This window comes from Hordeum vulgare, chromosome 5H (assembly GCF_904849725.1).
Source record: "Hordeum vulgare subsp. vulgare chromosome 5H, MorexV3_pseudomolecules_assembly, whole genome shotgun sequence".
In the NCBI taxonomy this organism is placed as follows: domain Eukaryota; kingdom Viridiplantae; phylum Streptophyta; class Magnoliopsida; order Poales; family Poaceae; genus Hordeum; species Hordeum vulgare.
Genome location: NC_058522.1, coordinates 147,790,993 through 147,863,081, shown reverse-complemented (window position 1 = coordinate 147,863,081; position 72,089 = coordinate 147,790,993). Strand labels below are relative to the sequence as shown.

The 72,089-nt window shown below is 44.9% G+C and overlaps 2 protein-coding genes across 5 annotated transcripts; one reads left to right on the top strand and one right to left on the bottom strand.

Moving 5' to 3' along the window:
* Nucleotides 1-23,656: 23,656 nt before the first annotated feature.
* Nucleotides 23,657-25,500, top strand: LOC123400140 (LIM domain-containing protein WLIM1). The gene is made up of 5 exons (XM_045094559.1): nucleotides 23,657-23,999; nucleotides 24,114-24,210; nucleotides 24,291-24,334; nucleotides 24,693-24,776; nucleotides 25,041-25,500. The coding sequence occupies exons 1-5, from the start codon at nucleotides 23,859-23,861 to the stop codon at nucleotides 25,263-25,265; spliced, it is 591 nt and encodes a 196-aa protein (XP_044950494.1). The 5' UTR covers nucleotides 23,657-23,858; the 3' UTR covers nucleotides 25,266-25,500.
* Nucleotides 25,501-27,002: 1,502 nt separating this feature from the next.
* On the bottom strand, nucleotides 27,003-32,056 carry LOC123400139 (F-box protein At3g12350). 4 transcript variants are annotated; one of them, XR_006610487.1, is made up of 4 exons: nucleotides 31,118-32,056; nucleotides 30,702-30,780; nucleotides 30,359-30,616; nucleotides 28,860-28,947 (listed from the first exon to the last, which is right to left on the bottom strand). XR_006610487.1 is itself a non-coding variant. In XM_045094558.1 (2 exons), the coding sequence occupies exons 1-2, from the start codon at nucleotides 31,838-31,840 to the stop codon at nucleotides 27,354-27,356; spliced, it is 735 nt and encodes a 244-aa protein (XP_044950493.1). In that variant the 5' UTR covers nucleotides 31,841-32,056; the 3' UTR covers nucleotides 27,003-27,353. The 4 variants fall into 4 exon arrangements, 3 of the variants coding, with proteins under 3 accessions (XP_044950493.1, XP_044950491.1, XP_044950492.1); XM_045094558.1 differs by lacking the exons at nucleotides 28,860-28,947; nucleotides 30,359-30,616; nucleotides 30,702-30,780 and adding an exon at nucleotides 27,003-27,365; XM_045094556.1 differs by lacking the exons at nucleotides 30,359-30,616; nucleotides 30,702-30,780 and having other exon boundaries at nucleotides 28,213-28,947.
* Nucleotides 32,057-72,089: the final 40,033 nt, after the last annotated feature.

The following is a 72,089-nucleotide window of genomic DNA, read 5'->3' as shown; positions in this document are numbered from 1 at the left end:
ATTTGATCATCTCAATGGACCACTTAGGGAATTTGAAGAAGGAGAGTAAATAGATGGGAATGCTAGCCAGGCATGCTTGAATAAGGATAAGCCTACCTCTATAGGAAAGGAGTTTTCCCTCTAGCCAGCAATCCTTTTCATGATCTTATCAATAAGTGCTTGAATATCCTCTCTTCGTAGCCTATAATAGTGCAAGGGTATTCCCAAGTATTTAATGGGGAGGACTCCTCCACTACAGTGTAGTATAGAGAGATAGGGTTGAAACCTGTCGCTATCCATATTGATATGGAGTTGTTCACTTTCAGAATAGTTGATTCTCATGCCAGAAACTTGTTCAAAGCAAGTCAAAGCTATTTTGAGGTTATGTGTATGGGTGATATCATCATCCAAAAACAAGATGGTATCATCATGTTTTTGCATGATGATATCACCCATACACATAACCTCAAAATATCATCATCTCGAGGAAGATGATACCCCTTGGACAGACCTGAGGACATAGCCCAACAATTGGATTATTGTTTGAACCTTTTGCAAGCATCTTCGTGAGAACATCTACAAATAAACTAAAGAGCAAGGGAGAAATGAGGTCACCTTGCCTCAGCCCTTTTCCTGTAAGAATCCAGGTCTCAAGTCAAAACCCTCAACAGCATTGTCAAAAGAGAAAATTCCCTAGAAAGAAGCAAAAATGGCTACCAAGTCCTCAATTGCAGCAAAGTATTCACCTCATCTACAGTCATAGCTCAGGCAGCATCAAACAGGAAATCGAAATTCCTTAGTACCATCTGCCTCGGGCTCAGCTCTCACATCTTCACCTATCATACTAAAGACAAAGATGACTGTTGGAAGAGGAACAAGGCCCAGCCCAAACAATGTTGTCAACATCCCTTCCGCATCAGAAGGAAGTGAGGAATATGATGATGAAACTCTTCAAGCCATCATCAGAAACAAACAAGAAAGGGTTGCACAAGCTACGGGCAACACCATTCCCCTCGCACTGGATCCGAAAGTGGTGTTGAACTTCATCGACCTTTGGTATGAGGATCCAAACACACCAATTGATGATTTGAAACTTCCACCTAGACTCAGTCACATGGTTACTTCAATAATCAATGAAGCAAAGTGGAAGGATCAACATGCCAAACAAGCTCAGGCTGCAAAGGTTAAAAAAACAAGTACTTGAAGCAAAACAGCCTTAACCTGACACCTGAGAAACTTGTTTCTACTCACGTAGAGCTGAAAACCCTCACTGACAAATACACAAGTCTTCATGCGGACCGAAAGGGTGTCAAAGTGAGGTTTGTCAAGGCTGCAACTGAAGCAATTGATGAATACAACAGCAGGGTTGCAGCCCCAAAGCAACCAACAAATCCTCAGCCTAGCTATACTGTACAACTAGCTGATTCTGATGAAGATGAAGAACCAGCTGCTGATGAAATTACATAGAATATTCGTGTTGAAGAATCTGCCAGGCCTGACACTGCTCATGGAATGCCTGATGAAAATACTGCTTCACCAATATCTTCAAATGTGAAGAAAGTGACTCTTCCGTCTGCATCAGACGGGAAGAAAACAAAAGCTGCCGAGAAGAAAGCAAAGAAGAGAAAGGCATCAACACATTCAAAGTCTTCAGAGGCAAAACGTCTGAATACTCTGCCTACTACATCAGCAGCTCCAGTGGATGCGACTCCCCTCGGTGTTGCACCATCATACATGATTGTACCATTTGGTGAAGAGGATATCATTCCAGAACAGGATGAGGAAATGGATGATAATCGCTCTGCTCCATCCACACCAATAGATGAGGAAAATCAAGCTGGTCAAATTCCTCAAGTCTCAACACCTCCTCCTCAAAACCCAAAAATGACTATTGAAGAAAAGGAGGTTGATGAAGACATTGGTACCAGCACACCTGTTATCCATGATGATTTTTAGGAAAAAGGCTCACCCAAACTCGCCAATGACCACTCAAATTCCTCAAACTCCTGCATATCCTTCAGCTACAGAAATTCCGACTGGCCTTGAAGAAAAGAGCTCACGTGTGAAATCAGCACCAGACCAAGAATCATCTGCATCAACTGAACAATCTGAAAAGGAAACTGTTGTACCAGAAACTGCTTCTGCATCGGCACGACAAACTCCTCAAACTAAAGAACAAGCCCCTGATGAAAATGCCTCATCACAGGATAAAGATAGCACTGCGGAAACTGCAATTGTGGTTGCAAATCTTGAAACTGCAATTGTGGTGGACAAAAATCCTCAAGATGATGAAATTCAACATCAAAATCTTCAATCAAAGCCTCATCAACCCTACTCAAAGAGGCCAAAGTTTCTAAAGGTAGACTTCTATGATGAATATCCATTTCTTCACTGGAGAAAATCCTTACTATAAGCTCTGTATCAGGCAGAGAAAGTTCTGGACCAGAACTCAACTTAATTACTATGTTGTTGTGCTTTGTGGGAAAAGGAAGATATTTCATCACACGCACATTCCTCATTGTGATATGGAGGAAATTCCTTGCTTCACCCCAGTACTGAGTGTTCTTCACGAAGCAGGGCTACTGCCATTCTGCACATATATCGGTGACTGTAATACAGATATTATTCTTCAGTTCTATGCCACACTGCATATCTTAGGTGACCTCAAAAACATCAACTCTTGGGTCTTGGACTGGATGAAACAGCACACTCACTACAAAGCTCCAGCCACAAAATTGCTCCGAGCTTTACCAATCTCTATTCCTTCAGATGAAGCAATTAACCTATATGATGAAAGAGAGTTACCACATCAGCTAATGGAGGTCCTCATGGAACCTTTGGCTCCGGGCCAACCTCCAAGGACTAGATTCCTGGTGAAGGAATTGAAATATGTGCCCAGAACTGTCTACAGAATATTGGCATATTCCATCGCACCTATCAAAGGGCGTGATAAGGAAGAAGATGTTGTTGGAATCATGAAGAACATCATGTTCAACATCATTCATGGCATCAAAATGAACCTTCATGATTTCTTCTTGAGGACTTTGGCTGACAATGCTTTGTCACCATTTGAGCTGAAGATTTATGCGCCTTGGATCATGAGATTCATCACGAACAGATCCTCCATCAACTACCAAGCTGACTATAGAATCACCTCGGTTATCTGCCGCCTCTCAAAGTCATCAAGATATATTTTGAACGAGTTGAGGGCAAAGGCAAGTCAGTGATTGATGAAGGAAATCGGCCACTAAATGGTCAATTTCGCAAGGCTGCCTCCTACTCCTCATATGATGATACTTCCACTCAAAAATCTGATGGCAGAGAAAAACCTCCAAGCCCAACTGCCCCAAGGGTGATAACTAACAGAGAGCTTCTCCTCAGTCTTCATCAGAAATTTGATCACAACCATAAGTGGGTGAAACGCCAGTTTGGCTCTATTGTGAAAACCCTCAATGGTACTCAAAATGTTGTGAAGAAAAATCACTATTATCTTCATGAGGTATTTGATCGCACTTGGGCCTTACTGTCCCACCTGAAGACTCGAAAGGAAATTAAAGAATTGGAATTCACTCGCGACTTTGATTGGTCATGGCCACCAAAGAAGAAATTCAAGAATATTCCAGTTCCTGAATTGGTGGACAACTCATTTTCTTCATTCCGCACTGCTGATTTAGATGAAGAATTTGTGGATACTGCAACTGGCCCAACAAGGAAGTCTGACTCGAAGAATGCTCGCGCCTCTCCTTCAACACATAAGTGAAGTTCTTCATGGGCCTTAGTCCTCAGTTTCGTCCCTTTCGTCACTTGATGACAAAGGGGGAGAAATCTGAGTGTTAGTCTTCAAGCAGGTTATATTTATGGTCTTATAAAATTTATTAAGTTACAACTCTTGGTTCTTCTGAAGTATTTGATGTAATGATTTGTAACTTAAGCCCGATGGTGTTCTGACACTCTTGAACATTTTTCCTCACGTGGTTATTCCTCAAGTTAGTTAATGCATGCATGCTGAAATTCGCGAGACACCATTTTTCATCATGCATTTCAAATTTCTCATACTATATGTCAAATGCATGCATGAATTACAAGATACAGGGGGAGATCTCCATGATATATATCATCAATGTGCATTTGTTGTTCAAAGCAAATTCCTCAAAACATGCACATCTTCAGGGGGAGTTTTTGTGTATCTCACCTTCAAATTCTTCAAACTAAGTACTTACATTTCATCTTATTATCTTCGTTGAAAACTTAACCTATTTGTCATCAACCACCAAAAAGGGGGAGATTGTAAGTGTATCTAGTGCCCCTTAGTGATTTTGGTGGTTTGAAGACTTATAGGTTAAGAGACTGATATGTTCGTAAGTGTACACATGCTCTATAAGTCACTGAGGAGTTTGAGTTATTCGATGAATATTGATCCCTAAAAATATATGTCTTCGGGTGAATACTTTGGTCCTTCCTTGAAGACTTTGATAGCGAATAAATTGAGAAGAAATTGATATTCCTCATGAAGATATTGAAGATGAGGAATTCGGTGTGACCCAAAGAAAATACACTGAAGACTTTGAAGCTTGAAGATTTACTCTTTTTGTTTCATTTTCTTTATACTTGAGTCATAGGAACACCGTACTGTTAAAGGGGGTCGAGGTAAAATTATGGAACAAATTTCCTCATGATGCTCAACCCAAACCTACATCTACCAAATCCTGAAAGTGAGGAACATGAGAGACATGAGGACTTTCACAGTTGAAAGTTCCGACCGTTGCAGCGCCATGCACCACCTGTCCCAGATCTTATCCACCCAACGGTCATATTATTAAAGGGCATTTATGTCAAATCATGTCAGGATGCTCCTAGTCTATAAATAGCCGCCCCCACAACCACTAGCTGGTTGGTTGCTCCGAGAGAAACTGACACTTGTCATTTAGAGCAACCCAAAATCCTCAAAGCCTTTGAGAAAAAATCATCAAGTGAGGAAATACCCCAAACACCCAAACCAAAACCAAAATCCAAGTGATTGAGCATCACTGAAGAAGTTATTCTTGTGTGGAACCGAAGCTTCTTAACTTTGAGGACTGTGCATCCTCCAGACGGCTAGGCGTCATGGTCTAGAGCATCCAGCGGTCAATTGTCGATCGCCGGGTGACCAAGTTTGTGAGGGTTTGGAAGTCTGCCCTGAAGACTTACCACGAGTGTTGGGCGAGGATTGTGTGTCCTTAGCTCAAGGAGAATACGATAAGGAATATGTGTCCCGGGACTGTGTGTCCTTTGGTTCCAATACCAAGCCACTCCAAACCATGCATACAATTGTCACAACAGTTGGAACTAGGTCATCAACAACTGTCTTCATCGAGCTACTAGTTCTATTTCCTCAATTGCATGTTGAAGACTTTCATCTATACTATTTGAATAATTTGACTGAAGACTTTCTCTGAATTCCTCACCTCAAATTCTTCACCTGAGTTATTCTTCACCTGCTTATCCAGTACTCGAGACCTGTGCAAACCGATTCTCTTAATTCGTGTTGAGTACCTTGTTGTAGACGTTTTTGCACTTCTGACAAAGTACTATTTCCGCTGCACTCAGTTCATGTCTGAGGACCTTCCTCACTAGGAATTTCCTCAGTGATGAAATTGTAAAAATCGCCTATTCACCCCCCCTCCTCTAGTCGATATAACGCACTTCTAATTCCTCACCCCTTCCACGGTCCAATTAGGAAAAGGCACAACGTAGGGCCGATGCCACTTATTATCTGCACATGACGAAGTTGGCCCAGGCTAATCCGAAACCCGCGCTGGCGGAGCTTGCATTCTATGTCGAGAGGGACATGGGGCACATGAAGAAGAAGGACGAGGAGCACCAACGCAGTATAGAAGTCGAGGTCGATGAGTTGTTCGACAAAATTGACAGGAAAGATTGTTTCGATGAGGAGAAGGAGGTGAAGGAGGTGAAGCCTTCTACCGACAATTTCCATGAGGTAGGCCCCTCCGGTGGAGGGGCAATCAACATCAACTCGACGACGACGATGACTTCCACGGATACATTGTGTGTACAAACATTCCTTTCCATGATAGTCTATTGTAGGAGCGATGATGAGTAGTGTGATGATTAAGCGTAGGACTGTTTAATTATCTAGTGTGATGTCGTTTTATTGTTTAATGTTGAACATTTCGTATTGGAGTTAGAAATTTTGAAATGTGCGATAAATCATAAAGTTTAGGGCAGGTGTCCAAAACCCTTCTCTCTTGTGCCACAAAACCATTTTTAAGCATCAACTTTTACACACGTTGGAGACGCTCTAACCAAGGCCACCTACAAACAGCAGACCCATCGACTAAGCTTTGCTTCATCCAGTGCATGTGGTGGGCTGGCAACACGTTTCAATGCGGGACCCTGGGACCCTCAAAGATTATGTAATGCCCCAAGAGTGTAACTGGCCATATTTGGAACCTTCTGTATGTGGGTCCATCTTGTCATTGCAATGAGAGTTCAATGCATGTGTTATTTCATGTGATGCTTCCCTTGTCTGGTTTTCCTTTGCATGCATGCATCCATTCATCCATGCCTATTGTGTTTGTTTCCTTGGGATCATATGTTGTGGTGTGTCATGTGGTGATGTGTGTTAATATGTGTTGATAAGTAAAGTGTTGTGGTGTGGTGCACTTGTAGTAGGAAGCATCTATGTTGGTTTGCACTAGGGTTTCAAAACCTTCTTCCTCTCATTTGTCTCAAGCCCAATATTCACTTGCTCCTTCCCTGTTTTAAAAATGTCCATGTTTTAGTATGATTTCTGATGGATGTGAGGCTATGGTTTTAGTGATTTGAAACTTTGTTTGTGAGGTGCAAATATTCACAAAACAGAGGATTAAATTCTGTTTTGTAAATATTTAGTTGCTCCAAATATTCCTTTTATATTTTATTCAAATAGATCTTTATTCCTTATTGCCCAGGGCCATTTAGTTTTATTTTTCTTAGTCTACAGATATTCCCTAGGGATTTATTTGTTGTTCCTTGTTTTATTTTGCAAAACCATTAGGTTCTCCTTCTTTCTCTATTTGGCGCCAGCTTGGGCCACTTCTCCCTCCCAAGGCCCATATCTCTCTCTGTTTCCCCAACGAACCCAAGCGCGCTCCTTCTCCTTTCTCTGACGGCGTCATCCCCATGCGCTTGCTTTCCGTCAGGGCTGCAGAGAGAGAGCGAGAGAGTTTGAAGGCGTCGTCCCATTCGCGGTCCCCATATATCCTCGGGGTGCGTGCCTAGTACCTAGGGTTCCGCGTCCTCCTCTTTGCGCCGCCACCTCCCCTACATATCCTTCTTCCTCCCCAGGTAAGCTCTTTGTAGATCATGTAGCACAGAGAGAGAGGTAGCATGCCCCTGTCGTCCACCGTGCGTCCCTCGCCTCCGGTGCCGGCCAGCATGTCCGGGAGCTGGGGGAAGCCCCCGCGTTCCATTCCCGTTGTCGGTGAGGCCGGGGAGCGACCACACCGATGGGCAGCTCCTCCTCTCCGGCGTGTTCCCGGTTGCCCCTTCCCTGCTTTGGTTCTGCGACAGATCACCTTCAGGCTTCTTCAGATCATCGTGAGATCTTCTTTAGGCTTCTTCCCCGATCGGCATCCTCTTCTCCTTGTTCTCGGTGAGCCTAGCTCCTCCTTCCTTCCCACTCGGTAGATACGAGTAGGTTCTCGTGGCCGGCCTCTCTGATCGGAGATGTGTTCGGAAGATCATGTGTGTGCATAGGTGCTCGGGCTCGTCGTGGCTCAGGGGAACGGCTTCCCTCGCAGTAGTAGTGGTAGAGTAGAGGAACCACGCGGTGCAGCAGCAGTAGTAGGAGACCGTTCCGGTGGAGTTGCCGCCGTCGTCCCTCGGTGCAGAGTAGAGCAGGGCAATCTATGCTCTGGTATAGGTTACCTTGTAGAATCCCTGTGTTGTGTCGAGTATCCGTTTGTAGCGTAGTGGTTTGCAGCGGGTGTGTTGGTCTGGCGGTCGTGGGTTAGAGTCCCCGCGGTGCCACCCCTTTTTTATATTTCCCCTCGGGCACAGTAGCGCTGGGGGATGGCTTACCTTGCAAGCCTCTCCTGTTCTGTCGAGCGAAGTGCAGTAGCAGAGTCGTTGTGTGGTGGTGTGTAGACCAGTGGGTCTTGGGATCAAATCCCAGGCTAGCCCTTTTTTTTGCCACTCCTTTTTACTGTTTTGCAGTTGAGTGCTGTGGTAGCTGATGTGGTGTGCTAGACAACATGTGTGGCATTTTTATTTGCCTCCCACAAGTAGGTTTTCTCCTATGTATGAGATAATGATTGAGATGGGAAGTGTAGGTGATGTTTGGGCATGTGTTTGTGCTAGTGTTAATGTGTGTGAACTAGCTTATAAGTGATGTGTGTGTGTTAGTATGTGTGTGTATGCACTAGGTTGTATGTGTAGATGAATGTCACCATGTAGATGTGGTGTGTTTCTCTTGTGCATGATGATGAGCTTATGCACTATGTGTGCAAGAGAGTGTGTGTGTGTGTGGGTTCCCCCCCCCCCATACCTTGTGAGAGTTGTAGGTGATCTTGTGATGTATGTGTGTGTGTTGTTGTTTGTGAGTGTGTGTCACACACATGCCAAGGCATGATGTTCCTTGATGAGCACATGAGCAAGCTAGTATCTATGGATGTGTAGGAATGCATGTTATGAAGTGTATGTATGTGAGTGGGGTATGCTTGAGGATGTCTCTGTGAATGGTGATGTGCTATGGCACACATACATGAGTTCTAAACCCTCATGTCACTATTGGAATTGTGAGAGTGCGCAAGTGCATGTGTAGATGATAATCTAGTGAGAAGCACATGTGATGATGCACTATTCACCTCATGTGATTCCATTTTGAATTTACTTTCAAGTTTGTGCCCAATTGTTCTATGCAAGTGCCTAAGTATTAGATATGTTTTTGGCGTAAAATCATCCCAGGAATCCAATGGTGGGTTCAGATTCCACTTTGGAACACTTTCTGGGAATGTCATATTTCTGTTTTGTTCAATCTTTAGAGCTTGGTTCCATGTGATGCGATGAGCCCAAGAGGTTGATTCCTTGTTGGGGCAGTAGAGGGTGAACCGATCTACAACATGTTGGTTTTGCTTCATGCTTAGGAGTTCATGTGTGCAAGTTGTGCCTAGTCAAAGTAGGCATGTGGTTGAAAATTCCAGTTTAGTGAAAATCTCTGATGTTCACTAAGTCTGAGAAGTTGCTCTTATTTTCTTCCCTTGAAGTTGTGCTTGTAGAAGTTCATGTGTTGGGAATCAGCCCCTGCAATCAACTGGGAAGTTGTAGATTTTGTGTTTGTCTAGCTCTCTGTCAATTTTCATTCCATTTGGCTTCCTGTAGATATTGTTTTGGGAGTTGTCAAAATGCTTCAGAGCATAAACAGCTAGTGAGAATCTGAGATTTTCACTAAGTCCGTGAAAACTGATATTTTTGTCCAAGTTAGCAGCTGTAGATCTTTCTGTGTGTAACTCCTTTGTATTATCCTTTTGCTCATGCTTGTAGAGCTTTTGAATAGCTTCTGCCACGTATCCTATTTGGCACATGTGGGTGGCTGTGGGTGCTTTGCATGTAGCTCTCAAACTACTATGATGCTGTTTTTGGTAGATTGTATAGTTTTGATGTTTTGATGCTTGTGAGTGCATAGTTGATGGTGTGGTGATATTCCTTGCACCATCCCATCCATACTTGGTTGTTTTGTGATTTGGCAACCTGGGAATAACAGAAGTATGCCATTTGAGTGTGTTGTGACGGATTTGATACGTAGGAGTCCATTTCTTGTTTCGTTGGTTCTGGTTGATCCGTAGCTCCGTTCGTAACGATCTTTATATGTTTTTGAATCATTTTCGCGTGACGCATCTGTTAATTTCATCCTCATGCATGTCAAGATAGCTTAGAGTATGGTTCTGTCCAGGAGCTTGTATTTTCTTCTCATGCATGTGCAAGTGACTAGAATAGAGATGCATGTTCATTTTCATCTCATGTAGCATGTGCTTGTTGCATCTTGTGGTGTTGTTGTTCATTGGGTGCTATTCTTATGTTGGGTAGCACCAGGATCAGAGAGCGAGTACGTGGATCCGGGAGAGTACGTGCAGGACGAACAAGAGCAGTTCCAATCTGGGGACATCACAGGCAAGATGATATGACCTTGATTCCATCTCTAGACTTGTTATGCTAGATTCACGTTTCTTCGTCATACGCTCGCTGCCTACCACTGAAATAATTGCCTCCTGATATTGCCATGAAACCCAAACACTTTCCCCTCCTAGCAAATATTGAATGGCTAAATAGGCTTGCTCAGCTACTAATGTTAGCGTTGCTAGTTGCAGGTGAATTTGTCTCATGTGATAACATGAGCTTGATATCAATATGTTAAATCTGTTATTTAATTAATGCATCTATATACTTGGTAAATAACGGAAGGCCTAGCCTTTTGCCGGGTGTTTTGTTCCGTTATTGCCGCCTTAGTTTCCGGCTACCGGTGTTTGATTCCAAAACTGATGGCTCCTAACACGTTCGGGGTTGTTATGGGGACCCCTTGATAAATCGTGTAGTGTTAAGACTTGTCCGGCATGACCCAACATTGGTGTTAATTTGCTAATCACTTAATAATAATCTGCATAGGGAATAGCTACCCCGAGGAATTAATCAACAACCTGGGCCAGTGCTCCTCATGAGTGTTGGTCCAAACTAGAGCACTGTGCGGGGCCAACTCAGGGCAACTTGAGAGATTTCTATCAGGCCACTGTACGCGTCGCTCATCCGTCGTGTCCTGAGACTGAGATACGCGGCTCTTATCGGGGTCGTCGACACGACGGAGGTCCTGCTAGTCTTGTCTTACCTTAGCGATATATCTTGCAAATAGGAATCCCGGTGAAGCTTTGGTTCTCCCCAGGGTTGAGGTTTTCCTCTAAGGAATCCGATGAGAACACGATATTCATGATAGGGGATTACTTTGCGGCCCGTGACCGTTTGTGATGGACTAGTTGGAGCACCCCTGCAGGGTTAATTCTTTCGGAAAGCCGTGCCCGCGGTTATGTGGCAACTTGGAATATTTGTTAACATCCGGTTATAGATAACTTGAACCTAATATAATAAAATTTCCAACTGTGTGCGTAACCGTGATTGTCCCCTTCAAAGACCTCTCTTCGATCGGGAACACGGTGGGGTTATGATTGCCGTAAGTAGGTGTTCAGGATTACTTAGTGATCAGCTAATCGTCGACCGCTAGAATAGACCACCTTCAATACTTTTTCTACGTAAGTTAGCCACCATAAATGCTTAGGATGTTGCAACGTATACATTGAACCTTCCTTACCTAATAACTTGACTAGTTCTGGCACCGAGGTCATAGATTGATGAGTCCCCGTGGCTCACAGATTACTTCAACACACCAACAGGTACAGGTACGCCCGACACAGGTGATCCCGACGACACGCAGCTGGCGTGGCAGTACGATGAGGAGAACGACCGCTTGTACGTGAACTATCCAGAAGACTGAGGCGTGGTCGTCATCGTGGGCAAGCATGCAGGGTAGCATAGCCTTTTCTCATGTTATGTAGTCTGTAGCGGAACTACCTTGTTTGAATAAATGTGTGATGTAAACTCTAAGATTATTTATGAGATGGTAGATGAATCCCTATTTGTCATTCTATTATTATGTATGTGATATGTTATCGTGCTTGCGAAATGCTTAGATGCGCTTCTTTCCATTTTGGGGCCTCGTTCCCTAAATTGGAAAGGACCGCATCTTAGTCGTTACAAGTTGGTATCAGAGCCTTACGACCATAGGAGCCTTTGTGTGATCGTACTTGGCCGAGTCGAGTCTAGTAAAATGTTTTGAGTCTTAGTTATATCGGAGAGTAGGATTCTTTTTTCTCCTATTACATGCTCTGATGAGGTTCTCGACTTAGGAAATCTTAATTCTAATCCTGTTCTCGCTCAAAAAAATTTAGGATCACGCTGGTATTTTTGAAATCTATATGATATCGATGTGACGGAGTTCTGTCTTGGCGCCTCCTGTGTGCCTTGATTTCTTCCGGGGAGTTGAGCTCCAGGGGATTCTTGTGCACATCGCCATCATTCAGATTTCTGAGTATCTCGAAACAAAGGATGTTCGTAATTGCTTCAATACTAGTAGTGGCGAGATAACCTCGATGTCCCGAGTACTGGTGCAAATTGTTCGGGAGTAGTGCCATACTTTGTATCGTTGTGATCACGAGGGTCTGTTGTAGATGAAGGTTCGAGATTCTGGTTATGTGTTGACGGATGTGATACAGTGGACGGGTTAGTATAGGAGTTGTGTGAATATCACTCCTTGTATCCGTGTACCACATTGCATGACCAGATATTTCGGGAATTCATAGGTGGGATATCAAGTAGTAACTTATAGGACAATCTTCCTACAGATGCTTGATGTGAGGTTGGGGTTCGACATTCGGTGGGTATGTTTGTTCACGGTCGTCTTACAGCGGTTCTCATTGTGTCTTAAAGAGTCCTTGTAGCTCGCTATGACTCGGGGATACTTCGTAAGTCGTGTGCACTACCTTGCATAGGATGGCTACTGTAAATTCGAGCTCGTGCAATCTTATCCACGAAGATATCGAATGAAATCTCGATCATATGTTTGTTCCATGCAGTTCTAGCTCATACTTGTTTGCAAGTGGTTTTAATCAGAATTTTGTCGACCGTCACTTTGAGGAAGCATTCTTACTATTTTGTTCGAGTGCAATTACTATATTCCTGTTCAGATATTCCTGCCATTTTGATTCAGCTATACCTTCAATTTATTCTGTGGGCTAATGTGTTGTCCGTCTTCAGGATGGCTCCACCAACTCATCAAAATCCAGGTCGTGAGGATGTACCGCCACCACCTCCTCCTCTGGAGAATCCTCCTCCTCCGCCGCCTCCTCCTACAAAGGCTTGGCAAGCGGTGATGGCTGTTACAAATGCAAACACTCAGATGCTGATAAAGTTGTTGCAAGAAAGGACTAATCAGCAGCAAGGAAATTTCCAGCATGGTGGCAATCAGTTTGCTAATCTGAGTCAGTTTTCGTGTCAAATCAACCGAAGACTTTCTGTTCCTGTGACCAACCGTTTGACGCTAAGGATTGGATCCGTGACATGAACAAGCACTTTGAATGCAGCAATGTTCGTCCTGAGGATTTCTTCAAGTTTGCAACATTCGAGCTGAAGCATCTATCTGGTGGCAACAGTTGAAGGATTCCAGGGGTGCTAGAGTGATCACTTGGGATGAGTTCTGTCGTGACTTCAGATCCCACTACATTCCGTCCAGCTTCGTGGAGGAAATGCGTGAGAACTTCAGGCGCTTGAAGCAGGGTGGTAACTCCGTGTACAAGTACAACGTCGAGTTCCACGAGCTGGCCGGATACGCCTTGGAGGATATCCCTGATCAGAAGAGCAAGATTTATCAGTTCAGAGGTGGCTTGAAAGAAGATTTGCAGTTAGCTCTCGCTTTGCACGATCCTGAGGAGTTCGATAAGTTCTACAACTTAGCTCTCAGGGCTGAGGCAGCTTTGCTCAGGGTGGAGAATTCTAAGAAGTGCTTCAGAGATTCCAGCTCGTCTTCTACTCAAGTGGTTCAGAAGCAACAGAAGTTTTGGGTGTCTCCTCCTCCTCCTCAGCACACGCAGCAGTTCAAGCATTCCGGTTGCCGTGGTTCTTCCCACCCACCCAACCCAGCTTTCTAGCAGAGATTCCAGCAGCAGAAGCAAGGGCCTCCTCAGACACAGTACCGTCAGCCAGCAGAGGTTACTTGTCACAAGTGTGGGCAGAGGGGTCACTATGCCAACAAGTGCACTTCTCAGCTCCGTCTTCCGCCTCCTCCTCCAGGCAAGCCTCCAAGCAATGCTATCGTGAAGTTCAACCCCAGGTCTGCTCGAGTCAACATGGTGAATGCGGCTGAGGAAGAAAACTCGTCAGATGTGATCATGGGTAACCTCCTCGTTAATGATATTCCTGCTAAAGTGTTATTTGATTCTGGTGCTTCTCATTCGTTCATGTCTAGAATGTTCTTTGCCGAGCATGATTTTGATTCTGAGTATTTCAAGAAGGCATTGCGTGTGGTGTCACCCGGTACTCTTATGAGCGCCAACAAAGTGGTTCGTGATGTCTCTGTCAAGATAGGGAGTTATTCTTTTCTGGCGTCCCCAATTGTCTTGAGCAATTCCGACATTGACTTGATCCTTGGCATGGACTGGCTGGCCATGAACAAGGCATCGATTGATTGTGAAGCAAAAGAAGTGAAGCTTACTCACTCTTCGGAGGACGTGATTATATTCGCGACGCGCGATGACACAATCTGTTTATTCTCGTTGAATGAAAAGGGTGAGATTAATCCTATTTCGCAAGTCCCAGTGGTCTGCGAATATGAAGATGTGTTTCCAGAAGAGCTGCCAGGAATGCCTCCGCACCGAGAAGTTGAATTTGTCATTGAGCTTGAACCAGGTACTGAGCCTGTGTGCAAATGGCCGTACAAATTGGGTCCAGAAGAGTTGAAGGAACTTAAGAGGCAACTCGATGAGCAGGAGCATTTGGGTTTGATCAGATCGAGCTCGTCTCCGTGGGGCTGTGGAGTTATGTTTGTCAAGAAGAAGGATGGCACGGATCGGTTGTCTGTCGATTACCGTCCGTTGAACAAGAAGACAATCAGGAACAAGTATCCACTTCCGAACATAAATGAGTTATTCGAACAGTTGAAAGGGGCTAAGATCTTCTCCAAGCTCGATCTCAGAATGGGCTATCATCAAATTCGCATTCGCGAAGAGGATATTCCGAAGACTGCTTTTAGGACTAGTTTTGGCTCGTATGATTATACGGTCATGTCTTTTGGTCTGGCAAATGCTCCTCCGACATTTTGTCAATTGATGAACTACATATTCTCTCCGTTCAAGAATGAGTTCGCCTTGCTTTATCTCGATGATATTCTGGTCTTTTCGGAAACTGAGGAAGAACATGAAGAACATCTCAGATTGGTGCTTGATAAGCTGAGAGAGTACAAATTATATGCTAAGTTTTCCAAGTGTGAGTTCTGGTTGAAAGAAGTCGTCTATCTTGGGCACATCATCTCTGCCGAGGGCATCAAAGTTGATCCGTCGAAGGTGCAGGCCATTCTTGAATGGGAGCCTCCATAGAATGTGAAGCAGCTTCGAAGCTTTCTCGGGCTTCCAAGCTATTGTAGAAGGTTCGTTGAGAACTTCTCCAAAATTGCTAAGCCTCTCTCAAATCTTCTTCAAAAGGGTGTGAAGTATGCTTGGTCTCCACAGTGTCAGTTGGCCTTCGACACACTCAAAGAGAAGCTCACCTCTACTCCAGTCTTGGTTCCTCCTGATGATTCCAAACGTTACCAAGTGTTCTGCGATGCCTCTCTTCAAGGTCTTGGTGCAGTTCTAATACAAGAGAAGAAAGTGGTTGCTTATACCTCCAGGTAGTTGAAGCCAGCGGAGAAGAATTATCCTGTGCATGATCTTGAGCTAGCAGAAGTGGTGCATGCTCTGATGACTTGGAGACACCTCTTGTTGGAACGAAAGGTTGAAGTGTTCACCGATCACAAGAGTCTCAAGTACATCTTCACCCAGCCTAACCTGAATCTCCGGCAAACTCGTTGGGTGGAAATGCTCCAAGATTTTAATATGAGCGTTGAGTACATGCCAGGAAAAGCTAATGTCGTGGCAGATGCTTTGAGCAGGAAGGCTTGCTGCAACAGTCTCATTCTGAAGCCTCTCCAGCCTGACCTTTGTGAATCTTTCAGAAAGCTTAACCTTCAATTAGTACCTTAGGGATTTCTTGCAAATCTTTAGATCTCTCCTACATTGGAAGATCAGGTCCGAGCAGATCAGCTTCTTGATGCAATGGTGAAGAAAGTCAAGATTGGCGTGGCAAAGGGACTTCCCAAATATAAGTGCTTCAGTGTTGATGCTAGAGACATGTTGTTCTTTGAGGATCGTCTTGTCGTTCCGAAAGGTGATCTCAGAAAGGTAATCATGGAAGAAGCTCATAACTCTCTGCTCTCTATACATCCTGGAAGCTCCAAGATGTATCAGGACTTGAAACAGACCTTCTGGTGGACTCGCATGAAGCATGAGATTGCTCAGTTCGTAAATGAATGTGATGTATGTCGAAGGGTGAAAGCGGAGCATCAACGTCCAACAGGTCTTTTGCAACCATTGCCCATTCCCGAGTGAAAGTTCGACCATATTGAGATGGATTTCGTCACCGGGTTTCCGAAGTCTAAGAAGGGTAACGATGCCATCTTCGTCGTCATCGACAAGTTGAGTAAAGTGGCTCATTTTCTTTCAGTCAAGGAATCCATCTCCGCAGCTCAGCTTGCAGAGTTGTACACTTCAAGGATAGTGTCTTTGCACGGCGTTCCTATGATGATTTCTTCGGATCGCGGAAGTATCTTCACTTCCAAGTTCTGGGATTCTTTTCAGTCAGCGATGGGCACGAAGATACACTTCAGCACAACTTTTCATCCTCAGACTAGTGGTCAAGTGGAGCGAGTCAATCAGGTTCTTGAGGATATGCTGAGAGCTTGTGTTATCTCTTTTGGCATGAAGTGGGAAGACTGCCTGCCTTTCGCTGAGTTCTCGTATAACAACAGTTATCAAGCTAGTTCAGGCAAAGCTCTGTTTAAGATTCTCTATGGCAGGAAGTGTCATACCCCGCTCAACTGGTCCGAGACCGGCGAGCGTCAGATTCTTGGGAATGACTTGATAGAAGAATCTGAAGAGATGTGTTGGGTCATTCGGAATAATCTCAGAGAAGCTCAGTCCCGTCAGAAGAGCTATTATGATAGCAACCATCGTGACATGTCTTATGAGCTTGATGTCTTCGTCTATCTCAAGGTGTCCCCTATGAAGGGTACACAATGCTTTGGCATCAAAGGCAAGCTAGCGCCTCGTTTCATTGGTCCTTTCAGAGTTGTTGGCAAGAGAGGCGACCTTGCGTACCAGCTCGAGCTCCCGTCAAACTTTGCAAATGTGCATGACGTGTTCCATGTCTCTCAGCTCCGGAGATGCTTCAAGACTCCCGAGCGCACCGTTCATCTTCAAGACATCGACCTTCAACCCAATCTATCCTATCATGAGCATCTAGTTGCGTTTCTCGAGGCGACTGAGTGCAAGACCCGCAACAAGACTGACAAATTTCTCAAGGTGCAATGGTCACAACATTCCATTAAAGAGGCTACTTGGGAACGCGAGGATCACCTCTTTTCTGAATTCCCAGAGTTCTTTCAGTCTTAGATCTCGGGTCGAGATCTTTTTGTAATGTGGGAGAGTTTGTAATGCCCCAAGAGTGTAACTTGCCATATTTGGAACCTTCTGTATGTGGGTCCATCTTGTCATTGCAATGAGAGTTCAATGCATGTGTTATTTCATGTGATGCTTCACTTGTCTTGTTTTCCTTTGCATGCATGCATCCATTCATCCATGCCTATTGTGTTTGTTGCCTTGTGATCATATGTTGTGGTGTGTCATGTGGTGATGTGTGTTAATATGTGTTGATAAGTAAAGTGTTGTGGTGTGGTGCAATTGTAGTAGGAAGCATCTATGTTGGTTTTCACTAGGGTTTCAAAACCTTCTTCCTCTCATTTGTCTCAAGCCCAATATTCACTTGCTCCTTCCCTGTTTTAAAAATGTCCATGCATGTTTCAGTATGATTTGTGGTGGATGTGAGGCTATGGTTTTAGTGATTTGAAACTTTGTTTGTGAGGTGCAAATATTCACAAAACAGAGGATTAAATTCTGTTTTGTAAATATTTAGTTGCTCCAAATATTCCTTTTATATTTTATTCAAATAGATCTTTATTCCTTATTGCCCAGGGCCATTTAGTTTTATTTTTCTTAGTCTACAAATTTTCCCTAGGGATTTATTTGTTGTGCCTTGTTTCATTTTGCAAAACCATTAGGTTCTCCTTCTTTCTCTATTTGGCGCCAGCTTGGGCCACTTCTCCCTCCCGAGGCCCATATCTCTCTCTGTTTCCCCAACGAACCCAAGCGCGCTCCTTCTCCTTTCTCTGACGGTGTCATCCCCATGCGCTTGCTTTCCGTCATGGCTACAGAGAGAGAGCGAGATAGTTTGACGGCGACGTCCCATTCGCGGTCCCCATATAGCCTCGGCGCGTGTGCCTAGTACCTAGGGTTCCGCATCCTCCTCTTTGCGCCCCCACCTCTCCTCCATCTCCTTCTTCCTCCCCAGGTAAGCTCTCTATAGATCAGGTAGCAGAGAGAGAGAGGTAGCACATCGCCGTCGTCCATCGTGCGTCCCTCGCCTCTGACGCCGGCCAGCATGTCCGGGAGCTGGGGGAGCCCCCGCGTTCCATTCTCGTCGTTGGTGAGGCCGGGGGGGCGACCACACCGACGGGCAGCTCCTCCTCTCCGGTGTGTTCCCGGCGGCCCCTTCCCTGCTTCGGTTCTGCGACAGATCACCTTCAGGCTTCTTCAGATCATCGTCAGATCTTCTTCAGGCTTCTTCCCCGATCGGCGTCCTCTTCTCCTTCTTCTCGGTGAGCCTAGCTCCTCCTCCCTTCCACCTTGGTAGATGCGAGTAGGTGCTCGTGGTCGGCCTCTCTGATCGGAGATGTGTTCGGCAGATCATGTGTGTGCGTAGGTGCTCAGGCTCGTCGTGGCTCAGGGGAACGGCTTCCCTCGCAGCAGTAGTGGTAGAGTAGAGGAACCCCGCGGCGCAGCAGCAGTAGTAGGAGACCGTTCTGGTGGCGTTGCCGTCGTTGTCCCTCTGTGTAGAGCAGAGCAGGGCGATCTATGCTCTGGTATAGGTTACCTTGTAGAATCCCTTTGTTCTGTCGAGTATTCGTTCGTAGCGTAGTGGTTTGCGGCGGGTGTATTGATCAGGCGGTCGTGGGTTCGAGTCCCCGCGGTGCCACCCCCTTTTTGTTATATTTCCTCTCGGGCACAGTAGCGCGGGGGGATGGCTTACCTTGCAAGCCTCCCCTGTTCTGTCGAGCGAAATGCAGTAGGAGAGTGGTTGTGTGGTGGTGTGTAAACTAGTGGGTCTTAGGATCGAATCCCAGGCTAGCCCTTTTTTTTGCCACTCCTTTTTACTGTTTTGCAGTTGTGTGTTGTGGTCCCTGTTCAAGAATTCGTCCAGTTAACCAGTTAACTTGCCGATTAATCCCTACTCGCAGGGTCACCGAGTAGCCAATTAACTCATAAATCGCCCGATTAATGGATTAAATGGTCGATTAACTTGCCGATTAGCCTATTAATCCCCTACTCACTAGCCAACCGAGCATTTACCAGTTAACGATTTCCTCAACAATGGTTGTGGTAGCTGCTGTGGTGTGCTAGACAGCATGTGTGGCATTTTTATTTGCCTCCCACAAGTAGATTTTCTCCTATGTATGAGATAGTGATTGAGATGGGATGTGTAGGTGATGTTTGGGCATGTGTTTGTGCTAGTGTTAATGTGTGTGAACTAGCTTATAAGTGATGTGTGTGTGTTAGTATGTGTGTGTATGCACTAGGTTGTATGTGTAGATGCATGTCACCATGTAGATGTGGTGTGTTTCTCTTGTGCATGATGATGAGCTTATGCACTATGTGTGCAAGAGTGTGTGTGTGTGTGTGTGTGGGTTCCCCTCCCCCCCCACATACCTTGTGAGAGTTGTCGGTGATCTTGTGATGTATGTGTGTGTGTGTGGTTGTTTGTGAGTGTGTGTGACACACATACCAAGGCATGATGTGCCTTGATGAGCACATGAGCAAGCTAGTATGTATGGATGTGTAGGAATGCATGTTATGAAGTGTATGTATGTGAGTGGGGTATGCTTGAGGATGTGTGTATGAATGGTGATGTGCTATGGCACACATACATGAGTTCTAAACCCTCATGTCACCATTGGACTTGTGAGAGTATGCAAGTGCATGTGTAGATGATAATCTAGTGAGAAGCACATGTGATGATGCACTATTCACCTCATGTGAAGTGCCCAATTGTTCTATGCAAGAGCCTAAGTATTATATATGTTTTGGGGGTAGAATCATCCAAGGGATCCAATGGTGGGTTCAGATTCCACTTTGGAACACTTTCTGGGAATGTCATATTTCTATTTTGTTCAATGTTTAGAGCTTGGTTCCATGTGATGTGATGAGCCCAAGAGGTTGATTCCTTGTTGGGGCAGTAGAGGGTGAACCCCTCTACAACATGTTGGTTTTTTTTCATGCTTAGGAGTTCATGTGTGCAAGTTGTTCCTAGTCAAAGTAGGCATGTGGCTGAAAATTCCAGTTTAGTGAAAATCTGTGGTTTTCACTAAGTTTGAGAAGCTGCTGTTATTTTCTTCCCTTGTAGTTGTGCTTGTAGAAGTTCATGTGTTGGGAATCAGCTCCTGCAATCAACTGGGAAGTTGTAGATTTTGTGTTTGTCTAGCTCTCTCTCAATTTTCATTCCATTTGGCTTCCTGTAGATATTGTTTTGGGAGCTGTCAAAATGCTTCAGAGCATAAACAGCTAGTGAGAATCTGAGATTTTCACCAAGTCCGTGAAAGCTGATATTTTTGTCCAAGTTAGCAAATGTAGATCTTTCTGTGTGTAGCTTTTTTGTATTATCCTTTTGCTCATGCTTGTAGAGCTTTTGAATAGCTTCTGCCACATATCCTATTTGGCACATTTGGGTGGTTGTAGGTGCTTTGCATGTAGCTCTCAAACTGCTATGATGCTGTTTTTGGCAGATTGTATAGTTTTGATGTTTTTATGCTTGTGAGTGCATGGTTGATGGTGTAGTGATATTCCTTGCACCACCCCATCCATACTTGGTTGTTTTGTGATTTGGCAACCTGGGAATACCATAAGTATGCCATTGGAGTGTGTTGTGATGGATTTGATATGTAGGAGTCCATTTCTTGTTTCGTTGGTTTCGGTTTATCCGTAGCTCCATTCGTAACGATCTTTATATGTTTTTGCATCATTTTTGTGTGACGCATCTGTTCATGTCATCCTCATGCATGTCAAGATAGCTTAGAGTACAGTTTTGTCCAGGAGCTTGTATTTTCTTCTCATGCATGTGCAAGTGACTAGAATAGAGATGCATGTTCATTTTCATCTCATGCATTATGTGCTTGTTGCATCTTGTGGTGCTGTTGTTCATTGGGTGATATTCTTATGTTGGGTAGCACCGGGATCGGAGAGCGAGTACGTGGATCCGGGAGAGTACGTGCAGGACGAACAAGAACAGTTCCAAGCTGAGGACATCACAGGCAAGATGATATGACCTTGATTCCATCTCTAGACTTGTTATGCTAGATTCACGTTTCTTCGTCATATGCTCGCTGCATACCATTGAAATAATTGCCTCCTGATATTGCCATAAAACCCAAACACTTTCCCCTCCTAGCAAATATTGAATGGCTAAGTAGGCTTGCTCAGCTAGTAATGTTAGCGTTGCTAGTTGCAGGTGAATTTGTCTCATGTAATAACATGAGCTTGATATCATTATGTTAAATCTGTTATTTAATTAATGCACCTATATACTTGGTAAATAACGAAAGGCCTAGCCTTTTTCCGGGTGTTTTGTTCCGTTATTGCCGCCTTAGTTTCCGGCTACCGGTGTTTGATTCCATAACTAATCGCTCCTAACACGTTCGGGGTTGTTATGGGGAACCCCTTGATAAATCGTGTAGTGTTAAGACTTGTCCGGCATGACCCAACATTGGTGTTAATTTTTTAATCACTTAATAATAATCTGCATAGGGAATAGCTACCCCGAGGAATTAATCAACAACCCGGGCCAGTGCTCCTCATGAGTGTTGGTCCAAACTAGAGCACTGTGCGGGGCCAACTCAGGGCAACTTGAGAGATTTCTATCAGGCCACTGTACGCGTCGCTCATCCGTCGTGTCCTGAGACTGAGATACGCGACTCTTATCGGGGTCGTCGACACGATGGGAGGTCCTGCTAGTCTTGTCTTACCTTAGCGATATATCTTGCGTATAGGAATCCCGATGAAGCTTTGGTTCTCCCCAGAGTTGAGCTTTTCCTCTAAGGAATCCGATGAGATTACGAGATTCGTGATAGAGGATTACTTTGCGGCCCGTGACCGTTTGTGATGGACTAGTTGGAGCACCCCTGCAGGGTTAATTCTTTCGGAAAGTCGTGCCCGCGGTTATGTGGCAACTTGGAATATTTGTTAACATCCGGTTATAGATAACTTGAACCTAATATAATAAAATTGCCAACTATGTGCGTAACCGTGACTGTCCCCTTCGAAGACCTCTCTTCGATCGGGAACACGGTGGGGTTATGATTGCCGTAAGTAGGTGTTCAGGATCACTTAGTGATCGGCTAATCATCGACCGCTAGAATAGACCACCTTCAATACTTGTTCTACGTAAGTTAGCCACCATAAATGCTTAGGATGCTGCAACCTATACACTGAACCTTCCTTACCTAATAACTTGACTAGTTTTGGCACCGAGGTCATAGATTGCTAAGTCCCCGTGGCTCACAGATTACTTCAACACACCAACAGGTACAGGTACGCCCGACACAGGTGATCTCGACGGCACGGAGCTGGCGTGGCAGTACAATGAGGAGAACGACCGCTTGTACGTGACCTATTCAGAAGACTGAGGCGTGGTCGTGATCGTGGGCAAGCATGCAGGGTAGCATAGCCTTTTCTCATGTTATGTAGTCCGTAGCGGAACTACCTTGTTTGAATAAATGCGGGATGTAAACTCTGAGATTATTTATGAGATGGCAGATGAATCCCTATTTGTCATTCTATTATTATGTATGTGCTATGTTATCGTGCTTGCGAGACGCTTAGATGCGCTTCTTTCCATTTTAGGGCCTCGTTCCCTAAATCGAAAAGGACCGCATCTTAGTCGTTACAGATTACTACTCTTAACAAGAGAGAGAAAGCAAACCAATCTATGGTTGGATGGTTAAAAAATGTTCAACTCATGAGGGTTTAAGTTCTGATGGTTGCATTATTTTTGAATTTATTTTAGATTTTCGGCGATATGTTTTCAATGGAAGAAGTTTTCGTCGACGACGAGGCCCTACGACGACTTCGTAAATTTTAAGATGATATGTCGGTTTAATCTTTCAAAGGTGTTTATATGGATAAAGTATGCGTGTGTGCGTTTATAGGGATAAGTATATGCGCATGTATATAAATGCTTGCGTCTGGACTATGTTAAAAAAAAGAGAGAGAGGGAGAGTGAGAGAACATGTCAAGAATAAAAAATATTGTGGCCTTTTAGCTCCCTCAAATCCCCAGGAATGATAATCAGCTGGCATTTACCTTCCACCACAACTGCATTCTCACTTCTCCTCACTGGAAGGAGTAATGCTACACCTACAAAGGCTTACGTAAAGATTTTACGTACAAACTGATGTGTAAGATTGTGATTGGTAATTAAGGGATGAGGGGCCCCATCCCCATTGAAAATCAGAGGAGGAGAGAAGAGTTAGTTTGAAAGGTTAAGTAAACCTTTGTAAGTTTTTGTAGGTATAGGCACTGGAAGTTGGAAGTGGACGACTCTCCTGTCGCAGCCAACGTCATCACCAGTCAGCACGTGGATTTTGCTTAGCCCCTCCGCAAATTCCCGCAACCACCTCCACCTTTTTTCGTTTCCTTGAGTCGCTACAATTCCCACTTGACTACTCTACTCCGCTCCTCGTTCTGGCGCTGCCACCCCCGACATTATTCCCTGTCTCGCCCAAGCTGTCCTGCCCTGCAATAGCCACCACCAACCGCGCCACGCCATTTACCACCATATAATCATCACTCACCCCAAGGCTAAGGCTTGTCGGGAGCGAGGTACTCACCATCACCATCAACCGTCTATCGGAGCAGCAGCTTGCAGATCGAGAGGGGGAGGCAATGGCGACCTCGTTCCAGGGGACGACGACCAAGTGCAACGCCTGCGACAAGACGGTGTACCTCGTCGACAAGCTCACCGCCGACAACCGGGTCTACCACAAGGCCTGCTTCAGGTGCCACCACTGCAAGGGCACCCTCAAGGTACTACTGCTGCTTCCCCTTCCCCCTCACTCCTCCTGCCTCATATCTTCGGTTTCAGATATCGGTTCTTGTTCAACCTGTGCAACAAACAAAATTTATGCTTCTGTCACGCAGCTCGCGAATTACAACTCGTTCGAAGGGGTGCTCTACTGCAGGCCTCACTTTGACCAGCTCTTCAAGAGGACTGGGAGCCTCGACAAGAGCTTCGAAGGTACGGACTACCACTAGCACATGTCGTCTCTGCATTCCTTTGCAATTCTTTCAGAAAGTAATGGGGAAATGTTGATTCAGGGACTCCAAAGGTTGTCAAGCCAGAAAGGAATGTTGGGAATGAGGTATCCACTAATCCCCTCTTAACATTTTTCTATTCTTTGCGGAGCGTAGTAGATCATTACTACTTATTTTGTTTCTCCAAAGATGATCCAAAACACACACACCCAAGATGGTCCAAAACATACATAGATTTTCTTTTCTTTTCCAACCATGCAAAAGAGCTCCATGTATTCATTAACAAGAAAGAGAGTGCAAAGCCGGATCCCAACAGATAGGGAACTTAGTTCAATAGAAATGTATGACGTTTTGCAAACTGATAAGGAGAATATTGACAAAATCGTGCAGCTAATCGGCATTATTGATCCTTTGTTCTTTGTGGGCTACATTTGGTGATGCTTATCATGGATGTTTTCTTGGCAGAATGCTATTAAAGTCTCGAGCGCATTTGCTGGCACCAGAGAGAAATGTTTTGGATGCAGCAAGACAGTCTATCCAATTGAGAGGGTACTATTATTTTCTTCTACTCTTATGTCTCAATTAAGTATCTGCATTATTATCTTCTGGACGTACTACTTTTTAGCTGGAGTTTCCTTTACTTAACAATATGTTGCTGGATTCATATTCATCTGCTGCATTTCCAAGTTGGGCATTCAATTAGTCATCATCTTTTTTTATGATAAGAAAAGGCGACGCGGACGTATTGTTCATACCTCTTTGGTTTCCATACATAACAGTGCTCTGATCATGACACCCGCACCAACTCTGCAGGTTACTGTCAATAACACCATGTACCACAAGAGCTGCTTCAAATGCTGCCATGGAGGGTGCACCATCAGCCCTTCGAATTACATCGCCCACGAGGGCAAGCTCTTCTGCAAGCACCACCACACCCAGCTGATCAAAGAGAAGGGAAATTTCAGCCAGCTCGAGAACGATCACGACAAGACGTCACAAAGTGCCGGGTCAGTGGATGATGAAGACTCGGAGTATTAGTCCTTGAGGATATCCAGAGATGAATAACGAGCCCTTCTGCATTTGCACCAGAGCAGTATATCTTTCTGCTGCGTGCTTCTTTTGAGTTTTTCCAATCGAGATCAAGTGCATTTCCAAAGACAATTATGTTATTGCCTTGTCGCATGTAAACCTTGTTATATCTGAGTTGAAATATCTCTACCTGGTTCGAAGACGTCTAATGCGCATACAAGCAAGAGAACTGTAAGTTGATTTATCATCTGGCTGGCTGCGTTTGGATTCAATGTATTGTAATACAGAGGTGTCAGATTTACACCCGTATTATACTGGTCAACACTGATTTCTAGTGGAAAATGAAACCGACGGGCGGAGGCCTGTAATTTTTACAGGTGTATTCTACCAAAATACGCTATTCCAAACAGGGCCTAAAGAATACTTCCTCTGTAGACAAATGTAGGACGTTTTAGGTCACTTGAGGGAGTAGGTAATAGGAGCAAAACATTTTTACGTCTAAAAGAAGAAAACTCTGAACAACTTTAAGCTTTCCACAGAAAAGAAATGAGCTGGTACCCCAAAAAAGAACTGGCACAAATCTGGAGGCCAATTAATTAATCAGTACTGAGAGGGACATTACAACAAGATGTACAAATGATATTATTATTTTATGCATCGATGATAGAACAAAGCTTTCTAGCAAGTTTGAAGCAAGCAATGATAGATAATAGTGTTGGGGATACAGTACTGAAGAAGTATTATATTATGCTTAATTAACTGACAAAGGAGGCATCCAAAGATACAAATATATTACAATGTAGGGTGTCGCATCATTAGTATGGAAACATCTTAAGATATCACCGGCAAACCATTTATAACACAGGATATTAAAAAATGCATTCACTCAGAAAGACTTAAATGCCCACAACAGGATTTGTGCTCTTTCTGTTTCATTGTTTCTGTTCGTTAGCCCAAGAGGATGGATAAAATTAGTTCAGATACATAAATCAAACAGGGCCTTTTCAAACTAGTTCAAATTTATTTGCCAGCTGAACTCAGAACGCCGCAAAATCATGAGACGACCAACCTGTCCCTGGAAAGAAAACTAGGATCACTTGCCAGCTGAAATTTAGGCCTCGATCGGTAATCCACCAGCTCCTCAAAATTCGAGAATCTACAAAGCACCCGTGCAGCCGCTTCACTAATTTTAACTACAGCTCCGTCCGCTCCGGAAGGAGAGCCACGGAGCCGAGGGACTCTGGACCGGGCCTTAGTGTATGAGAGGATCAGAAGTTGCTCTAAATTTCAAGGATCAATCATTGCAGTCACTTGCCAGCTGTTGGGATTACCAGGTAGGCAGCCAGCTTGAATATCCTGACACGGTCACTAGCTGTCCTTTGACCAACTCGCATGCCAATTTCCTCCCATCAACTATTTCACTTGCTTATTTGTAATTATGACAGCAGGACAACATAGAATTATTACGAGGGCCCTTCACACACATGTCGGTTGACATGTAAAGGGAGAATATTAAGAATGGAGTAAGGAATTGGCCATATGAACTACCAAAATGAAGAGCGTCCTGTGACAGTCATAACTAATAATCAACCGAAGTGATGAATGATGTGCTACTAGGAAAACTTGCAACATATACTCCCTCCGTCCCAAAATAACTGTCTCAAACTTAGTACAAGTTTGTACTAGAGCAGTACAAAGTTGAGACACTTATTTTGGGACGGAGGGAGTATATACCAAAACAAAGCATTAGTCCAAAAATACATGTAAAATGTAGGCGTACGTACAATACATACATGGAAGATAATGCATTAATGCGGCATTTCACATAATGAAGATCAGTAGCTCCAAAGAGATCTTAGACCTAGAATGTTTGTTTAGAATCAGAGATTGCCAGAAAAGTTGTAATTTCTGCTAGCGAAGTGGCAGGCTGGCAGTACCATATTCTACCAGGGAAGTAGTAATCACTGCTAATCACTGCAGACAGTGCACACTGGTCTTGAATTGCTGACCGTGTGTCATGTACATGTACAGGCATTTCCACAAAAACAGGCAGGCGTCCACATGACAACTTGCGCTGAAGAAGAGGGTTCATGATAATCAAATCTCCACCTAGAAAAGAAAGATAGACGTTACAAGTTTATTAGAAAGACAAGCATATCTCCATTATATACTACTCCCTCCGTCCCAAAATAAGTGTCTCAACTTTGTACTAGCTCTAATACAAATTTATATTAAGCTTGAGACAGTTATTTTGGGACGGAGGGAGTACATACAAGAAATGGAAACTTAAGATTGTGTAGATCACTGCTACCACTTACCACCAGATACCGACTGAAATTATATGCAGAGATCTGACAGGCAAACTACCTCAGCATTACTATTACCATAAGAAATGGGAAAATGAGAAATGCAACTGAGAGTAATACTATGAGAAACTATATGCAAGAGTAGAACATTACCTATTTACCTATCCACACAGCAAGGTTGAAATTAAGTGCTAAGCTGATACTCCCTCCGTAAAGAAATATAAGAGCGTTTAGATCAGTGATCTAAATGCTCTTATACTTCTTTATTGAAGGAGTACATAGGTGAATCAATTATCTTGATAGCTGAGCAAAAAGTGGCACTGTTATAATACAGTACTATTACCATAAGAATCACTTGATATCTTTTCTACAACAACAAGGGCCAATTTGTTCATTTGACAAAAAGCAAAAGCCTTAAATAAACAGGAAGAGAAGGCAATATTAACCTTCTCTATTTTCATGAGATAACATAAACATTCAATATCTGATGACTTGTACAAGAAGTTGCAGAGTTATACTCCCTCCATCCCAAAATTCTTGTCTTAAATTTTTCTAGATATGTTTAAGACAAGAATTTTGGGACGGAGGGAGTACAAGATTGCCCTTAACGACAAAGCATTCACCAAAAGATGGGACAGAAAAACAGCACCTACGAAGAAGTAACAACTCCAATTTATTGAGAATTAAATTTAGTAATAAAGTTACAAGGGTATTCTAGCAACAAGTAAATGCCAGAAGGGACCACCATTCAGTGCAGTATCAGGATACACGATTATCCTAGCAACAAGTACAAGACCAAAGGGCCAGATCTGGCGAATTGCCATCTATAGTGCAACAATTGGATCCAATATGCTTCATGCTAGATGCAATTTTTTTCCTAACAATGCTGTACAGATGGTTTCCTAGTCCTAGCGACAATTGCATGCCAAAAGGACATATCTTTAGTATGGTGTATCAATAATACAACCATCCATGGAGACATGGTTAAGATCTATAATTGAATTGCTTCCAGTGAATCCAAACCCAAAGGTTCCATCTTCATAAAGCCAAATCCTCCCCTCTACATTCCTGGTATCATCGAAGGGAGCTAACAGATGAGGATGAACCAGGTCATAACTTGAATTGATGCACAGTATCCGAGAGACTGCCTTGTTCCAAGTCTCTGTATGGCCACATGTTACAACTCCAATATGCTCAAGGCAACTATAACGATCGAGCTCCCGTTCAGAGAATGGTGGTTCAAGAAATGTAGCATCTGTAGTCCAGAAGACAGGGGAGTAGCCTGAGTTTTGTCCCCTATTCTCACTAACTCGTCTACAAGTCACTCCACCAATGTCATCATAGCTGATAATGTAAAATTCCAGAGTCCTGTTCTCGCATACACCCTGTTTGAGGAAAATAAAGGTTAACATCATATTTCCTACTCCCTCCGTTCCTAAATATAAGTCTTTTTAAAGATTCCAATAGTAGATCACATACGGATGTATATAGACATACTTTAGAATATAGATTCACTCATTTTGCTCCGTATGTAGACCAATAGTGAAATCTCTTAAAAGACCTATATTTAGGAACGGAGGGAGTAAATTACAAAAGATATTATGTAAACTAAGAAAAGTGATTTGAGAAATCAGCTGATGATGTATACTCCCTCCATTCCAAAATAGGGGTCGTGGTTTAGTTTTTGAACTAAAATCACAACCCTTATTTTGGAACGGAGGGAGTATCATATATACACATTAACCTTCTATTGGACTATATGTTTTCAGACAATGTCAATGTCCAAATGCTAATGAAAACAATCTATAGACAATGCAAACATAACAGAGTTTCTTGTGAACAAAATCAGTAACACCAAACTAAAGAGCAAATCATAATTGTGGAACTGTCATTCATGAGCTAATTTGCTATACATAACAGGAGATAGAGAGAAACAAGCAAAATGGACTCATGTTTAAAAGTTGCATGCAAACCTTGTCTGAGATCTCATACCAGTAAGTATCAATTGCTATGTATCCACAGGAAATAACCCCTACTTTCCGAAGCTTCTAACATGGTAAGGGAAGGTTCTCTTCATTTTTCTACCGACCGACAGGACTCCTAGTCACAGAGACATATGGGGATGCAAAATTTTGCACTGGCAGTACTGCAACCACTTGCCAAATTCAGCATTCAACATCGCGGCTATGAAGAAACAGTTACTTGCACCGCCAATTCCATGCATCCTTTACGATAGTTTCTCAATTAAATAACAAATATCAGAGGAGTTGAACTTGCGAATTTTGCTAGCCTTTCATTTCCAAAATACCAAAAAAATAACATTTATTTGAGCTTTTAGGATAGAAGTCCTAGTCATCCCAAATAAGAAGGGACTGAAACCTCTTAGACAGTAATGTTATATCCTTAGTTCTGGCGGCAGCGCTAAATGGAACTACACCAAATTTTCAAGCTTTTGCTATCCAATGAGAATCACATTCTCAGTCTGTACAGTCTTGTGAACATGCGTTCTCGTATCATGACACAACAGGGATTCTTACTGCTGACATAGCTTCCACACCGCGTTATATGTTCGCGGGGCGATATGATCGGTGAACATGAAAGACACTACTTGCCATGCTAGCAAGGAAAACCATCTCTGGTGGTACTGCCTTGCCCTTTCATTAGCACTATCTGTGAAAACCAAAAATAGCTATTCTAACAAGAACTCAAAGTCAACACGACTGTCACTGAGCATTTTTTTTCTCCGCAAAGACTCAGAATTTCAAATGACTAGGATTTTAGAACAGATAAATGTACCTAGGTTACCCATAGTTCAATTCCAAAAGAAACACCTCCATGCTCTCTTTAGCGACAATAAATTCCAAGTGACCTCCTTTGACAGTCATACGTGTGGTCTACCATAACAAGCATGCCAATTCAATCTTCAATAGATATTTCAAACTCAATGTCAACCATGTGCATGATATGGAGGTTAGGATAGAGGCCCTGGGGCAAACACTATCAAAGCACACAATTTTAACCTGAACAGATATCTCAAACTCCATAAACAGTGCCCTGAGCAAATGGACAGCAGTTCGTTATAGCATTCAATGAAAAACAATTTATACAATAACTAACATATCCAATTTTCAGCGCCAACCTCTGACAGATCATGCTGCTGTGCTATTTCAATCCAAGAGATATCGCAGTCGTCTCCAATCAACATAATCGATGATAGCCTGACCATGGGAGTAATAACCAACTGATCCTCTTATAGCGCACGCAATTCATGTCAAAGTACAGATGCTCCGCAAGGGTGCATGCTAAATTCTGATATTATATCGCAAACTCCCCAAACTGAATGGACACATCTTGCAGGAATCAACGTAAAGTAATAGGTGCAACAACAGACAAGTGATCTACGCCAATTCCTCGCAGGAGCAACCACATTTTGCAGTATCCGCAAGAGTAACGATTCCACATGTACTCCACGATAGTATTAGTATATCAATCAACTATTCCAAGGAGAATACTATGCAACAACAAAAGAACAAGCTGTGTGTGCAAAGGAAGCACCTTCCACAGGCCCTGCAGCGGCCGCGCTTTGGTCGGCTCAGCATCTGGAATCCTCACAAAGTGTTCAGGCTCCATTCGACCACCTTTCCTCCTTCCCTGTCTCTCCCGCCTTCTCCTCCCTGCCCCAGGGCTCCTACGGTTCGCGAAATGCATATAAATCTCCTCCGGCGGCGATCCTCCTTCCATTCCCTCCTCCTCATCTTCCCCCGACGCCGCCTCCACCACAATGTGGTTGTCCCCGACGAAATTGACGCAGACCGGAACCTCTCCGAGAGCCGCCACCGTGTCACCGGATTCCGCGATGGAGAGGGTCACAAAAGGGGACTTGGATACGGCGAGGCCGCGCTTGGAGGGTGTGAGGAGGGAGGCGGCGAGAGTGGCGCGCGGAGCCCACTCGAACGCGACGAGGGATGGCGAGCCGGAGTGGGAGGAGGGGAGGCGGCGCCAAAGGCCGAGGAGGCGGCGGAGCCTATGGAGTGAGCGGAAGAGGCGACGCACGGAGGCCGGGCAGGCATCTGGGGAGGGCCGCGGGGGCGGGAGGCCGAGGCGGAGCGCGAGTGCGAGCGGGAGCGCCGGGGAAGACGCCGCGGCGAAGAGGGCGCGACAGGCGCAGGCGGCGGCGGCGGCGTCGGCCGGCGCGAGGAAGGCCAGGATCGCGAGCAGCGCATCCTCCGGCAGATCCTCCAGCGCCGTCTCCGCCGCCGCCGCCAGAGAGGTCGCCATGGTGCAAGGGCTAGGGTTAGGATTTCCTTCGAGTCGGCGCGCAGGTGTCGAAATGATCAAATTTCTCGATGAGATCGGCGTGCGTTGGGAACTTGAGAGGTGATGGAATTGGGGATTTGGAAACGGCCGGTGGTCGGAGGTGCGGGAGGAAGCGAAAATGGGCTTGGGTGCGAATATTCGCCGCGAGACACTGGGCCAGCTCTTTTGCAATATTCTCTAACCCTCCGTAGCTTGTGCTACCTCCGTTTCTAAATACATTTCTTTTAAATATAGATTACATATAAATACTGAAAGGACGTGAACGTCTCCCAAAGGAGGATGAATAGACGTTTTAAAATAATTACGGTTTATGCTTGAACAAATACGAAATAAAATTAACGTTTAATTTGTCAAGCACAAAACCTAAAACAACTAGTCTCACCTATGTGCACCAACTTCTTATGCTAAGTAAAATAAACAATTAAGTGATAGCAAAATATATGACAATAAATAATATGGCTATTACAAAGTAAAGTGCATAAGTAAAGAGTTCGGATAAGAGATAACAGAGGCACGCGGAGACGATGATGTATCCCGAAGTTCACACCCTTGCGGATGCTAATCTCCGTTGGAGCGGTGTGGAGGCACAATGCTCTCCAAGATGCCACTAAGGCCACCGTAATCTCCTCACGCCCTCACACGATGCAAGATGTCGTGATTTCACTAAGGGACCCATGAAGGCGGTCACCGAACCCATACAAATCGCAACCCTTGGGGGCAGTCACCGGTACCCGTACAAATTGCTCGGGGCAATCTCCACAACCTAATTGGAGACCCCGACGCTTGCCCGGAGCTTTACGCCACAATGATTGAGCTCCGAGACACCACCAAGCTTTTAGGACCCCAATGCATCCACGAAGAACAATCTCTAAGGTACTAAGTACCAAAGGGTAATAAGCTTCTTAACTTTTCACTTCCACGTATCACCGTGGAGAACTCAAACCAATGCAACTAATGCAATGGCAAGAACACATGAAGTGGTCAAGTCCCTCACACTCAAATCCCTCCACAACAACAAAAGCTATGGAGAAATATGAGAGAAAGAACAACGAGCTCACAAAGAACTCCAAGATCTAGATTCAAGGGGTTCCCCTCACATAGAGGAGAAAGTGATTGGTGGAGATGTGGATCTAGATCTCCTCTCTCTTTTCCCTCAAGAACTAGCAAAAATCACTGAAGGGATTGAGAGTTAGCAAGCTCTAAGAAGGTCAACAATGGAGAAGAACACAAGCTCAACAGATAGATTTTTCCAAGAGGAAGAAGACCCCCTTTATATAGTGGGGGAAGGAATCAGACCGTTACCCCCACTTACAGCCCGCGCACAGCGGTACTACCGCTGCCCCTAGCGGTACTACCGCTGGCGAGGAGCGGTACTACCGCTAGGCCACGGTAATAAAGATCTTACCGTCGGGCCTACCACCGCTTGGAAAAGTATTCGCAAAAAGTCCGACGAAGTACAACCGCTCAAAGAGAGGTACTACCGTCCCGAAGCGGTACTACCGCCCACCCGGAGCGGTACTACCGCTAGGGAGCGGCACTACCGCTTGGCACAAGCGGTACTACTGCTCGCCATTGAAACAACCATAACTTTCGCATACGAGTTTCGAATCGAGCAAACCCAAGCTTGTTGGATTTGTTGGGTAACGCAGCATAAATTCAAAAGATTTCCTACGCATGTTCAGATCTTCCTATGGAGAGACCAGCAACGAGAGAGGGGTAAGAGCATCTTCATACCTTTGAAGATCGCTAAGCGGAAGCGTTTGCTAGAACGCGGTTGATGGAGTCGTACTCGCGGCGATTCCGATCTAGTGCCGAACAACGGCACCTCCGTGTTCAACACACGTGCAGCCCGATGACGTCTCCCGCACCTTGATCCAGCAAGGAGGAGGGAGAGGTTGGGGAAGAAGACCAGCAACACGATGGCGTGGTGTTGGTGGAGAGACGAGGTCTCCCGGCAAGGCTTCGCCAAAGCGCCGGCAGAGAGGAGGAGGGAGAGAAGCAGGGCTGCGAGAGAGAGATTAAACCGTGTCTCAAACAGCCCCGAACCTCATCTATATATAGGGGGATGGGGAGGGGGCGCAGCCCTTAGGGTTCCCACCCCTAAGGGGTGCGGCAGCCCTTAGATGGGAGAGGGGTGGCGGCCAGGGCAAGGGGGAGGGGTGGCGCACCCCTCTGGTGGGCCTAAGGCCCACCTAAGTTAGGGTTCCCCCCCTCTTTTCCTTTCCCCTGCGCCATGGGCTGATTGGGGAGGCGCACCAGCCCAACTAGGGGCTGGTTCCCACCCCCAATTAGCCCATCTTACCTCTTGGGGTCGCAGCCCCCCTTCGGTGGTCCCCCGGGACCACCTCCGGTGGTCCCGGTACGTTACTGGTGATGCCCGAAACACTTCCGGTGTCCGAAACCATCCGTCCTATATATCAATCTTTACCTCCGGACCATTCCGGAGCTCCTCGTGACGTCCGGGATCTCATCCGGGACTCCGAACAACTTTCGGTAATCTCGTATAACAATTCCCTATAACCCTAGCGTCATCGAACCTTAAGTGTGTAGACCCTACGGGTTCGGGAGACAGGCAGACATGACCGAGACACCTCTCTGGCCAATAACCATCAGCGGGGTCTGGATACCCATGGTGGCTCCCACTAGCTCCACGATGATCTCATCGGATGAACCACGATGTCAAGGATTCAATCAATCCCGTATACGATTCCCTTTGTCTGTCGGTATAGAACTTGCCCGAGATTCGATCGTTGGTATACCTATACCTTGTTCAATCTCGTTACCGGTAAGTCTCTTTACTTGTTCCGTAGCACGTCATCGTGTGACTAACTCCTTAGTCACATTGAGCTCATGATGATGTTCTACCGAGTGGGCCCAGAGATACCTCTCCGTCACACGGAGTGACAAATCCCGATCTCGATTCGTGCCAACCCAACAGACACTTTCGGAGGTACCCGTAGTGCACCTTTATAGTCACCCAGTTACGTTGTGACGTTTGATACACCCAAAGCACTCCTACGGTATCCACGAGTTGCACAATCTCACGGTCGAAGGAAAAGATACTTGACATTAGAAAAGCATTAGCATACGAACAATACGATCTAGTGCTAGGCTTAGGATTGGGTCTTGTCCACCACATCATTCTCCCAATGATGTGATCCCGTTATCAATGACATCCAATGTCCATGATCAGGAAACCATGATCATCTATTGACTAACGAGCTAGCCAACTAGAGGCTTGCTAGGGACACATTGTGATCTATTCATTCACACATGCATTACTGTTTCTTGTTAATACAATTATAGCATGAACGATAGACGATTATCATGAACAAGGAAATATGATAACAACCATTTTATTATTGCCTCTAGGGCATATTTCCAACAGTCTCCCACTTGCACTAGAGTCAATAATCTAGTTACATTGTGATGTATCGAACACCCATAGCATCATGGTGTTGATCATGTTTTGCTCGTGGAAGAGGTTTAGTCAACGGGTCTGCAATATTCAGATCCGTGTGTACTTTACAAATATCTATCACTCCACTCTGGACATGGTCCTGGATGGAGTTGTAGCGGCGCTTGATGTGCTTCGTCTTCCGATGAAACCTGGGCTCCTTGGCTATGGCAATGGCTCCAGTGTTATCACAGAAGAGTGTCATAGGACCCGACGCACTTGGAACCACTCCAAGGTCGGTGATGATCTCCTTCATCCAAATTCCTTCATGAGATGCTTCTGAAGCAGCTATGTACTCCGCTTCACATGTAGATGCTGCCACGACTTCTTGCTTGCTGCTGCACCAGCTCACTGCCCCACCATTCAACACATATACGTATCCGGTTTGTGACTTAGAGTCATCCGGATCTGTGTCGAAGCTAGCATCGACGTAACCCTTTACGACGAGCTCTTCGTCACCTCCATAAACGAGAAACATTTCCTTAGTCCTTTTCAGGTACTTAAGGATATTCTTGACCGCTGTCCAGTGTTCCGCACCGGGATTACTTTGGTACCTCCCTACCAAGCTTATCGCAAGGTTTATATCAGGTCTGGTACACAGCATGGCATACATTAGAGAGCCCACGGCTGAAGCGTAGGGGACAGAACTCATCTTCTCTCTATCTGCTGCCGTGGTCGGCGACTGAGTCTTACTCAATCTCATACCTTGCAAAACTGGCAAGAACCCTTTCTTTGAGTTTTCCATATTGAACTTCTTCAATATCTTGTCAAGGTATGTACTTTGCGAAAGACCTATGAGGCGTCTCGATCTATCTCTATAGATCTTGATGCCTAATATGTATGCAGCTTCTCCAAGGTCCTTCATTGAAAAACTCTTGTTCAAATAGGCCTTTATGCTCTCCAGTATCTCTATATCATTCCCCATCAATAATATGTCATCCACATATAGTACGAGGAAAGCTACAGAGCTCCCACTCACTTTCTTGTACAGACAGGCTTCTCCGTAAACCTGTATGAACCCAAACGCTTTAATCACCTCATTAAAGCGAATGTTCCAACTCCGAGATGCTTGCACCAGCCCATAGATGGAGCGTTGGAGCTTGCACACTTTGTTAGCACCCTCAGGGTCGACAAAACCTTCTGGTTGCATCATATACAACTCTTCCTTAAGGTTCCCGTTAAGGAACGCTGTTTTGACGTCCATTTGCCAAATTTCATAATCATAAAAGGCGGCAATTGCTAACATGATTCGGACTGATTTCAGCTTCGCTACGGGTGAGAAAGTCTCATCGTAGTCAACTCCTTGAATTTGTCGAAAACCCTTTGCGACAAGTCGAGCTTTGTAAACGGTTACATTACCGTTCGCATCAGTCTTCTTCTTGAAGATCCATTTATTTTCTATGGCTCGCCGGTCATCGGGCAAGTCCACCAAAGTCCATACTTTGTTCTCATACATGGATCCTATCTCGGATTTCATGGCCTCAAGCCATTTGTTGGAATCCGGGCCCGCCATCGCTTCTTCATAGTTCGAAGGTTCACCGTTGTCTAACAACATGATTTCCATCACAGGGTTGCCGTACCATTCTGGTGCGGAGCGTACCCTTGTGGACCTTCGCGGTTCAGTAGTAACTTGATCCGAAGCTTCATGATCATCATCATTAACTTCCTCTTCAGTCGGTGTAGGCACCACAGGAACAACTTCTTGCGCTGCGCTACTTTCCTGTTCGAGAGGGGGTGTAATTACCTCATCAAGTTCTACCTTCCTCCCACTTACTTCTTTCGAGAGAAACTCTTTCTCTAGAAAGGATCCGCTCTTGGCAACAAAGGTTTTACCTTCGGATCTAAGATAGAAGGTATACCCAATAGTTTCCTTAGGGTATCCTATGAATACGCATTTCTCCGCTTTGGGTTCGAGCTTTTCTGGTTGAAGTTTCTTCACATAAGCATCGCAGCCCCAAACTTTAAGAAACGACAACTTAGGTTTCTTGCCAAACCACAGTTCATACGGTGTCGTCTCAACGGATTTAGACAGTGCCCTATTTAAAGTGAATGCTGCAGTTTCTAATGCGTATCCCCAAAATGATAGCGGCAAGTCGGTGAGAGACATCATAGATCGTACCATATCTAATAAGGTGCGATTACGACGTTCAGACACTCCGTTGCGCTGCGGTGTGCCAGGCGGCATTAGTTGTGAAACGATTCCACACTTTCTTAGGTGTGTGCCAAACTCGTGACTCAAATATTCTCCTCCACGATCAGATCGTAGACATTTAATCTTTCTGTCACGTTGATTCTCAACCTCATTCTGAAATTCCTTGAACTTTTCAAACGTCTCAGATTTGTGCTTCATCAAGTAGATATACCCATACCTACTCAAATCATCGGTGAGAGTGAGAACATAACGATAACCACCGTGAGCTTCAACGTTCATTGGACCACACACATCAGTATGTATTATTTCCAATAAGTTGGTGGCTCTCTCCATTATTCCTGAGAATGGAGTCTTAGTCATCTTGCCCATGAGGCACGGTTCGCATGTGTCAAATGATTCAAAGTCAAGAGACTCTAGCAGTCCATCAGTATGGAGCTTTTTCATGCGCTTAACACCGATATGACCAAGGCGGCAGTGCCACAAGTATGTGGGACTATCATTATCAACTTTGCATCTTTTGGTACTCACACTATGAATATGTGTAACATCACGATCGAGATTCATCAAGAATAAACCATTCACCAGCGGAGCATGACCATAAAACATATCACTCATATAAATAGAACAACCATTATTCTCTGACTTAAATGAGTAGCCGTCTCGCATCAAGCAAGACCCTGATACAATGTTCATGCTTAAAGCTGGTACTAAATAACAATTATTAAGGTTTAAAACTAATCCCGACGGTAGATGTAGAGGTAGCGTGCCGACGGCGATCACATCGACCTTTGAACCATTCCCGACGCGCATCGTCACCTCGTCCTTGGCCAGTCTCCGCTTATTCCGCAGTTCCTGCTTTGAGTTGCAAATGTGAGCAACAGCACCGGTATCAAATACCCAGGAGCTACTACGAGCGCTGGTTAGGTACACATCAATAACATGTATATCACATATACCTTTAACGTTGCCGGCCTTCTTGTCCGCTAAGTATTTGGGGCAGTTCCGCTTCCAGTGACCTTTTCCCTTGCAGTAGAAGCACTCAGTCTCAGGCTTGGGTCCGTTCTTTTTCTTCTTCCCGGCATCTGGTTTACCGGGCGCGGCAACAGCTTTGCCGTCTTTCTTGAAGTTCTTCTTACCCCTGCCTTTCTTGAAACTAGTGGTCTTGTTGACCATCAACACTTGATGCTCCTTCTTGATTTCTACTTCTGCAGACTTGAGCATCGAGTACAACTCGGGAATGGTTTTCTCCATCCCTTGCATGTTGTAGTTAAGCACAAAGCCTTTGTAGCTTGGTGGGAGAGACTGGAGGATTCTGTCAATGATAGCATCATCCGGAAGTTCGACTCCAAGTGAAGTCAGACGACCGTGTAACCCAGACATTTTGAGTATGTGCTCACTGAGAGAACTGTTCTCCTCCATCTTACAGCTGAAGAACTTGTCAGAGACTTCATATCTCTCGACACGGGCATGAGCTTGAAAAACTAGCTTCATCTCTTGGAACATCTCATATGCCCCGTGTTGCTCAAAACGTCTTTGGAGCCCCGTTTCTAAACTGTATAACATGCCACACCTGACCAGAGAGTAGTCATCACTCCGCGCTTGCCAGACGTTTAGAATGTCCTGCGCTGCTGCGGGAGCGGGAGGGTCACCTAGCGGCGCATTAAGGACATAAGCCTTTTTAGCTGCTTCAAGGATGAGCTTCAGGTTGCGAACCCAGTCCGCATAGTTGCTACCATCATCTTTCAGCTTGTTTTTCTCTAGGAATGCGTTGAAGTTGAGGTTGACGTTGGACATCTACAATATTTATAAAGACAACTTTTAGACTAAGTTCATGACAATTAAGTTCATTTAATCAAATTAAGTATGAACTCCCACTTAAATCGACATCCCTCTAGTCATCTAAGTGATACATGATCCATGTTGACTAACCCGTGTCCGATCATCACGTGAGACGGACTAGTCACCATGGTGAGCAACTTCATGCTGATCGTATTCAACCATACGACTCATGTTCGACCTTTCGGTCTCTTGTATTCGAGGTCATGTCTGTACATGCTAAGCTCGTCGAGTCAACCTAAGTGTTTTGCGTGTGTAAATCTGGCTTACACCCGTTGTATGCGAACGTTAGAATCTATCACACCCGATCATCACGTGGTGCTTCGAGACAACGAACCTTCGCAACGGTGCACACCTAGGGGAATACGTTCTCGAAATTTTAGGAGGGATCATCTTATTATGCTACCGTCGTACTAAGCAATAAGATGTAAAACATGATAAACATCACAATGCAATCATATAGTGACATGATATGGCCATTATCATCTTTGCTCTTTCGATCTCCATCTTCAGGCATTGCATGATCATCATCGTCACCGGCATGACACCATGATCTCCATCATCATGATCTCCATCATCGTGTCTCCGTGAAGTCGTCACGCCAACTACTACTATCACTACTACTATGGCTAACCGTTAGCAATGAAGTAAAAGTAGCAAGCACAAGGCGTTGCATCTCATACAATAAATTAAGACAACTCCTATGGCTCCTGCCGGTTGTCATACTCATCGACATGCAAGTCGTGAAACCTATTACAATAACATGATCATCTCATACATCATACATGCAACATCAAAACTTTGGCCATATCACATCACATGTCAAACCCTGCAAAAACAAGTTAGACGTCCTCTAATTGTTGTTGCAAGTTTTACGTGGCTGATTTGGGTTTCTAGAAAGAACGCCTTCTTACCTACGTGACAGCCACAACGATGATATGCCAAAGCTATTTACCCTTCATAAGGACCCTTTTCATCAAATCCAATCCGACTAGAGTAGGAGAGACAGACACCCGCTAGCCACCTTTATGCACGATGTGCATGTTTGTCGGTGGAACCAGTCTCACGTAAGAGTACGTGTAAGGTCGGTCCGGGCCGCTTCATCCCACAATACAGCCGAAAAGAATAAGACTAGTAACAGCAAGCAAATTGACAAACCATCGCCCACAACTTTTGTGTTCTACTCGTGCATAGAATCTATGCATAGAAAACCTGGCTCTGATACCACTGTTGGGTAACGCAGCATAAATTCAAAAAATTTCCTACGCATGTTCAGATCTTCCTATGGAGAGACCAGCAACGAGAGAGGGGTAAGAGCATCTTCATACCTTTGAAGATCGCTAAGCGGAAGCGTTTGCTAGAACGCGGTTGATGGAGTCGTACTCGCGGCGATTCCGATCTAGTGCCGAACAACGGCACCTCCGCGTTCAACACACGTGCAGCCCGATGACGTCTCCCGCACCTTGATCCAGCAAGGAGGAGGGAGAGGTTGGGGAAGAAGACCAGCAACACGACGGCGTGGTGTTGGTGGAGAGACGAGGTCTCCCGGCAAGGCTTCGCCAAAGCGCCGGCAGAGAGGAGGAGGGAGAGAAGCAGGGCTGCGAGAGAGAGATTAAACCGTGTCTCAAACAGCCCCGAACCTCATCTATATATAGGGGGAGGGGGAGGGGCGCAGCCCTTAGGGTTCCCACCCCTAAGGGGTGCGGCAGCCCTTAGATGGGAGAGGGGTGGCGGCCAGGGCAAGGGGGAGGGGTGGCGCACCCCTCTGGTGGGCCTAAGGCCCACCTAAGTTAGGGTTCCCCCCCTCTTTTCCTTTCCCCTGCGCCATGGGCTGATTGGGGAGGCGCACCAGCCCAACTAGGGGCTGGTTCCCACCCCCAATTAGCCCATCTTACCTCTTGGGGTCGCAGCCCCCCTTCGGTGGTCCCCCGGGACCACCTCCGGTGGTCCCGGTGGTCCCGGTACGTTACCGGTGATGCCCGAAACACTTCCGGTGTCCGAAACCATCCGTCCTATATATCAATCTTTACCTCCGGACCATTCCGGAGCTCCTCGTGACGTCCGGGATCTCATCCGGGACTCCGAACAACTTTCGGTAATCTCGTATAACAATTCCCTATAACCCTAGCGTCATCGAACCTTAAGTGTGTAGACCCTACGGGTTCGGGAGACAGGCAGACATGACCGAGACACCTCTCTGGCCAATAACCATCAGCGGGGTCTGGATACCCATGGTGGCTCCCACTAGCTCCACGATGATCTCATCGGATGAACCACGATGTCAAGGATTCAATCAATCCCGTATACGATTCCCTTTGTCTGTCGGTATAGAACTTGCCCGAGATTCGATCGTCGGTATACCTATACCTTGTTCAATCTCGTTACCGGTAAGTCTCTTTACTCGTTCCGTAGCACGTCATCGTGTGACTAACTCCTTAGTCACATTGAGCTCATGATGATGTTCTACCGAGTGGGCCCAGAGATACCTCTCCGTCACACGGAGTGACAAATCCCGATCTCGATTCGTGCCAACCCAACAGACACTTTCGGAGGTACCCGTAGTGCACCTTTATAGTCACCCAGTTACGTTGTGACGTTTGATACACCCAAAGCACTCCTACGGTATCCGGGAGTTGCACAATCTCACGGTCGAAGGAAAAGATACTTGACATTAGAAAAGCATTAGCATACGAACAATACGATCTAGTGCTAGGCTTAGGATTGGGTCTTGTCCACCACATCATTCTCCCAATGATGTGATCCCGTTATCAATGACATCCAATGTCCATGATCAGGAAACCATGATCATCTATTGACTAACGAGCTAGCCAACTAGAGGCTTGCTAGGGACACATTGTGATCTATTCATTCACACATGTATTACTGTTTCTTGTTAATACAATTATAGCATGAACGATAGACGATTATCATGAACAAGGAAATATGATAACAACCATTTTATTATTGCCTCTAGGGCATATTTCCAACAGGATTCAGGACGATAAGAAAAATCCTAAGACCATGCAGATATGAAAATGCCAATGATATAGAGATGTGAGACCTCTATGAATGAAGAACCGGCAAAAACTCCAACATCGAAAACATCATAGTAGATGCATATGGACTCCATTTTCGATGAACTCGAGCTTGTTATGAAGATGACCATAAGCTCTAAAAATCACAAAGAGAAACACCAAACAATACCCAAGAAGTATGATGCAAGGATGCAAATGGTTTGAGCTCTCAACGAACGATACGATCGAGCTACTCACTTGAGAGCCCCCCTTGACAGTACGGCAATCTATCCTAAAACATAAAAACTATCAAGGGCAAACCTATACCTTGCACCTCGTCCTCTTGAGCTAGATGACGATGATCTTGGCTTCCTCAAGATCGACCACCTTATTGATTGCGTTGGCTTGATGAAAACCAGTTGATTGCTCCCCCATACACAACATGGGTGAGCCTCTCTTCATCATATCTTCACAAGTCCATTGCCACCACAATGGACGGCAAGCTTCAAGCATGATATCTTCGTGCTAATCCACTTGAACTTGCACACCGCAATCTTGATGACGATCACCCCTTGACGTTATCATTCATGGGTTGTATGAGATCTTCCTCTAGACGCAAGCCCATGGAAACACACCTAACCCCACATAGAACTATCACGAAGACCATGGGTTAGTACACAAACACGTAATGGACAATGCTTACCATACAATGGGATCACTTGATCCCTCTCGGTACATCTTGTACGCTTTGTGTGTTGATCATCTTGATTTACTCTTTGTCTGACGATCTTGATCAACCTTGTGTCTCTATGACCATTCTTTGGATAATACCTTGAATACCATCTTGGTCATCATATAAACTCCTTGAACCCAACAGATGGACTTCAAGAAGTGCCTATGGACACATCCTATAAATATAACTTAAGGCAACAATTAGTCCATAGGAATTGTCATCAATTACCAAAACCACATATGGAGAAATATGCTCTAACAAATACATATAGACATATTTTGAATTATAAATTCACTCATTTTTTCCCGTACGTAGTCCATATTCAAATAGTAAAATGGCTTATATGTATTTAAGAACGGAGGTAGTACAATCTTGTGCCCTATTTCTAGGGTTCGTCGGCGATGCTCAATTGGGGAAGAAAGGTTGTGCCCAAATCTAGGGTTCCTGTGGGGAAGCTGCTGGATCGGAGCGCCGGTTTATCCTCAGGCTCCAAGCTGTTCTTCGAAGCAATAGCATGACGTGTTGGAGGGTGACGTGTGCTGGCGGGTCTCCTTCGCGGCTGACCTAGACTCGGCGTGACGGATCTCGTTGGTCGACGGCGAGTTGCTCCTCCGCCGTGACGCTCTTCGGGTGGTACTCTTCGACGCTCTATGCCATACGGTTGATGCCAGGTTCCTTCGCGAGGGCGAAAGCATTGACATCGGAGGTTTGGTCTCTTTCCCGTGTCATTTGCTCATATTCGGGAGCGCTTTCCGGCGGCCGGTGGTGTCGTACCGCACCGGGGCGGCGCCGACATGGAGGAACCACAGGTGGTGCACGCGGCCGCGAACTGTAACGTGTTACATGACTCTTTTCGCGCGATCCCCCCACCGACCGATGGGACGGGAATCCTGGGGTGTACCCCGCGCGGGTTTCACTAGTAGGGAAAACCTTATAGGTAGGAGCCTAGTAGTAGCACTGGAAAACATCACACGCTGCTGCTACTTAGCAGTAGCGCTGGAAACACTACGCGCTACTGCTAACGTACGTAGTAGTAGCGCTGGATGCCTTTGCAGCGCTACTGCTAAACGGGGCCCAACGAGGCCACCCACAGTATCTGTAGTAGTAGCGCTGGACTGTAAAAAGTGCTACTGCTAAGTTCCATAGCAGTAGCGCTTCCCTGGAACCACAGTGCTACTGCTAAAAGGGGCCCAACGAGGCCACCGACAGCAGCTGTAGTAGCAGCGCTGGCTGGGGAAAAGCGCTACTGCTAAGTGCAATAGCAGTAGCGCTCCTCTGGAACCAGCGCTACTGCTACACGTGGTTGTGGGCAGCTTTTCACCCCCACACACACCCCTCTCCCCCTTTGCCCTCCTTTCTCGTTTCCTCCTTCATTGTTACTTCTCCATCATTCTTGCCCTTCTTCTCTCTTCCTTCTACCTATCACCCACACACACACCCTCTCCCCCTTCCTCCCCCATTTGCCCTATCCCCTCCTTTCTCCTTTCCTCCACCATTGTTGCCTTCATTCCACCCACACACACACCCTCTCCCTCTTCCTTCCCCCTTTGCCATATCCCCTCCTTTCTCCTTTCCTCTCTCTAAGTTACTTCATCATTGTTACTTCTCCACTATTTAGCCATGCAAAATCTCTCTCGGGATATATATATATATATATATATATATATATCTGTGAGTAAAAAGTTGTGCATTTCAATAATGGGAATATGTCTGTTTGTGATATGAAGGGATTTGTGTGAGTGACATGACCCGTGAGTTGCTTATGTTTTGCCGAAATGTCGATTTATTTCCGTTTCAGCGAATTTCGAGCAAACTCGATATGTCCTATTTTTAGGCAAGGTCATGCCAAAAAAATTATATGCATGCATTTTTTATGACCCTTTTGCTTGTTATACCTTGCAGTCATGAAGGTGAGTGGTAGGAAGCTGGAGTGATACTTGCAATCCACGGTGATGGACATGTATTCAAATAAATGGACTGGGATTAGATGTCCGTGTACAAGATGCAAAGAAGGATTAATTTTGGACCCTTTTGATCGTGGTAGTTTGAAGGCCCACTTGCTGATCAATGGTTTCATGGATGGTTATACTCTTTGGATAAGTGAAGATGATGATGAGGACGTCCACATGGCAGGGAATAACGACATGGGTCTCGACGAAGAGATGACCGATCGACACAAAGACGATGGCGCCAGACACGAAGGCCGTGAAGAGTCCGAACACGGCGGCAGGGAAGAGTCCGGACATGGCATCGGAGAAGATTATGGACACGACGAAGAAGTAGAGCCCGGACATGACGGAGAAGAGTCGATGGACATGCCGCAGACTTCAACGCTACTAAGTTCAGTCGTGCAGGACCCTCATGTTCGAGACCTCCTTCGCAAGAGTACGAATAGCGACACGGTTGCTTCTTCGTTTGCCCTCTGGGTCTGCCGCACATTAGTTACCACGCATGCACCAGCGATTGTATCATTTATCGGGGTGAGCAAGCGGAAAAAACCAGGTGTCCAGTATGCAATGCTTCTCGATACAAGAAGGCATGAAAGAAAGCTCCTTAGAAAGTTGCATGGTACTTTCCGATCACTCCCCGTATGCAATGGTATTTCATAGATCCTAAGGAAGCAAAGCTCATGCGCTGGCACGTGGAGAGGAAGAAGCCCGATGATGGAGATGATCCGAAGCTGAGACACCTCGCAGATGGTAGCCAGTGGAGAGCACTCAATGCCGAATATCGTTTTTGGGAGAAGATGCAAGGAACATCGTGCTTGGTGTGTGTACCGATGGCATGAATCCATTTGGAAACAAGAGCACCAACCACATCACATGGACCATCTTTGTATGGATGTACAACCTCCCCACATGGAAGTGCATGAAGACAAAGTACATACACATGAGCATGCTGATTCAAGGGCCAAAACAACTGGGAAATAATATTAACCTATATATGGGGCTTCTTAAAGAGGAGGTAGACACGTTATGGAAATCGTCGGTCAAGACATGGGACGCCAGCACAAGAGATTATTTCTATATAAGAGTTGTGTTGATGACGACGGTGCACGACTATCTCGGTTACGGGTACACCTCGGGCCAGGTGTACCACGGATACAGCGGATGCACGAGGTGCATGGATGATGCAACGTCTCAGCAGCTTACGTCAACGAAAGATGGCGGGTCTGGGAAAATCGTGTACATGGGGCATCGTAGATGGCTCGAAAAGGATGACCCGTGGAGAAAACATGGAGATCTATTTAATGGTTTGGCTGAGCATCGAGGACCTCCAATTAAGAGGAGCGGCGCCAAAATCAACGACCTGTTGAATAACTGGCAACAGTGCCCCGCGGCAGGTAATATGGAAAAGGCGCCGCACCCGCTGCTGAAGGTATGGAAAACAAGGTATGTTTTCTGGGACTTGGAGTACTCACCCAATCATGACACACCTCATTGCCTTGATCAAATGCATATAACGAAGAATGTCCTCGAGAGCTTGCTTGGCACACTGATGAACATGCCGGAGAAGACCAAGGATGGGACAAAGGCAAGGAAATACTTGGAGGATTTGGAGATTAGGGGGATCTCCACATGCCCCTTAGAAAGTGGACGGAGGAGATGGAGACGGAGACGACGATGGGGTCAAGGGGAAAAAAGTCAACAAGAATGAGCAGAATTGTTGCCCCCCTTCTTGCTTCACCTTAAGTCCGAAGTAGATCGATCAATTCATCAAGTGCCTTACGGGAATCAAATTCGGTTCCGATTACTGTGGGAAGATAAGCAGATTTCTAGACACCAAGAAGAAAAGGTTCAACGGGATGAAGTCTCATAACTGTCACGTGATGATGGCACATATATTCCCGGTTGCTGTTTGCTACTTCTCAAACAACAGCGCCAGAAATTGACACGTTGATGGAGATTGGGCTTGCGTTGTTTTTTCCGTTGAAGAGGAAAGGGTGATGCAGCACAGGAGCAGTAAGTATTTCTCTCAGTTTGAGAACCAAGGTATCGATCCAGAAGGAGGGTCTCGTCAAGTCCAGAGTATCTGCGCAAATACAAACAAGCTTGCACCCAATGCTTCAAAGGGGTTGTCAATCCCTTCAAGATTGTTTGCAAAGTGAGATCTGAAGGCGGAAAGTGCAACGAAGTAAAACGTGTAAGGCTGGAAATATGGTGTGGAGTAGACCCTGGGGGCCATAGTGTTCACTAGAGGCTTCTCTCAAAATAGCAAGTATTACGGTAGGTGAACAAATTACTGTCGAGCAATTGATAGAACCGCACAAAGTCATGACGATATCTAAGGCAATGATCTAGCATATAGGCATCACGTCCGAGACAAGTAGACCGATACTTTCTGCATCTACTATTATTACTCCACACATCGACCGCTATCTAGCATGCATCTAGCGTATTGAGTTCATGACGAACAGAGTAATGCTTTAAGCAAGATGACATGATGTAGAGGGATAATCTCAAACCAATGATGAAAACCCCATCTTTTTACCCTTGATGGAAACAACACGATACGTGCCTCGCTACCCCTTCTGTCACTGGGTGAGGTCACCGCATGGTATGAACCCAAAACCAAGCACTTCTCCCATTGCAAGAATCATAGATCTAGTTGGCCAGACAAAACCCACAACTCGAAGAGAATTACAAGGATATGAAATCATGCATAAGAGAGATCAGAAGAAACTCAAATAAGATTCATAGATAATCTGATCATAAATCCACAATTCATCGGATCTCGACAAACACACCGTAAAAGAAGATTACATCGGATAGACCTCCATGAAGATCATGGAGAACTTTGTATTGAAGATCCAAGAGAGAGAAGAAGCCATCTAGTTACTAGCTATGGACCCGTAGGTCTATGGTGAACTACTCGCGCATCATCGGAGAGGTCATGGTGTTGATGGAGAAGCCTTCCGCGTCCGAATCCCCCCTCCGGCAGGGCACCAAGACGTGCCCCAGATGGGATCTTGCGGAGACAGAAGCTTGCGGCGGTGGAAAAGTGATTACGATGCTCCCTGATTTTTTTGGGAATATTTGGGAATATATAGGCGCAAGATCTAGGTCAGGGGACCTCCAAAGGGCCCACAAGCCTACATGGCGCGCCCCCTGGCCGCGGGTGGGGGCTTGTGGGGCCCCTGGGGCTTTTCTGGCTTGGCTCCCAAGTCCTCCGATCTTCTTCCGTTCCAGAAAAAATCTTTTCGGGGATTTTCTTTCGTTTGGACTCCTTTTCAAAATCTCGTCTGAAAGGGGTCAAAAACATGGAAAAAACAGAAACTTGCACTTGGCACTGAGTTAGTAAGTTAGTCCAAAAAATAAATAAAAGGCATGCAAAACATCCAAAGTTTGACAAGATAATAGCATGTAACCATAAAAAATTATAGATACGTTGGAGACGTATCAAGCATCCCCAAGCTTAACTCTTGCTCGTCCTCGAGTAGGGAAGTGATAAAGAATGAATTTTTGATGTGGAATGTTACCTAGCATAGTTGTCCTTTGCAACTTCTTTCACGTGGCATGAATGTTCAGATCTGTACGATTCAAAACAATAGTTTTCGATTGACGTGAAAACAATAATACTTCAAGCAAACTAGCAAAGTAATCATGAACTTTCAAAATAACAAGGCCAAAGAAAGTTATCCCTACAAAATCATATAGTCTGGCTATGCTCCATCATCCTCATACAACTAATGTAAATCATGCACAACCCCGGAATTGGCCAAGTAATTGTTTTCGCAGTCTTACTTTCTCAAACTTTTTATAACTATCACGCAATACATGAGCGTGATCCATGGATATAGTACTATAGGTGGAATAGAGTGTGGTGGTGGTTATGAGACAAAAAAGGAGGAGATGGTCACATTGACTTGGCGTATCAATAGGCTATGGAGATGCCCATTAATAGATATCAATGTGAATGAGTAGGGATTGCCATACAAGATATGCACTAGAGCTATAAGTATGTGAAAGCTCAAAAGGAAAACTACTGGGTGTGCATCCAACTTGCTTGCTCACGAAGACCTAGGGAAATTTTGAGGAAGCCCATCATTGGAATATACAAGCCAAGTTATAAAATGAAGATTACCACTAGCATATGGTAGTGACAAAGCAAGAAGCTCCCAATCATGAAGAACATGGTGCGAACATGAAGCACAAGTGTGGAAAAAGATAGTAGCATTGTCCCTTCTCTCTTTTTCTCTTTTTTTATTTGGGCTCTTAGGCCTCTTTTTATTCTTTTCTATTTATTTTTTTGGGCTCTTTGGCCTCTTTTTTTTTATTTCCTCACATGGTACAATGCTCTAATAATGATGATCATCACACTTTTATTTACTCACAGCTCAAAGATCACAATGATGATGACTCCATAGGAAATGCCTCCGGCACTGTACCGGGATGTGCAACGATCTAGTATGATCATGCAATGGCAATATGAGAGTGACGGCACAAGTCATGAGATGGAATGGTGGTAGTTGCATGGCAATATATCTCGGAATGGCTATGAAAATGCCATAGTAGGTAGGTATGGTGGCTGTTTTGAGGAAGGAATTTGGTGGGTTTCTGCACCGGCAAGAATTGTGCGGCGCTAGAGAGGTTAGCAATGGTGGAAGGTGAAAGTGCATATATACCATGGACTCAACATTAGTCATAAATAACTCACATACTTGTTGCAAAAGTTTTTATTACTAATCGAAACAAAGTGCTAAACGCATACTCCGAGGGGAAGGGTTGGTAGGTGTAAACCATCGCGCGATCCCGACCTCAACACAAAGGATGACAATCAATAGATCAATTATGCTCCGACTTCCTAACATAGAGGTTCACCATATGTGCATGCTACGGGAATCACTAACTTCAACACAAGTATTTCTAGATTCACAACACCCTACTAACATAACTCTCAATATTACCGAATCCATGTCTCAAAACTAATTGAGAGGAATCTAAACTTCTCTTTCTACTCGATGCACATGAAGATGGAGGTTTTTTCATCCTATTTGGGTACCTATCACATGGGACTACTTTCATAGCATAAGCCAACTACCAAATCATGCACTGCCGTGCTCTAAAGATATAAGTGAAGCACATGAGCAAAAGTATCTACCTCAAAAGATATAAGTGAAGCACAATGAGCATTCTAGCAAAATCACGATGAGTGCATGTCTCAATCTCTCAAAAAGGTGTGCAGCAAGGATGATTGTGACACAACAAAAAGAAAAGACTCCTATGATACAAGACGCTCCAAGAAAAACACATATCATGTGGTGAATAAAAATATAGCCCCAAGTAATGTTACCAATGGATTGAAGACGAAAGAGGGGATGCCTTCCTGGGGCATCCCCAAGCTTAGGCTTTTTGGTGTCCTTGAATTTGGCTTGGGGTGCCTTGGGAATCCCCAAGCTTGAGCTCTTTCCACTCCTTATCTCTTTGTCCATGAGAACATCACCCAAAACTTGAAAACTTCACAACACAAAACTTGAACATAAACTTGTGATAACATTAGTACAAGAAAACAAACTACCACTTCTTTTGGTACTGTAGAAAACTTGAATTCCATCTATATTGATGATGGGATACTGTATTCTCACTTTTTCATGGCTAGTACCCCCCGATACTTACCATAGTTTCATCAAAACAAGCAACCAACTCAACAAAAACAAAATCTGTCAAAAACAGAACAGTCTGTAGCAATCTGTATACTTCGTACACTTCTGGTACCTCAAAAAATCTGAAAAATTACGAAGGTTTGGGGAAAAAGCATATCAATCAGCAGAAAAAAGAATCAACTCAAAATCTCTTTCTGAATAAAAATGAAAAATCATCTTGTGAGAGAAAAGTTTCTGTCTTTTTCCAGCAGGATCAAACAACCATTACCAAGACTAGTCATAAAGGTTTTGCTTGGATCAAACACAAAAAGAAACACAAAAAACACAATCAAAACAGAATTATGAAAGTGTGGACACAACAAAACAGAAAGAAAAAGATAAATTCATTGGGTTGCCTCCCAACAAGTGCTATTGTTTAACGCCCTTAGCTAGGCATAACGATTTTAATGATGCTCACACAAAAGACAAGAATTGAAGCAACGCGAGCATCATAAAGCATGTGAAAATCACATCTAAGTCTAACATACTTCCTATGCATAGGCATTTTATAGGAAAACAGATTGTCAAGACAACCAATAGTTGCCATATGCAAGGAAGAAGAAAGAGACAATATCAATCTCAACATAACGAGAGGTGATTTGGTAACATGAAAGTTTCTACCACAATATTTTCCTCTCTCATAGCAATTACATGTGGGATCATATTCAAATTCAACAATATAGCTATCACAAAGGATATTCTTTTCATGATCCACATGCATGCAAAGTTGACGCTCTTCAAAAATAGTGGGATTATCATCAACTAAAGTCATGACTTCTCCAAACCCACTTTCAATATTATTGCAAATATCATTGCAACAAGTAGTGGACATAGCAAAACTAGCATCCCCAAGCTTAGGGTTTTGCATATTTTTAGCATGATTGTCATTAATAGAATTTATAATTAAATCATTGCAATCATGCTTTTCATTCAAGGAGCCCTCGTGAATCACTTCATAAATTTCTTCCTCACAATTTTCAGATTCACGCATCTCAAGAAAAACTCCATAAAGATAGTCAAGTGCACTCAACTCACTAGAAATTGGATCAACATAATTGGATCTCTTAAAAAGAATAGCAAGTGGATGAGGATCCATATCACTAGATTTTCAGCAAGCGAAGATGCAAGCATATTGAAGGCATATGACACAAAAGCGAACAGAAAGCAAGCGAGAAAAAAGGGCGAATGAAAAGGTGAACGAAAAAAGGCAAATTGGTGAAGTGGGGGAGAGGAAAATGGGAGGCAACTGGCAAACAAAGTAAATGCAAGAGATGAGTTTGCAATACCTAATTGGATGAGTTCTTGACTTGATCTTCCTCCCCGGCAACGGCGCCAGAAATCCTTCTGCTACTTCTCAAACAACAGCGCCAGAAATTGACACGTTGACGGAGATTGGGCTTGATTTGGTTTTTCCCTTGAAGAGGAAAGGGTGATGCAGCACACGAGCAGTAAGTATTTCCCTCAGTTTGAGAACCAAGGTATCGATCCAGAAGGAGGGTCTCGTCAAGTCCAGAGTACCTGCGCAAACACAAACAAGCTTGCACCCAACGCTTCAAAGGGGTTGTCAATCCCTTCAAGATTGTTTGCAAAGTGAGATCTGAAGGCAGAAAGTGCAACGAAGTAAAAAGTGTAAGGCTGAAAATATGGTGTGTAGTAGACCCTGGGGGCTATAGTATTCACTAGAGGCTTCTCTCAAAATAGCAAGTATTACGGTGGGTGAACAAATTAGTGTCGAGCAATTGTTAGAACCGCGCAAAGTCATGACGATATCTAAGGCAATGATCTAGCATATAGGCATCACGTCCGAGACAAGTAGACCGATACTTTCTACATCTACTAGTATTACTCCACACATCGACCGCTATCCAGCATGCATCTAGTGTATTGAGTTCATGACGAACAGAGTAACGCTTTAAGCAAGATGACATGATGTAGAGGGATAATATCAAACCAATGATGAAAAACCCATCTTTTTACCCTTGATGGCAACAACACGATACATGCCTCGCTACCCCTTCTGTCACTGGGTGAGGTCACCGCACGGTATGAACCCAAAACCAAGCACTTCTCCCATTGCAAGAATCATAGATCTAGTTGGCCAGACAAAACCCACAACTCGAAGAGAATTAACAAGGATATGAAATCATGCATAAGAGAAATCAGAAGAAACTCAAATAAGATTCATAGATAATCTGATCATAAATCCACAATTCATCGGATCTCGACAAACACACCGCAAAAGAAGATTACATCGGATAGAGCTCCATGAAGATCATGGAGAACTTTGTATTGAAGATCCAAGAGAGAGAAGAAGCCATCTAGTTACTAGCTATGGACCCGTAGGTCTATGGTGAACTACTCACGCATCATCGGAGAGGTCATGCTGTTGATGGAGAAGCCTTCCATGTTCGAATCCCCCCTCCGGCAGGGCACCAGGACGTGCCCCAGATGGGATCTTGCGGAGACAGAAGCTTGCGGCGGCGGAAAAGTGATTACGATGCTCCCCTGATTTTTTGGGAATATTTGGGAATATATAGGTGCAAGATCTAGGTCAGGGGACCTCTAGGGGGCCCACAAGATTGCATGGCGCGCCCCCCTAGCCGCGGGGTGGGGGCTTGTGGGGCCCCTGGGGCTCTTCTGGCTTGGCTCCCAAGTCCTCCGATCTTCTTCCGTTCCAGAAAAAACTTTTCGGGGATTTTCTTCCGTTTGGACTCCGTTTTAAAATCTCCTTTGAAAGGGGTCAAAAACATGGAATAAACAGGAAGTGGCACTTGGCACTGAGTTGATAAGTTAGTCCCAAAAAATAAATAAAAGGCATGCAAAACATCCAAAGTTTGACAAGATAATAGCATGAAACCATCAAAAATTATAGATACGTTGGATACGTATCACCGTTAGAGGGATAATGAGACGCTTGCTGGTCTCTGCAACTTCTTCGACGGTATCTTTCGAAAGTCCATCTGTGTGAAGCAACTCTGAAGGCTACAGGAAGAGATCGTTGTCATACTATGTGAGCTTGAGATGTACTTCCCGCCCGCGTTATTTGACATCATGGTGCATCTGTGTGTCCACATCATGGACGACATCATCGACCTTGGGCCGACATTCCTTCACAGCATGATGTCGTTGGAGAGGATGAATGGGGTGATCAAAGGGTTCGTTCGTAACATGGCCCGTCTAGAGGGGAGCATCATCCAAGGGTATCTGACCCAAGAGCGCATCTCCTTCTGTGAGAATTATATGGGCAAAGAAGACCCTGTTGTTGGTTTGCCCGTCAACAAACACCATGGGAGTCTCAGAGGAGAAGGTCACAACAACGCCCGGAGGGAATTGCACGTGGACTACTCGGATCGACGTGACGACTTTGACAGGGCTAACTTAGTAGTGCTACAACACCTAGATGTGGTAGATGATTATGTGACACTACACAAAGAAATCATCACAAAGAAGTACCGTGATCAGGGGATGCGCAAGACGGGCGACGAAGTTACTATAGAGCACAACGCCACTTTCTTGTGTTGGTTCAAAGAGCAGGTTCGTGCTAATCCCCCCGAAGAGGGAAGTGTAGACGAGTTTCTGATACACGTCTTAGCACAGGGCCCCACGCCCAAACTCATGTTCTATGAGGCATACGATATCAATGGGTACACGTTCTACATGGAGGCCAAAGACATGGACAGTGATTACCAGAACTCAGGGGTGGCGACTGAATGCGTGACCGACTCCAATGGCACAACTGAAAGATTCTACAGAAGGGTCGGAGAGATCTGGGAGCTTAACTATGCTGGAAAGCACGATGCGACGATGTTCCGTGTCAGGTGGGCTAAGGTCGTCATAAGAGAAAACAAGTATTTCACTACCATGTCTATACCCAAGGCAAAGAGCGCTACCGTGAACGTTAACGTCATCGCCAAAACAAAGCCATGGATACACGCTAAGCACGTGACACAATGCTTCTTCATAACCGACCCGACCAATCCGAGTCGTGTTGTCGTGAGGAGAGGCAAAAGGAACATCGTCGAAATGGATGGAGTCGCCAACGAGGAAGACTACGACCAATACGGCAACCCGGTGAGGGAAGATGACGATGACGATGAAGCATGCGTGAAAAGGAGAATCAAGACTACATTGCCTAAGAAAGATCATACTCCATGGTGCTGGAAAAGAAGAATCAACACAACGAACAAGAAAGGAAAGAAGCTCAATGTGAAATGCCTTCGATGTAGCTGAGAAACAATCATTTATATATATGTATGTATTTTGTGTTCTAAACAACACATGGTTCCGGTAATATTCACGTAGTATGGAAGGGAGACGTTCTCGTCGTTGAGTGGGTGCGAGACTGTCGGGATAAAAAAGGGGAGAAAGCAATACGAAAGAAAAAGAAAATTAAATAGAAAAGGAAAGGGAAATAATAAAAAGAAAAGAAAAATATTAATAATAAAATAATAAAGAAAAATAATAAAAAGAAATTAATAAAGAAAATAAAGTTATCAGTAGCGCTGGAATTGTACCAGCGCTACTGCTACGTTAGCAGTAGCGCTCGAACTAATCCAGCACTATTGCTATATGTTCGAGGTCATTTAGTAGTAGCGTTGGTTCCAATCCAGTGCTACTACTATGTTTACTTAACCGGCTCCAAAATTTCCCTAACTGCCCCTCTCCCTCCACTCCTGCCTCTCCCCCTCTCCCCGCGCTCATGTGTCACCGCCGCCGACCGTCCTTGCGCATCCTCCTCCGTCATTGTCGTCGCCGTCGTCGTCGGGCAACTGCTTCCTCTTCCTCGACCTCACGTCGTCGCCGTTGCATGGCCCTTCTCCCCTGAGGTACGATGCCCCCTCCCGTCCTTTCCCCTCTCTGTTGCAATTCTAAACATACTGCATGAGCAAAAGGAGGTTGTGCTGGGCGAGAGGATGCGGTGGTCGTCGGTGGGGAAGATGAGCGGGCTTAGGAAGAAGAAGAAGGATCCAGGAGGTGCGGGGGTGTCAAGCCCTAGGGCACTCGTTCTCCTGCGAAGCAGAAGGACGCGGTTGTGGGCGAGAGGACGTGGTGCGCGTCCGTGGGGAAGAGAAGCGGGGGAGGAGGAAGAAGCAGGAGCCATGAGATGCGGGGGCGCCAAGCCCTATGCATTTGTTTTTGTTTTGAACGAAATGCAACTCCACGGATACTCATTATAGATAAAATAAATTCCTAATTGATACATGTTTGTAGGGGTTTAGAGAAGTTGTTGTATCTCATTAGCTATTTTTGTTCTTTTTCAGTGACTAAATACTTGCCAATTTCACAGGTTTCTGCATTTTCTTTAACAAAAGCTGCTAGATGTACTTACTGGAGTTAGAGAGTGCTTTAGCTGCAACCAAGTTCATGCCCAATGTTGCTTACTAAGTGCAGCAGGTTCCCCATGTGATCTTAGTCTATGTCATGAACAACCCTCATATACTACTTAAGAGCTGTCATTAGTCAATTGTCAGTTCTTCAGTTCTAATGCACCTAGTAATAAATTGCACTTTCTCACACAGTGCATTAGAACATTGTGGATATTTTGTGGTTGATGCCCTCATATACTACTTAACTGTAGGTGAAAATTCCTAATTGGTTGGAGAAAGCCTCTTTTCTTGGTCTTGCCACTGACCCAAATGGGTCTAAGTCTGGTCGATGCTACCTGAGACAAAATGGGCTACCCCTTTGCATGCTACCTGGTACATAGCATGATACTTTTTGTATTAATTAGATCATGGTAGTTTTATTGTAGGTAGTATGACACTTTTATTAATTAAGACCATGACCATCTTTATAAAATACATTATGGATGTTTTATTATAGGCAACATGTCACTCTTTTGTGTGTGTTATACATATGTGTCATGTGAAAATTTCCGAGTGGCCTATGTTTGCGGGAATGTTGGTTCATTTCCATTCCAGCAAATTTCAGACGCTCCATATGCCCACTTTTTAGCAAAGGTCATGCCGAAAATTTCCGTGAATTTCGGCATGACTAATGCTAGAAACTAGGACATATGGAGTGTCCGGGAAATGCCGAAAAGGGGAATGAATCAACATTCCGACCAAATATAGGTCCCTTTTTATAATTAAATACTCGTAGGACATTAATATGTCTAGCCATGATGAAGCTGGGGGTTCTGGTCGCGCCGGAGACGACTATTTTCAGGACGCAGATGATTATTTCAATTACCTGGACCAATGCATGTTGGGGACGCAGGGTGGCAGTGAGACCAACCCCGACACCGACGCTGGCACCGCCACCGACAGTAGCACTGGTACCGACACCGCCCCCAAGTCCGGCAACGATGCTGACTTAGTCGGTGAAGGACCGAAGCCGAAGAGGGCAAGAAAAGAAAACGGATAAATCGTGGTCACGATGATGCACCCCACGAAATTAGAGCCAACAGAGCTAGAGAAAGCGTGCAAGTGCTAGGGAAATCAACTTGGATGCATCCTCAAGGAAACCGCCAACATCAACGATGAGAAGTTAAAGAAGATACCACATATGGAGCACACGCTCCTAACGAAGTTGCACAACAGGTTCGTGTTCCCCAGCCGGGATGAAGAGGTAGACCTTCCATGGAAAGACAAAAACATGATAAAGATAAACAACAAGGCAATGGTGATGTTCACCAACGCCTTGTCCGCCTGGAAAGTACGGGTGAAAAAAGCCATTCCAAAGAATGAACCGTGGTCCAAGATTCATGCTGACAATCCGTCAATAACGGAAGAGAACTTCGAAAAATTCAAACAGACTTGCGCTAAAGAAGAATTCCAGCAAAAGTCAGAGAAAATGAAGGAGCTCCAAGCCAGGAACATGCCTGCCCACCACCTCGGAAGCCGTGGTTACGAGGGGAAGAGGAGCACATGGGCCAAGGAGGACGCCGAACGTGAAATTCATGGAATCCCAGACCCCTTGGCGGAGTTCAACGACCCGCGGGAGCGTAACTAGATCAGGGCCCGACACCAGTGGGACCCCATAAATAAGGTATTTTACACGGACCCGAACACGAGGGAGTTCATGAGACTACTAGTAATTGTTCTATCACCACCTTATATTAATTAGCTTCCAATCAATTCGACAACAAGTTTTGTTGCATTTATAAACCATCCACGTTCCCTTTGCAGAAAGAGCAGCACCAAAAGGCAGCCGAAAGTGACGAGTCATCTCAGTCGTCGGCGAGGACCAAGTGGGACAACCCGTTCAACCGGGTCCTGAACATACTGAAAAATGTCTCGATGGACAAACCTCTGTTGGGTGGACGTGTGCACGGCGTCGGAGATGGCGCCTCATGGAAGAAATGCTACCACGAGAGGCCGGAGGAAAGAAAGAAGAGATGGGAGCATACTCAACTGACCATCGATGAGAAGGTCACGCGGGCGGTCGATTAGACCAAAGAAGAGTTGACCAAGGTAGTCGATGATAAGGTCAATGCAGCTGTGGCAGCTTCCTTGGGCCAATTGGTTCCGGCAGTTTTTGAGTACTACTCAGCTTTGACGGGAGCAATTCGGCGAACATCGCACCTGCTCACGCAACCGCAAATGCTCCCATACATGGTCTCGCTCCTGTTCATAGCAGCCCGTCCTCCGTCTCTGGCGTGCCCGGCAGGGCTTCGTCTTTGGCTAAGCTCGACGTCATCACGGTAATTACGCGTCATACACTCTTCACAAGCATATCTATATAGTCTTCCGTTCCAGTTGCCTTTTGGATGTATGACATCATAGTCATGTCTTCGTAGGCCGACGAAACCCCGTGCACCCTACTGTAATCAACGGCCAGAAGGTGGACGTGGGAAAAGCAACGATCATCAAGCCGAAGGACCGCATGCTCCATAGCAAACAGATGCCCCCATGGCATCTTCAAAGTTTGCATGGCTGGTGTCAAAGCAGGCTTCGAGAATTTGGCTCCACCAGTACCAGCCGGTGATGACGAGACCCCTCAACTAATTGGCACATGCAAGAGCTGGGTCTTGCCTTGGCCGAAGACTCACCTTCGTGTCGAGGCGCCCGGTAGCACACCAACGACAACTCCTCAACAAGGTATGAACACCACCCCACCTACCCAATTACCTGCACCTGACGTGGGGGGAGATAGCGGACGACGCGGTGAGGGAGTGCCTCCATTAGTGCGAGATGACATCGCCCCCGTCGAAGAAGCAAATGCTGATGATGTCATGGAGGAGGATGATGATGACGACCCTAACCAGTATGTCAATACCGGCTGTGACGATGGTCGGCAATATGACTCAGACTATGAGCATGCAGATGACTTGATGATGCCTGATTTGCCAGAGCCGGAATGTCCGACGGCTCATTGCAAAAAATCTCTCTTCATGCGATCCTCGCAGGAGACGCCTCCAGATCCTGACTCTACCCAGCAAGAAGAACACAGGGTTCGTCCACTGATAATTTGCCCGATAATGCTGGGGATGTGGTTAGGAAAGGTATGACGGGCTCACTACCACCATCCGCCAAGAAGCTAAGGAGGATACCGGGAAAGAAAGACTATAAAGGCGTCAGAGCTGCTTCAAGCAGCCAACCGAAGCCCCGGGAGGTAGACAGGATACCTGTCATAGGTGCAGAGTGTTTCCATGTCGCCGGACACCCGGTCCTACCTCAGAAAGCGGCAGGGGGCATAATGAACAATGATCTAAGGAGACTTCATGATGATGTGCTGGCCACAGAGATGAGACTTCTCATCTCGGAAAAACCAGGATACCCGCTTTACCCAGTTCAGGTTTCGGGTGCGAGTGGATACGTGGACACATGGCCCGTAGAGAAGTTCATCCTGCGATTTGACTACATCTATGACATGTTCCACATGACCAAGCTGAATTTTCAGTTCATCTACCTGTATGCGCTGCATCTCAACTACGTCATCAGGCGCGAGAACATAGAATATAAGTGCATCACAGACCCGTACAATATGCACAAGAGCTTCTTGGAACACTGCAAAGAGCACCGGGACTCTGCGAGCAAGTACATCAGCAACTTCATGATCGCTAATAAGGACAAGGAAATGATTCTCCTGCCTTATCATCCCATGTAAGTTATCCGCGGATATCCTTTCATAAGTTTTGATCATTCCTTTGCAAGCATGGAGGCTAAGTTGAGCTCTGCTTATTTTGCGTAGCGGGGGGGGGGGGGGGGGGGCGTCCTCATCTGTCTGTACCCACAATACTCATATGCTCTGTACTTGGACTCATCGATGAACATCAAGAAGAAGGATTACACGCACATAAAGAATGTTCTCGATAGTGCCATTTTCACCTACAACCTTACTGGTGGGTATATCCAGGTGAAAAAGTACATGAATAAAGCACCAGCTTTCGGCCATAAGACCAACTTCTTGTGCATCCAGCAACCAAACAGTAGTAGGGCTGATGGATTCTACCTCATGCATCACATGATTGAGTTCAGAAGGGATAGACAACACCTTCGCATGTCATCTAATTCCGGTGATGCCGAGATTCTTAGTTGGGCCACAAGCATAGGAAGCACACCGGATCATCGAATCCGAGCTGAGTTTTATCACATCCAGTGTGAACTTTCCCAGGTGATCATGAAGCAGGTCGTCGAATAAGGAGGGATGTTCTACCATGGGCCAATGAGGCAGGAGACTGTCTGAGATGTGAAAGTCGCTCAGGGTCTGGACATGAATCCTTTCAAGAAGCTCGGGTGCTTCATACCTGAATATGAAGATTGGAACTTTGACATGGAATAGTGATTGACGATGACAATGTGTGTTCAATTATAATTAAAACTACTAGTCTTTATATGAACTACCGTACATCACTCTAGTTAATTAGTTTGTGTATGAGGAACTTCGTTATTTATATATGTTTACTGCTTGTGTTTCTCAAGTACATTATGTTGCATATTATATATCATCGAATTAATCAACATACAATGCAGGTACATAGATCGGAGATGGCGAAGGACTGCTATGTCGTATTCATTGGGAGGGTTCCAGGAGTGTACGACCACTGGACAGACGCTCAGGCGCAGGTGGACAGGTACCTAGGTGTTAGCCACAGAGGGTTTGACAGCAGAGCCAAGCGGAAATGAGTTATTTAGGTGGATGCTACGGCAAGATACGGAGCGAAACCGATGTTTGATATGTCTCAAACGTATCTATAATTTTTGATGGTTTCATGCTGTTATCTTGTCAACTTTGGATGTTTTATATACCTTTTATATCTTTTTTTGGGACTAACTTATTAATTCAGTGCCAAGTGCCAGTTCCTGTTTTTTCTGTGTTTTTGACTCTTTTCAGATATGATTTTGGAACGGAGTCCAGACGGAATAAAATCCTCGAAATGAATTTTTCCAGAACAGAAGAAGATCGGGGGACTTGAGGGCCAAGGCAGGAGGCCCACAGGGAGCCCACAAGCCCTGTAGCCGTGGCCAGGGGGGCCCATGGCCACCAGGCTTGTGGCCTCCCTGGAGCTCCCTTGCCCTAGCTCTTTGGCCTATATATTCCCTAAAATCCCAGAAAAAATCAGGGCATCCACGAAACCACTTTTCCGCCGCCGCAAGCTTCCGTTTCCATGAGATCTCATCTGGAGACCCTTCCCGGTGCCCTGCTGGAGGGGACTTTGGAGCTGGAGGGCTTCTACATAAACATCATTGCCTCTCCAATGACTCGTGAGTAGCCTACTTCAGACCTACGGGTCCGTAGTTAGTAGCTAGATGGCTTCTTCTCTCCCTTGGATCTTCAATACAAAGTTCTCCATGATCTTCATGGAGATCTATCCGATGTAATCCTCTTTGGCGGTGTGTTTGTCGAGATCCGATGAATTGTGGATTGGTGATCAGATTATCTATGAATTATATTTGAGTCTTTGCTGATTTCTTATATGCATGATTTGATATCCTTGTAAGTCTCTCCGAGTCTTGGGTTTTGTTTGGCCAACTAGATCCATGATTCTTGAAATGGGAGAAGTGCTTGGTTTTGGGTTCATACCATGCGGTGACCTTTCCCAGTGACAGAAGGGGCAGCAAGGCACACATCGTGTTGTTGCCATCAAGGGTAACAAGATGGGCTTTCATCATAGATTTGAGATTGTCCATCTACATCATGTCATCTTGCTTAAGGCGTTACTCTATTCTTATGAACTCAATACACTAGATGCATGATGGATAGCGGTCGACGTGTGGAGTAATAGTAGTAGATGCAGAAAGTATCGGTATACTTGTTTTGGACGTGATGCCTATATGTATGATCATTGCCATAGAAAACGTCATGACTTTGCGCGGTTCTATCAATTGCTCGACAGTAATTCGTCCACCCACCATCTACTTGCTTTCATGGGAGAAGCCACTAGTGAACACTACGGCCCCCCGGCTCTATTCACAATTATCATCTCCGCTTTTACTTTTACTTTGCTTTGTTTACTTTTTTGCTTTTAGTTCTCACTTTGCAAACAATCTATAAGGGATTGACAAGCCCTTCATAGCGTTGGGTGCAAGCTCTTTGTGTTTGTGCAGGTACTTGTGACTTGATGCGATCCTCCTACTGGATTGATACCTTGGTTCTCAAACTGAGGGAAATACTTACCGCTGATGTGCTACATCACCCTTTCCTCTTCAAGGGAACACCAACGCAAGGCGCCAAGGCCGCGGGGGAATCCTTTGCATATTTGCCAAGGAAATCCCTATAGGCGTAGCCAGCAGCATGCCTCAAGAAGTACTACATAGTTGTGCTCTTGCTCATGATGATTGCTCTTCTCTTCTATGTGATGGTTTGGATAGGGATGGTGAAACTTGTGGGTGTGCCATGACTTGTGTGTATCGCTATTTTCGAGATTTGATGATATTTGTGTTGGATAATGATGATGATGATGATGGTATAAATGACAAGACTACTTTATGTGGATGATGTGATGACAATAATGCATGTTTATTATGATATGATGATACCACTGTATAGAGCATGCACAAATACGTAGGGGGGGCATAAATACGACGGGAATTAAATTGTGAAAGCAGGAAAATTAGAAGTAGCACTGGAAAATTACCAGTAGCGCTGGATTAGCAGTAGCGCTTTATTTTTTTCCAACGCTACTGCTAATGTGTACACCAGTAATGCTTTTATTTTCAGCGCTACTGCTAATAGGTTAGCTGTAGCGCGATAGCAGTAGCGCTGACACCAACACTACTAGTAAGGGAAAAACCAGCGCTACTGCTAGCATTTCTCCTACTAGTGTTCCCTGGGGTGGGAGCTGGATCCATGCCACATGGACTCAGGTGTTCCCATCCGCCATGGATCGTCGGATCAAAACTCGGGGGTGTGGAGACCCTAGGTATAAAGAGAGAAGGCATGCTGCCCCTCCCCCTATCCCTGATCTTGAATGAAGTTTTTCCACTTTTGGGAGATGCCTCTCCGCCCTTGCTCTAGGGTCTCTCCTTCCTTTGACTGTTGGGAGGGGAAAATCTGGGGGGGGGGGATTCTAGATCTTTCGCCTAGGTTGCTGCATCGCCCAAATCTTCCAATCCTAATCCACCAAATCACATCCACGGAGGGAAGGAAGTAGACGTGATTGGAGGAGAAGGGCCTAGTGTCATGCGATTCGGAGCTGTCCGTCTCGCTCGCGGATGCGATAGAGGTAACGACCGCGCTGGTCATGGTGGTGGACAGGGTTTCGACAGAAACATCTAGCGGCGCAAGGAGGATGTGGCCAACTCCTCTACCAATCGCGCCTCTAGCCCCGATGACAACAGTTTCGAGCCATGTGATGCGGTGGTTGGTTCGAAGCAAGTTGCCCCAATCCATGGGATACTAGGGGGAGAGGACGATGGCGGCGACAAGCATAAGACCACTGGTATGTTATCTACACCCTCTAAGAAGCACGCTTTCCCTGGTCAACCTGATCCCCCTGTTGATGGTCTTGAGACTTGTCCGATCTGCAATGTTCCTGGCCATGTTACTGCTTAATGTTCTCAATCTATGTGTTCTAGATGTCACAAAAAGGCCATCTATCTACTATCTGTACCACTTTCCTTCCCTGGGAGCATACGCGTGTGATGTGTGCTTTCCAGGCCAAGGGGCAAGGCTTCTATTATTTTCCTGATTGCAGTTCTGATGGTCGCCCCAAGGAACGATTTACTAATGTTGTTCTTGTTGGAAATATGCTCTAGAGGCAGTAATAAAATGTTTATTATTATATTTCCTTGTTCATGATAATTTTTTATTATCCATGCTAGAATTGTATTTATTGGAAACTCAAATACATGTGTGGATACATAGACAACACACTGTCCCTAGTGAGCCTCTAGTTGACTAGCTTGTTGATTGAAGATGGTAAAGGTTTCCTGGCCATAGAAAAGTGTTGTAATTTGATGAAGGGATCACATCATTAGGAGAATGATGTGATGGACAAGACCCAAACTATAAACGTAGCATATGATCGTGTCAGTTTATTGCTACTGTTTTCCGCATGTCAATGTATCTGTTCCTATGACCATGAGATCATGCAACTCCCGGACACCGGAGGAATACCTTGTGTGTATCAAACATCGCAACATTACTGGGTGACTATAAAGATGCTCCGGAGGATTTGTCACTCCGTGCGACAGAGAGGTATCTCAGGGGCCACTCGGTAATACAACATCACAACAAGCCTTGGAAGCAATGTGACTAAGGAGTTAGTCACGGGATCTTGTATTACAAAACGATTAAAGAGACTTGCTGGTAACGAGATTGAAGTAGGTATAGAGATACCGATGATCGAATCTCGGGCAAGTAACATATCGAAGGACAAAGGGAACATCATACGGGATTAACTGAATCCTCAACATAGAGGTTCAACCGATAGAGATCTTCGTAGAATATGTAGGAGCCAATATGGGCATCCACGTCCCGCTATTGGTTATTGACTGGGGAGTGTCTCAGGTCATGTGTGCATAGTTCTCGAACCCGCAGGGTCTGCACACTTAAGGTTCAGTGACGTTTCAATATAGTTGAGTTATAGGTGTTGGTGACCGAAGGTTGTTCAGAGTCCCGGATGAGATCATTGACGCCACGAGGAGCTCCGGAATGGTTCGGATGTAAAGATTGATATATAGGAAGTCCTGTTTGGACCGAAAAAGTTTCGGGCTCATCGGTAGTGTACCGGGAGTGCCGGCAGGATGCCGGGGGACCACCGGGAGGGGTGTGTGTGAGGACCCAAGAGCCTTATGGGCTGTGAGAGGAGGTGGACCAGCCCCTGGTGGGCTGGCCTAAGCCTCTCTCAAAATCCCGTGTGGCTAGGAGTGGAGATAAAAGGCAAAAGTCCTTTAAAAGGAAAGGAAGGAGGAGTCCTCCAAAGTAGTCCGCCTCCCTTATGGGAAGGTGTCGACCCCTTCTCCTTGGAGTAGGGGCCAAGGCTACCTCTTCTCCCCTCCTCCTATATATACTAGAGGTTTTGAGGGTTTTGGGACATAGAAATCAGCCACGTGCCGCCCTCTCTCTAGATTTGTTTCTCCGCTAGTCTAGTTTCACTGGTGCTTAGGCGAAGCCCTGCTAGAATAGCTCCACCACCATCATCATCACGCCGTCGTGCTGCCGGAGAAATCATCTACCTCTCTGCCCCTCTTGCTAGATCAAGAAGGCGAAGATTGACGTCGAGTTGTACGTGTGCTGAACGCGGAGGTGTCGTCTGTTCGGCGCTAGGTCGGGACGGATCATGGGGCGGCTGTGATTTGGATCGCGAAGACGTTCCATTGCATCAACCGCGTTTCTTAACGCTTCCCGCTTAGCGATCTACAAGGGTATGTGTATCCAATCTCCCCTCTCGTAGATGATCATCACCATGATAGGTCTTTTGTGTGCGTAGGCTTTTTTTTGTTTTCCTTGCAACGTTCCCCAACAGTTCTGACTATTCTTGAGGGATCGATCCCATCCAAAGTAGTGTTAGAAAAGGAGATGGAAACTTACATTGGTCAGCGGTGGCGCTGTTCTACTCATGCTATTGATGATAATAAGTTTGTGACGCGTTTTGCTAACCCACGGGAAGTTTATAGAGCCAAGTATGTTGAGCACATCACTCTCAAAAAATGTCGTGTGGTAGTGGGTATGTCTCCCGGTATGAAGATATGGATGTTCAAGCTCTTATGGAGATTGCTTGGGTTAAAATTAGCAAAATCCCTATGGACAAACACTGTGATAAATATGTGGCCTATGCTGGGGGCTTGATTGGAATCACTTTGGATGTTGACATGTCTACTCTTAAGCGCACATCCTCGGTCAGGGCCAAGATTGGATGTCGTTATGTTAATTATATTCCCGCCTCGGACGAGGGATGTTTGTGAGGTCGTTTTTATAGGTTTCAATATGAGGTGGAAGAGGTGCTAGTTTGAAACCCTCCTATTGAGCTGAATAAGGTGTCAGTGGGGGATGAACAAGAGAGCTTTAACAAAGATCACGAGCAGAAAAATCAATATGTTGAGAAGGAAAAAGCATGTAAAGATGTTGGTGGGGTGATGTTGGTACATCTGCTTATAGGGGTGGGAAAACATGTGGTTTGTAATCTCTTGGCAAAGAGTGTTTTGTGTCTTCTAAAAATGAGAATGACAGTTCCCTCTTCATTGATAAGCTTGTCCGTGAACATGAGATGATGGGTGGAAATCCTAATAATTGGCTGGTTCCGGTGGACAAAGTTCAAGTTGCTACCCCTGGACAAAGATCCTGAAGACATAAATGATATGAAGGTGAACTCTCAAGCTCATAAATCTGGATCCATAACTTATGCTCAGGTTGTTTCTAACTCAGACCAGGTCCAGGAGATGGAAGGAGATGTTGATCCTAAGCTGAAGGTGGATAGTAACTATGTGGTGCAATTCCCTCTACCTGAGTGTGCTGAAGACATTATTCCTACTACTCCTCTGGCCCCTGAGACTACACTCAGCTTCAGCCAACGCAACAATATGGAGCAAGTTGTTCATATGGAAACCAAAGCTATGAATCTGGCCAAAAAGAAAAACATGGAAGGTACTACTCAAAACCATTCTACTAATTCTTTTGCTACCCTGTCTAATACTAAACTGATGTGCAAAGCTTCTAAAATGGCTGTTATTATTCCTGATAATGAATTTACTCAAATTGATGTTCTCAGAGAGATGGAAAATGTTCAAAGAAACCTGTACGATAAGAGTAAAAATAATGATGTTGATTGAGATCCTGAAGATTTGATCATCATTAATGGCTTGGTAAAAACTTACCAATCAACCTCGCTTGGCTGGACCAGGATGAAGAGATGATGGAGGATGGTAGAACTAGAAGTACAAAAGGGGGGTAAGCCATCGGTTAAGATATCCAGGCCTGTTACTAGAAGTCAAAAGGGTAAAAAAATCTACTGACCAGGTTGATGGTAGCTCTGCCCGGCCCCCTGGCAGAGTTGCCATGGCGAGGAAAACAAAACATCGTTCCAAATAAGAGGTCTCATTTGGAACTGCAGAGGACTGAGCAAGAAAGGTATGGCCACCTGCCTCTCTAATATTATTAGTGACCATACCCTAGACTTCTTGGGGCTTCAAGAGACTATGAAGAGGGACTACTCTCCTAAATTCTTTCGTAGGATTGACCCATTTTAAAATGGTAAATCTGGGGGATTTTATGTGGCCTTAGGAAGGATAGCGTAGAAGTTGTTTCTAGTAATAAAGGGAAATATATCCTGCAAATTTTTGTTCATGATATTAAGAAGAAAACTGACTGGGATCTCCTGGTTGCTTATGGGTCTCCCCATGATGAGTTCAAGGAGGATTTCCTTGTTGAGATGGCATGCTTCTGTAACAATGTTAATGGTCCATTTTTGATCGGTGGGGACTTCAATATCCTGAGGCACAACGGAGAGAAAAATAAAAAATTACATCATCATAAATCTCCTGAGCTGTTTAATTCTATTATTAACTCTTTGGGACTTAGAGAGATCCACATCAATGGTCGTAAATTCACGTGGACTAATAATCAGGACCATCCCACTCTTGAAAAACTTGGCCATATCCTTATTAGTGATGATTGGGAAAATCTATTTCCCTTAGTTTCTGTTACGAAGCTTGTGAACGAGATTTCTAACCATAACCCTTCGATCATCTCCTCGGGGGATGATGAGAGGGCAGCCCCTAAAGCTCGCGAGTTCCGTTTGCACTCTCCTAGCTTAAACATGAGGATTTACTGGGTCTAACCAAAGGTATTTGGAATAGGAAAGTGAATGCTACAGACCCTATTGATGTTCTTAACATCAAGTTGAAAAGATTCAAAACCTATTTCAAGGGATGGGGGTCGAACAAATATGGCCATAAAAACAAAGGAGAGAAGTGCTTTGTTTAGAACTAGCTATGCTGGAAGAGCTTGAAGAAGAAGGCCCCCCTGAACTTTATAGTCACAAGATAGATGTTAACCTGGAATTACATGTCTATTCGTAAATGAAGAATTGTACTGGTTACAACAATCTCGCGAGAGGTAGCTGATGAAGGGTGATCGTAATACAGATTACTATCATAAAATTTCTAATGGTCGTAAACGTAAAAATACTATCATTCCTTGCGATGCGGTGATATTGAGATAGAGGGCACGGATAACTTTCTTACTCATGCTATAGATTTTTATAAAGATCTTTTTGGGCCTGCCCCTAGTAATTGCTTCCACTTAGATCCAAATACCTGGGGGGATGAAGATGCTTCTGATAATACCCATTTAAAGAGGGAGTTTTCGGAGGAGGAAGTCAAGGCTGCTTCATTTGATATGGATGCAAATAGAGCACCTCGCCCGGATAACATTCCCACTGAGTTTTATCAGGCCTGCTCGGATATAGTTAAGGATGACATTATGAATCTATTTCATGTTTTTCACAAAGGGACACGGGATGTCCAACGCCTTAACTATGGGGTGATTACCTTGTTACCTAAGGTCTCAGGTGTAGACCGCATCCAGGATTTTTGACCTATCAGTCTACTTAGATGTCCATACAAGCTCCTTACTAAAGTTTTAGATCGCAAAGTGGAGATTTTCGCTGATAAGCTAGTCAGCCCCACTCAAAATGCATTCGTGAAAGGCAGAAACGTCATGGATAGCATTATGGCCTTGCATGGGCTTTTTAACTATACTCATGTTAAGAAAAAGGTGTGGGTAGTTATCAAACTGGATTTTGAGAAGGCATGTGACAAAGTTAATTGGGACTTTCTGCTCGAATGTCACAAAATGAGAGAGTTTGATGATACGTGATGTGGTTGGGTTAAGCAAGTGATTATTAATTGTATTGTTTGCATTAAATTAAACAATACGGTTCGACCGTATATTCAAAGTGCTAAGGGGGTTCGTCAAGGAGACCCTTTCTCCCATTTCCAGTTCAACCTCACGGTAAAATGTTTAATAAATATGATAAAAAATGCTCAAAATAATGGCTTATCAGTGGGCCTTTGTAGAATTGATAGAAGGCATGTCTAGAGGGGGTGAATAAACTACTTGACAAGAACAAAATCCTAGCCTTTTCCCAATTTTATGGTTGGTAGATTTTAGCAATTCTAACAAGTCTAGTACACCCTACACGTGCTAGTCAACATATATGGCAGCGGAAAAGTAAAGACTTTGCATATGTAGTAAGGAGTAGGGTTTAGGAGATCAAACGCAACGAGGTTGACACGACAATTTTTGGCATGGTTCCGATAGGTGGCTGATACGTCTCCAACGTATCTATAATTTTTTATGGTTCCATGCTATTATCTTTTCAAACTTTGGATGTTTTGTATGCCTTTTATATCTTTTTTGGGACTAACTTATTAACTCAGTGCCAAGTGCCACTTCCTGTTTTTTTCGTGTTTTTGACCCTTTTCATAGGAGGATTTTAAACGGTGTCCAAACGGAATAAAACTTCCGAAAAGATTTTTTTCCGGAACAGAAGATATGCACGAGTCTTGAGAACCAAGACAGGGGCCACCATGGGACCCCACAAGCCCCCTAGGCGTGACCAGGGGGGCCGCGCCTAGCAGGCTTGTGGCCCCCCTGTGGCTCGTCTGCCCTGCCTCTTCCGCTTATAAATAAAAAAAAATCCAAAACTGCGAGAGAGATCGACGAAAATACTTTTCCGCCGCCGCAAGCTTCTGTCTCCGCAAGATCCCATCTAGGGCACGTTCTGGTGCCCTGCCGGAGGGGGGATCCCGATACGGAGGGCTTCTTCATCAACACCATGACCTCTCTGATGATGCGTGAGTAGTTCACCATAGACCTTCGGGTCCATAGCTAGTAGCTAGATGGCTTCTTCTCTCTCTTGGATCTTCAATACAAAGTTCTCCATGATCTTCATGGAGATCTATCCAATGTAATCTTCTTTGCAGTGTGTTTGTCGAGATCCGATGAATTGTGGATTTATGATCATATTATCTATGAATCTTATTTGTGTTTCTTCTGATCTCTTATATGCATGATTTCATATCCTTGTAATTCTCTTCGAGTTGTGGGTTTTGTTTGGCCAACTTGATCTATGATTCTTGCAATGGGAGAAGTGCTTGGTTTTGGGTTCATACCGTGCGGTGACCTCTCCTAGTGACAGAAGGGGCAGCGAGGCATGCATCGTGTTGTTGCCATCAAGGGTAAAAAGATGGGGTTTTCATCATTGGTTTGACTTTATCCCTCTACATCATGTCATCTTTCTTAAGGTGTTACTCTGTTCGTCATGAACTCAATACACTAGATGCATGCTGGACAGAGGTCGATGTGTGGAGTAATAATAGTAGATGCAGAAAGTATCGGTCTACTTGTCTCGGACGTGATGCCTATATGTATGATCATTGCCTTAGATATCATCATGACTTTGCACGGTTCTATCAATTGCTCGACAGTAATTTGTTCACCCACCGTATTATTTGCTATTTTGAGACAAGCCTCTAGTGAACACTATGGCCCCCGGATCTACTTCACACCATATTTTCAGCCCTACACTTTTACTTCGTTGCACTTCCGCCTTCAAATCTCACTTTGCAATCAATCTTGAAGGGATTGACAACCCCTTTATAGCGTTGGGTGCAAGCTCTTTTGTGTTTGCGCACGTACTCTGGACTTGGCGCGATTCTCCTACTGGATTGATACCTTGGTTCTCAAACCGAGGGAAATACTTACTACTCCTGTGCAGCATCACCCTTTCCTCTTCAAGGGAAAAACCAACACAAGCTCAAGAGGCAGCAGAAGGATTTCTGGCGCCATTGCCGGGGAGGATAAAGTCAAGAACTCATCCAAGTAAGTGTCGCAAACTCATCTCTTGCATTTACTTTTTTGCCTCTCGTTTTCCTCTCCCCCACTTCTGGAAAAACAAAAATTTACAAAAATATTTGCCTTTTTTCGTTTGCCTCTTTCATTCGCCCTTTTCTCTCGCTTGCTTTCTATTCGCTTGTGTGCTTGTTTGCTTGCTGAAGTCACTATGACTGAAAACACCAATCTTTGTGACTTCTTCAATACTAATAATAGTGATTTTATTAGTACGCCGATTGCTCCCGCCACTAGTGCAGAATCATACGAAATCAATGCTGCTTTGCTGAATCTTGTTATGAAAGAGCAATTCTCCGTCCTTCCTAGTGAAGATGCCGCATCCCATCTTAATACCTTCATTGAGTTTTGCGATATGCAAAAGAAGAAATATGTGGATAATGATGTGATTAAATTGAAGACTTTTCCGTTCTCGTTGCGAGATCGAGCAAAAACTTGGTTTTCGTCTTTGCCCAAAAATAGTATTGATTCTTGGAACAAGTGCAAAGATGCTTATATATCCAAGTATTTTCCGCCGGCTAAGATTATATCTCTCCGTAATGATATCATGAATTTTAAGCAACTTGATCATGAACATGTTGCACAATCTTGGGAGAGAATGAAATTGATGATTAGAAATTGTCCCGCTCATGGCTTGAGTCTTTGGATGATTATACAAATATTCTACGCTAGCTTGAATTTCGCTTCTAGAAATATCTTGGACTCCGCCTCAGGTGGAACGTTCATGGAAATCATGTTAGGAGAAGACACAAAACTCCTAGACAATATCATGACGAACTACTCTCAGTGGCACACTGAAAGGTCACCTACTAGTAAGAAGGTACACGCTATAGAAGAAATTAACTCGTTGAGTGCTAAGATGGATGAGTTAATGAATTTGGTTGCTAGTAGAAGTGCTCCTTTAGATCCTAATGACATGCCCCTGTCTTCCTTGATTGAGAGTTGCAACGTTAGCTCAGACGTTAATTTTGTTGGTAGGAATAATTTTGGCAACAACAATGCTTTTAGAGGAAACTATCTTCCTAGGCCTTTTCCTAGTAACCCCTCTAATAACTTTGGCAACTCCTACAACAATACTCATGGAAATTACAATAGATTACCCTCTGATCTAGAGAGTAATATCAAAGAGTTTATCAAC

Excerpts from the sequence above, each read along its gene's own strand:
- LOC123400139 (XM_045094556.1), bottom strand. The coding sequence starts at position 31,840 with ATGGCGACCTCTCTGGCGGCGGCGGCGGAGACGGCGCTGGAGGATCTG. Across the intron at positions 28,948-31,117 it reads CGCTGCAGGGCCTGTGGAAG|GGTGTATGCGAGAACAGGAC; the intron begins GTGCTTCCTTTG and ends TTCCTCAAACAG.
- LOC123400140 (XM_045094559.1), top strand. The coding sequence starts at position 23,859 with ATGGCGACCTCGTTCCAGGGGACGACGACCAAGTGCAACGCCTGCGAC. Across the intron at positions 24,000-24,113 it reads ACTGCAAGGGCACCCTCAAG|CTCGCGAATTACAACTCGTT; the intron begins GTACTACTGCTG and ends TCTGTCACGCAG. Across the intron at positions 24,211-24,290 it reads CCTCGACAAGAGCTTCGAAG|GGACTCCAAAGGTTGTCAAG; the intron begins GTACGGACTACC and ends ATGTTGATTCAG.